We start from the raw sequence: 72,089 nt of genomic DNA, 5'->3' as shown, positions 1-72,089 counted from the left end.
GGAACCAAAAGTAGAGGCGGAGGCAAAAGGCGATGGAACCAAACCGGCAAGGGACACCAGAAAGCAAGTTTTCATTTAAGAGAGGCAAGCCAACTACGGAAAGCAAATGAAAAGCTGCGTCCGGCACCTAGTCTAGTCTTCTTGTCTTCTCACCAGCGCGGAGCTAAGTGCTGCCACTAGGACGTGGGAGGGAGCCCCCGAGGCCCGAGGGCGGCACTCCTGAGACTCCGGGGTGTGTACAGCCCCACTCATTATTACGTGAGAGTGTCACGAGCGGAGACCTTCACAGGCACTGGGCCTTTCTTCATGGGTAGAACTTCCGGAGGTGCTGGATGTTCCAGGCGTTCTGGACAGGTACCCCTTCCTGTGTCTCCAGGCGCACGGTGCCAGGCCTGGAGACGTGGGCGACCTTAAACGGGCCCTTCCACATGCGCGAGAGCTTGTGCAGCCCTTCCCTGGAGAGCACCCGCCTCAGGATGAGGTCACCCACCTCAAGCGTCCTAGAGCGGACGCTGCAACAGTGATACCGCCGTAGCGCGTGCTGGTATCTTCCCGCCCGGAGTGTGGCTTCACGGCGGCGTTCCTCCCCCAGCACGAGGTCCATCTCCCGCATGGCGTCCTGTTGCGCCTCATCAAACGCCAGGACCCGCGCGGAGTGATGCTTGACCTCGTGAGGGAGAACCGCTTCTGCTCCGTAGACGAGGAAGAATGGGGTCTCGCCTGTTGGCTTGGTGGCGGTGGTGCGGATGGACCACAACACAGACTGAAGCTTGTCGTGCCAACCCCTGCCATAGGCCTCGAGCTTCTTCTTGAAGGTCCTGGTCTTGAGGCCTCTTAGGACCTCTGTGTTGGCGTGTTTGGCCTGACCATTGCTGCTGGGGTGCGCCACCGAAGCGTAGCAGATCTGCGTTCCAAGGTTAGCTAAATATGTCTTGAAGAGATTGCTAGTGAACTGCAAGCCGTTATCGGTGATGATGCGGTTGGGGACCCCAAACCGGCTCACGAGACCCTTGATGAACTTGACCGCAGATCCGGCCGTGATGGTGCGGACGGCTTCTACCTCCGCCCACTTGGCGAACTTGTCAATGGCGACGTAGAGGTAGTGGTAGCCCCCAGGCGCTCGAGGGAGCGGGCCCAAGATATCAAGCCCCCAGACCACGAACGACCACGAGAGTGGGATGGTCTAGAGGCCTTGAGCTGGCTGATGGATCTGCTTGGCATGGAATTGATAGGCTTCACAGGACTTCACCAGCTCAGTCACGTCGTTGAGCGCCGTAGGCCAGTAGAACCCACCGTGGAACGCCTTGCCAACGAGGGTTCGTGACGACGAGAGGTGCCTGCAGTCCCCGCTGTGTATGTCAGCTAGCAACTCTTTCCCCTGTTCCCTGGAGATACAACGCAGGGAAACGTCATTCGGCCGCTTCCTGTATAACTCACCGTCTTGGATGCAGTACGCCGTGGCCTGCCGAGCCACGCGCTCCTCCTCCTTCTCTGGCAGCATCCCTTGCGTCAGGTACTCCTTGAACTCCTTGGTCCAGCACCCCTCCCGAGGCTCGAGCGCCAAGAGCAGGTGCGCTCCCGACGTCGGGCCACAGGCCGGGGCTCCCGAGGCTGCACCAGACTTGAAAGTGGTGGTGTTGCTGATGGATTGAAGAGCCGCTCCTCGAAGACGCCAGGCTCTTGGGGTAGCCGCTTGGATGCTCTCTTGGCGATGTCGTCGGCTTCCTTGTTGGTGCCGCGGGCCACGTGCTGCAATTCCAGGCCCAAGAATTGCTTTTCCATTTTGCGTACCTCCGCGAGGTATGGCTCCATGTGCTCGTCCCTCGGATCGTATACCTTGTTGGAGAAGTTGACGAGAAGCTGCGAGTCACCCTTGACGGTGAGGCGCTTCACCCCCAGGGCCACCGCAGCCTTCAGGCCAGCTATGAGGCCTTCGTACTCCGCTATGTTGTTGGAGACCTTCTCACCTTGCTGGAAGAAGAGCTGCACGGCGTAGTAGAGCTTGTCCTGAGTGGGCGAGATGAGCACTGCTCCAGCCCCCGCGCCCTGACGCGCAAATGCACCATCGAAATACATCACCCAGCTGTCCGGCGCTTCACTTCCTGGCGAGAGGGACCGATGCCCGCCTACTTCAAGCTCCGGGGCGTCCGTCCATTCTGCCACGAAGTTGGCGAGCGCGGCTCCCTTGATGACCCTGGTTGTGCTGAACTTTAGCTGGAATGCCTGTAGCTCGATATTCCACTCGGCAACTCTTCCAGCAGCGTTAGGGCTCCTGAGTACCCTCTCTAGTGGGTAGGCCGAGATGACCTTGATTGGGTGACCTTGGAAGTAGTGCCGTAGCTTGCGTGATGCCACCAAAAGCGCGAGCAAGAGCTTCTGAGGCATGGGGTACCATGCCCTTGCATCCCACAATACCGTGCTAACAAAATACACTGGGTGCTCGACGAGGGCGGGCGCGTCAGCGGGACCCGCATCTGTCAGAGGTCGGGGCACCTCCTAAGGTGACGGGACCTCCGGAGCCTGATCGCCCATTAGGGCCTTGGCGGGCCTAAGGTCGCCATCCTGCTGAGCTGGGTCATGCATTGGCGTTTCCGCAGCCCCCGCGGTCTCCTTCGGGTTTTGCGTCGCCCCGGTTGGGGGCGCGGTTTGGCGCGACGTGTCCTTGGCTTGGCGCTCTTCCCGAACCGCCGCCAGAGCTGCACCGGCTGAGTGAGGAGTGGCGACGAGGTAAAGCACCAGGGGCTCGAGAGGGCGGGGCGCCACCATCACCGGAGGGCTGGTCAGATATCTCTTGAGGTCTTGAAACGCTTGGTCAGCCTCCGGGGTCCACTCGAACGGACCCTTCTTCTTCATCAGCTTGAAGAATGGCAGGGCGCGCTCTCCCAGCTTGGAGATGAAGCGCCCCAACGAAGTCATGTAGCCGGCAAGCTTCTGCATCTCCTTGAGGGTTTGCGGTGGGCTCATGTGTTCAATCGCCTTGACCTTCTCTGGGTTGGCCTCGATCCCCCTGTGGGACACCAAATACTCACTTTTCCGGGTTGAGCCGCAAGTCCACCTGGCGCAGGCTCACGAAGGTCTCCTCCAGGTCCTGAATCAAAGTTCTCGCCTCCCGAGACTTCACCACAATGTCGTCGATGTAGGCTTCTGCGTTCCTCCCGAGTTGCTGGCCCAGGGCGATGTGCATCAGCCGTTGGAAGGTCGCACCCGCATTGCGGAGCCCGAACGACATGCAAGTGTAGCAGTACACCCCGCAAGGGGTCAGGAAGGCAGTCTTCTCCACATCCTCTACTTCCATCTTGATCTGGTGATAGCCTGAAAACGCATCCAAGAAGCACAGCAGGTCGCACTCGGCGGTGGAATCAACGATCTGGTCGATGCGCGGAAGTGGGAACGGATCTTGGGGACAGGCTTTGTTGAGGTTGGTGAAGTCGACACACATGCGCTCCTTCCCGCCTTTCTTCGGCACCACGACGGGGTTCGCCAGCCACTCTGGGTACCGAACCTCGCGAATGACACCCGCTGCCTCCAGCTTGCGGGTTTCCTGGATGATGAAGGATTGCTTCTCCGTGGACTGTCACCGTGCCTTCTGCTTCACAGGGCGCACATTGGGGCACACCCTTAAGTGATGCTCGATCACCCCTCTTGGGACCCCTACCAGCTGATCGGGCTCCCATGCCAATACTTCCTTGTTTGCGCGCAAGAACTTTACCAATGCTTCCTCTTGATCTGAGTCGAGGTTGGCACCTATGGTGAAGGTGGCCCCAGAAGACCCATCTTCCTCGACCGACACCTGCTTGGTTTCCGCCCGATCTTGAGTGAACAACTGCTTCTTCTTGGCCGGCGCGGCCCACTTAACTCCAGAGGTGGCCTCGCCGGCCGAGCGCGCCACCGTGGCGGCCTTTAGGGCCAGCTTGAGCGCCACCAGAGCCTCCTTGGTATCTCCAGCCGCGGTTAGGACGCCCTTGCTCCCGAGCATCTTCATGAGGTTGTAGGCCGGATGGGTCACCGCCATAAACTGAGCCAGAGCTGGGTACCCGAGGATGGCGTTGTACGGAAGGCCGACGCGGGCGATGTCGAAGTCAATCAGCTCCGTGCGGTAGTTTCCACGGGTGCCAAAGGTCACGGGAAGATGGATCTTCCCCAGGGGACTGGAGGAGCTGCCGCCTACCCCGGAGAAGGGCTTGCTGGGGCGGAGCCGCTCGAGCGGTACGTGAAGGAGGCTAAAAGCCTCCACAAAGAGCACGTTGAGGCTGGCACCGCCGTCGATGAGGGTCTTGGTAACAGCCAGACTGCAGATGGTGGGCGTGCAAAGCATTGGGAGCACGCCCGAGCTGACGGCGGTGACAGGGTGATCTCCCGAGTCGAAGGTCAGGTCGGCCTGGGGCGCCACCCAACCTGGAGGAGCCCCCTGCCACGTGGAGGCGGCGCCGATCTGACGAAAGAACGGCTTGGCGTGACGGTCCGAGGGCGGCGCTTGTGAACCGCCAAGGACGACCGCGACAGCACGGGGCGCCGGTACCACGAAGCGCTCAGCGAGGAGGTTGCGCAGCTCCTCCCAAGATGTCACCGTAGATCCTGGGAGGTTGAGCAGCCAGGAGCGCGGTGCCCCAGCGAGGGCCATGGGAAGCCAGTTGGCCATGACCTTGTCGTCGCCCCCAGCCTCAAGGACGGCTTCCTCATACGCCAGTAGGAAAGCCGACGGGTCCGCTGCGCCGTCGTAGCGCGGCGGCATCTCCGACTTGAACTTGGGCGGCCACTGCACCTGCCGTAAGGCGGGGGCCAAGGCTCAGAGCCCCCTGGCCCCGCCACGGGCATCGGTCGCCGCAGCCAGAAGAGCAGCGCTGGCCATGAGGGCGAGGCGCGGTGATGGCGAAGCGCAGACCGACGGAAGGAAAGCTTCGACGCACCCCTACCTGGCGCGCCAAATGTCGGATTTCGGGTTCCGGCAAAACCCTTGAGGTTCGAACACTGGGGTGCGCATGAAGATCTCTCTCTCCCAAGATCGCTATCGCAACAACCGCAAGGCCTAGCTCTACGAACCCACAGAAAGAGAGACGCAAGAGTTTATACTGGTTCGGGCCACCGATGTGGTGTAATACCCTACTCCAGTGTGGTGTGGTGGATTGCCTCTTGGGCTGAGGATGAATAGTTACAAGGGAAGAACAGCCTCCTGAGGAGAGGTGTTCTTGTGCTTTGTGAGCTTGTGTGGTAGAGGATGATCTGAATGATCTGTCCCCCTCTATGGTGGTGGCTAGTCCTATTTATAGTGGCCCTGGTCCTCTCCCCAAATATTGAGCGGGAAGGGATCCAACAACGGCCAAATTTGAAGGGAGACAACTAGTACAAGTTATCCTGATTAAAGGTGGTCTTCACCTGCCAAAGGCTCTGGTGGTGACGCTGTCTTGGGCTCCACGGTGACCTCTGTCTTGCCGTCCTGCTGGTCTTGGTCTCGTTGCACCGATATGGAAACCTTTGCCTGATGCCTCGGGACTCCTAGCCTACGCTTGCCCCTTTAGCACCAAAGAGGAAACGAGGACACTGCGCGCTGGCGCCCGCCTGGCGCCCGCCTGGCTCCAGTCGTCACGACTTGCGTCACAGAAACCTCGCGAGGTGTCCCTTGCCTTGATCTCTCCGCCCCTCGGGAGCCGGCCTGGTGAGGCCGCCCCTGAGGAGGTCTTGCGTCGTCTGCCTCACGAGGCTTGGCCCCTCGCGAGGGTCTTGAGTGTCTGCTGGTGAAGATGGGCCGTACAACACCTTCAAAAAAAAGATGGGCCGTACAGGGTCGCCGGTGGAGCCATGCTGTGGGCCGCAGGCAGGCAAGTCTGGGGACCCCCGTTCCCAGGACGCCGACAACCACCGCCAGAGATTCCGTCTCATCGTACCAGATAACTTGAGAACGCACGCGGTATGTTCAATCTCACCCTAAATCGGTTGGCATGGCCTACTTTCCTGAACGTATTCTAAATACTGCTACATTTGGATAAAAGGTGCCACATGCACCATATACGTCAAAGGGGATTTTTTTCCACTCTTCTTTCTATATTAGGCAAATTAATGATGTATTTTTCTTTCGATTACTCTCATATTTCCATGACATCATGTTTACCCTATCTGTTTAATTATAGACTTTTGTCCTTCGATTTCAACTGCTGTACAGTTCTTTCAATTTGGGCCCATATTTGCATGTTACCATATTTTCTTTAACAAACCTACCATTTTCTGCAGGACATCCCTCGCTATGCAACAGATTATGTAGTGCACAATTTTTCCCTTTACATACATCAAGGCTCCACGAATGTCATACTGCGCACAAACCATGGATTTACAATCGTTGCTACTATAAGACTTGATGGACATGGTGACTCCTATTTTGGCACTGGCTTTTGGAATGAAATTGCAAAGTTTTATGTACTGAAAGCTGGCACTAAAATTGCACTGCACATAGAAGGTCCTGGTCATGAGATATATGCTAACTTCCCCGACAAAATCATCCATCCAGACTTTGTTCGAAGTAAGTTTTCTTTTCAACTATCTACATATGTTGACATACCCAACAATGTCAAATGAATTGTGTAGTATTTAAGCAACCAATTGTTATTCCCTTATCTTACTCTATTCCTACCTAATAACTTCTAGTTACCAATACACTTTTCTATTGCCCTGTTTTAACTAAATATTCCCTGTACTCCCATTTCTATCAGAAAGCGCCACTGACAAGGAGACTCCGGAGGTGGAGAACGGGGTTGCCAACAAGCGGAGGCGGGGTGATCTAGAACCGCAAGTGACTCCAGCAGGCCTAGACTTAATCAACAGCCTCCCTGATGATATGTTGAAAGCCATCATCTCCCTCCTCCCAATCAAATATGGGCGCGGACAACCCTCCTTTCCCGGCGGTGGCGCCCCCTATGGAACTTCAGCCCTCTCGACCTCATTGACACCCACGAGCTCTGCCATGGCTATCGCAGAAGCTTGGATGCATTCTCCAAGATCCTCGGCAGTCACCTTGGCCCAACCAAAGGCCTTAGAATGGGCAAGTTCCGTTCCAACGGCAAGTACCGAGCCAAGCCTGACGACTGGTTCCGATCCCCCGCCCTAGATCAGCTCGAGGAGCTCACTTTTGACGATGGGCATATGCGGTCGCTGCCAACATCCGTACTCCGCCTCACGCCCATGCTGCGCATCGCCAAGTTCAGGAACTGCCATTTCCCGCCCCTTAATGACGCGCCCGCTCTTATTCTACCACGACTGATGCACCTCGAGCTCGTCGCCGTCTGCCTCTCAAAGGGTGACATGGAGCGCCTGATCCGTGGCTGTACTGCACTCGAGTACCTTCGTCTTCAGGCGATCAATGGGTTGAGTACCTTCCACATCACCTCCATGACTCTCTGGACTATTTATGTGTGTTGCTGGTGCGGCAGGAAGACATCACAAAAGGTGGACCATGGTATGGTCATCCAGGACACACCTGCACTTGAGAGATTACTTGTAGTTGATCAAGAAGGTCCAACAAGAATCAATGTCATTTCTGCGCCGAAATTGACTGTGGTGGGCTACTCGTCTGACAAATACTCCGAACTTGTTATTGGATCCACACCCGTTCAGGTACAACTGCCGCCTTCTACCCCTCCTTCTACAAATTAACATTATTTCTAATTTTGAAGATGTTTGTTCGTCTATCATTCAGAAAATGATTCCGACAAGCTTGACCCTAAAACTGCGCACAGTGAAGGTCTTGGCACTAGAATCTATCGGGCCCGACCTGGAGCAAGTTGTCAGTTTCCTGAGATGGTTTCCGTGCCTGGAGAAGCTATATATCGAGGTGACGTTCCTTTCCTGTTAAATGTTAACCATAAGGGAGTTCAATTTGTGACACCTTTTTCCAAGTTTACAATGACAATGTACTACGATTTCTGAAGGTTCTTTTGGAGGATTTTAGTACATACATGCCCCCCCATATTGGTTGCTTGATCCATATGGTTACAATCAATAAGCATTTCTCCTTTGGATTCATCTGTACTAGTTTTCTTAGGGAACTTTTCATCCACTCCAACCTCTTGTGAAGAAGGCTACATTTTTCTAGAATGCAATCAAATGCCCATGTTAATCATGTTAGATCAAAGATGGCATGTTAGTGCATTTTACAAACCCTGCAAACCAAATAGCTAGTCCCGTAGTAATGTTCAAAACTGCATGTAGGCACTAACACGTTTTCTTCTTTTGTAGATAAGATTAGGCCCAGTGGTGGATAATGTGATACAATATAACAATCACGCCGAATGCCTAGATCTGCATCTCTCAGAAATTACTTTGAACTCCTACCGAGGGACCTTACCGGAGATTATATTCGCCAGGTTCTTTGTTCTCAGAGCAAGGGTGCTGAAGGAAATGAGGTTTGCCCTACATTTATTTCGCAAAAATGAATGGTCTGTTGATCAGCACCGGCGCCTGCGGTAGAATGGAGTAGGCTCCAAAAATGCTGAATTTCATTTTGGAACTTCAGATGACAAAGTAATAGGAAGTCATCGGGTCAACCCCATACATGACTTCTCTGTGGCTGACCCCTTTGCAAAAATTGTGAGGTTTCGAAGCCAGACTTAGAAGCAGCAATATTAGTTTGAACCTCTCTGATATCCATGTTCAGCGCATCAGTGCGAGCGTTTGCAGCTGATGAGCTGAATTTCATTTCTAATATCAGTTTGAACCTTCTAATCTTTGAATTTGAGCCATATAAATCTGGAATTTGAACCTTGTAACATTTCGAGCTTTTGTGGTACAATCGTTGAAATGACATCGTATGAGACTCGTATACTGCTAGCACTACTTTGACCTTAATATGCAATGGTCTTAGATTTTATTAGCCACTCTCGAATCAGTTTACCTTGTCGATCTCACAGCACACGATCTGTATAGCTAACTCGACTGTGATCTTCGACATTATTGCACACAGTTGGTTTCTTCGACCGTGTGCACTGTAGAGCACAAAATTAATTATCGCACTCGAGTGTCCACGCCTGGGGTGCGGTGTTGTCAAGCATGCACTGGATTCTGGAATCCTCCGCTATGAACGCCGTGACAAGACGTGATGATTACAGGCCGACCAGCCCCCATTTATTATTACAGCGGCCATTTAACCTACCCTTGTGTCTCTTCAACCTTTCGATCACGCCCCACCATTGCAAGAAGCACACCCACCACGATAAATTCTTAGAGGGTATCCTCCGCGGCTCCGATGGCGCTCCGAGCGGCTGCCGATGATGAGCAGTAGTTCACCATGCGTGCCGTGGTGGACACCCACAGAAGGTTCATGGACCTCTCGGTGGTGTACACCAATGACCCGGTCTGGGTGGAGCACTCCATCCACATCATGGAGCTGTTGCTTGCCGAGGAGAAGTACAAGGTGGTCGGGTTCGACCTCGAGTACACCCGCGCTCGTGCTGGGTCTCGTCCCAAGGTCGCCGTCGCCTAGATGTGTGTGCGCCACCACGTCCTCGTCTACCACTACTGCCTGGCCACAAGGCCTTGCGAGCGTTTCGCCAGGTTTGTCAACAGCCCCCACTACATGTTCGCTACGGTGGACATCACCAACGATGTAAAGGAGCTCGAAAGTTCGGGCATCGCCTGCTAGAATCTTGTCAACATCCAGGTCCAATACAAGATCTGGGGTGGCAAGGAGCATGAGAAGGACTCACTAGTTCACCTCACCGAGGCCATCATCGATCCCTACTACAGAGACATGAAGGATTTGTGCAACAAGGACAAGCGTGCCTGGCACTCGGCCTGGATGGAGAAACTCGACAAAGCTCACGTCGTGTACGCGGCCAAGGAGGCGTACACAAGCTACGACATGTACCGGCGGATCGTTGACATGAGGAAGTCCCTCCTTCCCCAAAACGGCCAGGGATCCAGCCGGAAGCAGAGCAATGGCTAGCGTCGTCGCAATAAGTAGATGATTAGATCCTCGTTTCTCATACTTTAGTATGCATGTAATTGCTTACTTTGGTGTGTGCAAATGTTATGTGTGTAGTCACTTGTGTAATTGTATGCTTAATTTGGTTATGCAATGCTGTCTTTTTAAGTATATATGTTGATGCTCTATAGACAAAGCGCAGATGGTGTGCGGACAAAGAAAATCACATCGCACACGGACTGAACAATGGAACCCGTCGGTGATGTTTTCATCAATCACTCACAATTGTATACCAGCAATCGTTTGCTCACAACACACACGTCTTATTAGCAGCAACTGTATGTGTTCTTATCGGTCTTCAGACACATTTCTGATTACAGACCTCTTTGCCGCGTATCACACACATCTTGTTAAGTTGAACCGTTTCTGTTCTCATGTCTCAACGCAAGCAATTCATCCGAGTGAACCGCATGCCGTATATCGCACACACCTTTGATCTGGCTGACCGTTTCTTTTGTGTTGCCTAATCACAAACAGTTCATCCGAGTGAACCGTATGCTGTGTATCGCACACGCCTCCATCCGGCTGCCCGTTTCTTTTGTTCCTCCTCATCGCAAACAATTCATTGAACTGAACCGTATGCCCTTCATCGCACACGCAACTAAACCTGAACCGTGTTTGATGCATCCGTCATCGCAAATGTTTTACACATTTCTGACGGTTTTCATACAGCACCGTTTGCGATTATGGCATCGCACACAGTTTCTCGAAGGGTCTCAGATCGTAGTGTCACGTTAGCAGCATCCTGCAGTAGTGAGAGCATCTTTATAATCACCCAGTTACATTGTGATGTTAGATAGCACACAAGGTATTCCTCCGTTTTCCGGGAGTTGCATAATCTCATAGTCAAAGGAATATGTATATGACATGAAGAAAGCAATAGCAATAAAACTGAACGATCAATATGCTAAGATAACGGATGGGTCTTGTCCATCACATCATTCTCATAATGATGTGATCCCGTTCATCAAATGAGAAAACATGTCTATGGTTAGGAAACTTAACCATCTTTAATTGACGAGCTAGTCTAGTAGAGGCTTACCAGGGACATGGTGTTTTGTCTATGTATCCACACATGTATCAAGTTTTCAGTTAATACAATTCGAGCATGTATAATAAACATTTATCATGATATAAGGATATATAAAACAACAACTTTATTATTGTCTCTAGGGCATATTTCCTTCATAAATCTGTCCGAATCATGTTAGCAATTGCCGCATTTTATGAAATCTGGCAAATGGATGTCAAAACTGCATTCCTTAATGGATTTCTTAAAGAAGAGTTGTATATGATGCAACCAAAAAGGTTTTGTCGATCCTAATGGTGCTAAAAAAGTGTGCAAACTCCAGCGATCCATCTATGGACTGGTGCAAGCATCTTGAAGTTGGAATATACGCTTTGATAAGGTGATCAAAGCATATGGTTTTATACAGACTTGAACTGAAGCCTGTGTTTACAAGAAAGTGAGTGGGAGCTTTGTAGAATTTCTAATATTATATGTGGATGACATATTGTTGATTGGAAATGATATAGAATTTCTGGATATCATAAAGGATATTTGAATAAGAATTTTTCAATGAAAAACCTCAGTGAAGCTGCTTACATATTGAGCATCAAGATCTATAGGGATAGATTGAGACGCTTAATAGGACTTTCCCAAAGCACATACCTTGTTAAAATTTTGAAGAAGTTCAAAATGGATCAATCAAAGAAAGGGTTCTTGCCTGTGTTACAAGGTGTGAAATTGAGTAAGACTCAAAACCCGACCACGACAGAAGATAGAGAGAGAATGAAAGTCATTCCCTATGCCTCAGCCATAGGTTCTATAAAGTATGCTATGCTGTGTAGCAGACTTGTTGTGTGCCTTGCCATGAGTTTGGCAAGGTGGTACAATAGTGATTCAGGAGTAGATCACTAGAAAACGGTCAAATTATCCTTAGAGGACTAAGGAAATATTTCTCATTTATGGAGGTGACAAGGAGTTTGTCGTAAAGGGTTACGTCGATGCAAACTTTGACACTGATCCGGATGACTCTGAGTCTCAATCTGGATACATATTGAAAGTGGGAGCAATTAGCTAGAGTAGCTCCGTGCAGAGCATTGTAGACATAGAAATTTGCAAAATACATACAGATCTGAATGTGGCAGACCCGTTGACTAAACCTCTCTCACAAGCAAAACATGATCGCACCTTAGTACTCTTTGGGATTAATCACATGGCGATGTGAACTAGATTGTTGACTCTAGTAAACCCTTTGGGTGTTGGTCAGATGATTATGTGAAATATGGGTGTTAATCACATAAAGATGTGATCTATTGGTGTTAAATCACATGGCGGTGTGAACTAGATTATTGACTCTAGTGCAAGTGGGAGACTGAAGGAAATATGCCCTAGAGGCAATAATAAAGTTGTTATTTTATATTTACTTATATGATGATAAATGTTTATTATTCATGCTAGAATTGTATTAACCAGAAACTTGATACATGTGTGGATACATAGACAAAACACCATGTCCCTAGTAAGCCTCTACTAGACTAGCTCGTTAATAAAAGATGGTTAAGTTTCCTAACCATGGACATGTGTTGTCATTTGATGAATGGGATCACATCATTAGGAGAATGATGTGATGGACAAGACCCATCCATTAGCTTAGCATATTGATCGTTCAGTTTTATTGCTATTGCTTTCTTCATGTCAAATACATATTCCTTCGACTATGAGATTATGCAACTCCTGGATACCGGAGGAATGCCTTGTGTGCTATCAAACGTCACAACGTAACTGGGTGATTATAAATATGCTCTACAGGTATCTCCGAAGGTGTTTGTTGAGTTGGCATAGATCGAGATTAGGATTTGTCACTCCGAGTATCGGGGAGGTATCTCTGGGCCCTCTCAGTAATACACATCACAAGCTTGCAAGCAAACGACTAAGGAGTTAGTCACAAGGTGATGTATTACGGAATGAGTAAAGAGACTTGCTGGTAAAGAGATTGAACTAGGTGTGAAGATACCGAGGATCAAATCTTGGGCAAGTAACATACCGATGGACAAAGGGAATTCTGTATGTTGTCATTACGGTTCGACCGATAAAGATCTTCGTAGAATATGTAGGAACCAATATGAGCATCCAGGTTCCGCTGTTGGTTATTGACCGGAGAGGTGTCTCGGTCATGTCTACATACTTCTCGAACCCGTAGGGTCCGCATGCTTAATGTTCGATGACGATTTTGTATTATATGAGTTATGTGATTTGGTGACCGAATGTTGTTCGGAGTCCCGGATGAGATCACGTACATGACGAGGAGTCTCGTAATGGTCGAGAGGTAAAGATTCATATATTGGACGATGATATTTGGACACCGGAAGTGTTCTAGGGGTACCGGGTACATATCGGGTCACCGGAAGGGGTTCCAGGCACCCCCCGGCAACTACATGGGCCTAATGGGCCAAGAAGGGGACAGACCAGCCCCTAGGGGGCTGGTGTGCTCCATGTAGGCCGAAATAAAGGGGGAAGTAAAGAGGGTGAGAGAGAAAGGAAGGGGAGCAATTCAGCCTCCCCCTTCCTTCCCCCTCCGGATGAATATGGAGGGGGGGACACCGAATTGGGAGGTGATACGTCTCCAACGTATCTATAATTTTTGCTTGTTCCATGCTGTTATATTATCAATCTTGGATGTTTTATAATCATTTTATATCATTATTTGTTACTAACCTATTGACATAGTGCCAAGTGCCAGTTGTTGTTTTTCCATGTTTTTTACATCGCAGAAAATCAATATCAAACGGAGTCCAAATGCCACGAAACTTTACGGAGAATTTTTATGGGCCAGAAGGAACACAATGGGCCCTGGCTGCACCTGTGGGTGCCCCATGGGGGCACAACCCACCAGGGAGCGCCAGGAGGCCCAGGCGCGCCCTGGTGGGTTGTGCCCACCTCGGGTGCCCCCGGACCGCCTCCTTGCTCTATAAATACCCCAATATTTCCAGAACCCTAGGGGAGTCGACGGAATATTCATCCAGCCGCCGCAGAGTCCAGAACCGCCAGATTCAATCTAGACACCATCTCGGATGGGCTTCACCACCTCCATTGGTGCCTCTCCGATGATGCATGAGTAGTTCTTTGTAGACGTTCGGGTCCATAGTTAGTAGCTAGATGCCTTCCTCTCTCTCTCTCTCTCTCTCTCTCTCTCTCTCTCTCTCTTGATTCTCAATACAATGGTCTCTTGGAGATCCATATGATGTAAGTCTTTTGCGATGTGTTTGTTGGGATTGATGAACTTTGAGTTTATGATCAGATCTATCTTTTTATATCCATGAAAGTATTTGAGTTTCTTTGATCTCTTTTATGCATGATCTCCTATAGCCTCGTATTTCTTCTCCGATATTTGGGTTTTGTCTGGCCAACTTGATCTATTTATCTTGCAATGGGAAGAGGTGCTTTGTAGTGGGTTTGATCTTACGGTGCTCGATCCGAGTGACAGAAAGGGAACCGACACGTATGTATCGTTGCTACTAAGGATAAAACGATGGGGTCTATCTCTACATAGATAGATCTTGTCTACATCATGTCATCGTTCTTATTGCATTACTCTGTTTCTCCATGAACTTAATACACTAGATGCATGCTGGATAGCGGTCGATGTGTGGAGTAATAGTAGTAGATGCAGGCAGGAGTCGCTCTACTAATCTTGGACGTGATGCCTATGTAATGATCATTGCCTGGATATCGTCATGAGTATTTGAAGTTCTATCAATTGCCCAACAGTAATTTGTTCACCCACCGTTTGCTATTTTTCTCAAGAGAAGCCACTAGTGAAATCTACGGCCCCCGGGTCTCTTTCTCATATTATTTGCCTTTACGATCTATTTTCCTTTGCATTTATTTTCATATCTATTAAACCAAAAACACAAAAATAACTTGCTGCAATTTATCCTTATTTATTTTATTTCGCGTTCGATCTATCAATCTACTACAAATTTACCTCACGTCTGTTTGCCCACCTGAGGCGCCGTACCCCGGAAGGGATTGACAACCCCTTTAACACGTCGGGTTGCAAGGATTTGCTATCTGTGTGCAGGTACTGTTTACGTTGTGTTGCTTGGTTCTCTAGTTTGATAACCTTCGTTTCATATCTGAGGGAAATACCTACCGCCGCTGTGGTGCATGATACGTCTCCATCGTATCTACTTTTCCAAACACTTTTGCCCTTGTTTTAGACTCTAACTTGCATGATTTGAATGGAACTAACCTGGACAGACGCTGTTTTCAGCAGAATTGCCATGGTGTTATTTTTGTGCAGAAATAAAAGTTCTCGGAATGACCTAAAACTTCATGGAGAATATTTTTGGAATAAATAAAAAATACTGGCGAAAGAATCAAGACCAGGGGACCCACACCCTGTCCATGAGGGTGGGGAGCGCGCCTACCCCCTAGGCGCGCCCCCTTCCTCGTGGCCCCCCTGGTGCTCCACGGACCTCAACTCCAACTCTATATATTCACGTTCGGGGAGAAAAAAATCAGAGAGAAGGATTCATCACGTTTTATGATACGGAGCCACCGCCAAGCCCTAATCTCTCTCAGGAGAGCTGATCTGGAGTCCGTTCGGGGCTCCGGAGAGGGGAATCCATCGCCGTCGTCATCATCAACCTTCCTCCATCACCAATTTCATGATGCTCACTGCCGTGCGTGAGTAATTCCATCGTAGGCTTGCTGGACAGTGATGGGTTGGATGAGATTTATCATGTAATCGAGTTAGTTTTGTTAGGGTTTGATCCCTAGTATCCATTATGTTCTGAGATTGATGTTGCTATGACTTTGCTATGCTTAATGCTTGTCACTAGGGCCCGAGTGCCATGATTTCAGATCTGAACCTATTATGTTTTCATGAATATATGTGAGTTCTTGGTCCTATCTTGCAAGTCATTAGTCACCTACTATGTGTTATGATCCTGTAACCCCGAAGTGACAATAATCGGAACCACTCCCGGTGATGACCATAGTTTGAGGAGTTAGTGTATTCACTAAGTGTTAATGCTTTGGTCCGGTACTCTATTAAAAGGAGGCCTTAATATCCCTTATTTTCCAATAGGACCCCGCTGCCACGGGAGGGTAGGACAAAAGATGTCATGCAAGTTCTTTTCCATAAGCACGTATGACTATATTCGGAATACATGCCTATGTTACATTGATGAACTGGAGCTAGTTCTGTGTCACCCTATGTTATAACTGTTGCATGAGGAATCACATCCAACATAATTATCCATCACTGATCTAATGCCTACGAGCTTTTCACATATTGATCTTTGCTTAGTTACTTTACCGTTGCCACTGTTAGAATTACTACAAAACTGCTACTGTTACTTTTGCCACCGTTACCGTTACTTCCATACTACTTTGCTACTAAATACTTTGCTGCAGATATTAAGTTATCCAGGTGTGGTTGAATTGGCAACTCTACTTCTAATACTTGAGAATATTCTTTGGCTCCCCTTGTGCCGAATCAATAAATTTGGGTTGAATACTTTACCCTCGAAAACTGTTGCGATCCCCTATACTTGTGGGTTATCAAGACTATTTTCTGGCGCCGTTGCCGGGGAGCATAGCTCTATTCTTTGAGTCACTTGGGATTTATATCTGCTGATCACTATGAGGAACTTGAAAGACGAGAAAACCAAAATTTATGCCTCAACTACGAGGGGAGGTAAGGAACTGCCATCTAGCTCTGCACTTGATCCTCCTTCTGTTTTGAGTAAACTTGCGACACTTAAACCTGCTTCTGCCATTAATTCTAATAGGTCGCCATGTTATTGATGATGCCACTTCTGCTATGCATGATACTTATGATGAAACTACTTCTATGCTTGATACTACTGTGCCACTAGGTGAATTTCTTGATGAACAACTTGCTTGGGCTAGAGAGAATGAAATTATTGAAACTGATAATATTGATGAAAGTGATGATGAAGATTCCCCCTAGATATGAATTGACTGTTGTGCCTGAGGGTTATGTTATGGATGAAGAAACTGCTAGAGATTTTCTTGCTTGCAATGATAGATATGATCTTAAGAAATTATTAGCTAAGCTGAAAGAAAAATCTTTGAATGCCAGAATGAAATATGACCCTGCTTTTGCTACTTCACCTATCTGTATTTCCGATAAGGATTATGATTTCTCTGTCAATCCTGAGATAATTACTTTGGTTGAATCTGATCCTATTTATGGCTATGAATCTGAAACTGTTGTGGCACATCTTACTAAATTAAATGATATAGCCACCCTATTCACTAATGATGAGAAACTTCGTTACTACTATATCCTTAAATTATTTCCGTTCTCATTAAAGGGTGATGCTAAAACATGGTTTAATTCTCTTGATCCTGGTTGTGTGCGTAGTCCCCAGGATATGATTTATTACTTCTCTGATAAATATTTCCCCGCTCATAAGAAACAAGCTGCTTTAAGGGAAATATATAATTTTGTGCAAATTGAAGAAGAGAGTCTCCCACAAGCTTGGGGGAGGCTTCTCCAATTACTTAATGCTTTGCCTGATCATCCTCTCAAGAAAAATGAAGTACTTGATATCTTTTATAATGGACTAACCGATGCTTCCAGAGACCACCTGGATAGTTGTGCTGGTTGTCTTTTCAGGGAAAGAACAGTTGATCAAGCTGAATTGCTATTGAATAATATGTTGACTAATGAAAACAATTGGACACTTCTTGAACCAACTCCTAAGCCAACTCCGAAGAAAAGGGGTATTCTATTTCTCAGTCCTGAAGATATGCAAGAGGCAAAGAAATATATGAAAGAAAAGGGTATTAAAGCTGAAGATGTTAAGAATTTACCACCTATTGAAGAAATACATGGTCTTGATAACCCGACACAGGTAGTAAAGGTAAATTCTCTATAGATTTGATGAAGGTGATATTCCTCGTTATAAGTCTGCTAGCCAATGCTTAGATGAGTTTGATAATTTTATTGTTAAACAAGAAAACTTCAATGCTTATGTTGGTAGACAATTGAAACGTAATGCTTATATGATTGAACACTTGAGTGATTATATGTCTAGCGTTAAAGGTGAACTTAAACTTATTAGTAAACATGCTTCTATGGTTACCACTCAAGTAGAACAAGTGCTTAAGGCTCAAAATGATTTGCTCAGTGAATTAAATAATAAGAAAAATGATAATGCTGTTAGAGTTATGACTAGAGGGGGTAAAATGACTCAGGAACCTTTGTATCCTGAGGGCCACCCTAAGAGAATTGAGCAGGATTCTCGGAGAACTAATGTTGATGCACCTAGTCCTTCTAAAAAGAAGAAAAAGAAAAATGATAGGACTTTGCATGCTTCTAGCAAACCTGCTGTTGATCTTGATAACCCACAATCAAAAAATCAACATTATGATAAGAGAGACTTTGTTGCTAGGAAGCACGGTAAAGAAAGAGAACCATGGGTTCAGAAACCCATGCCCTTTCCTCCTAAACCATCCAAGAAAAAGGATGATGAGGATTTTGAGCGCTTTGCTGAAATGATTAGACCTATCTTTTTGCGTATGCGTTTGACTGATATGCTTAAAATGAATCCTTATGCTAAGTATATGAAAGATATTGTTACAAATAAAAGAAAGATACCGGAAGCTAAAATTTCCACCATGCTTGCTAATTATACTTTTAAGGGTGGAATACCAAAGAAACTTGGAGATCCAGGAGTACCAACTATACCATGCTCCATTAAAAGAAACTATGTTAAAACTGCTTTATGTGATCTTGGAGCCGGTGTTAGTGTTATGCCTCTCTCTTTATATCGTAGACTTGATTTGAATAAGTTGACACCTACTGAAATATCTTTGCAAATGGCTGATAAATCAACTGCTATACCTGGCGGTATTTGTGAGGATGTGCCTGTTGTGGTTGCAAACGTTACTATTTTAACGGACTTTGTTATTCTTGATATTCCCGAGGACGATAGTATGTCGATTATCCTTAGTAGACCATTTTTAATACTGCAGGGGCTGTTATTGATTGCAACAAAGGCAATGTCACTTTTCATGTTAATGGTAATGAGCACATGGTACACTTTCTGAGGAAACAACCTCACGTCCACAGTATCAATTCTATTGGAAAAATTCCAATGATTACTATTGGAGGTTTTGAATTTTCTCTTCCTACTGTCAAGAAGAAATATGATATTCTTATTGTTGGGGATGTGCATATCCTCGTTGAGGTAACCTAGTGCTATTCGAAAATTCTACGGTTTCATGCGATTCGGAATGAGTTTGTTAACAAGACTTGATCAACCTTGTTACCGGATTCCTTTTGATGAGCATGAGATGGATGAAGTTAGAAAGCACAACCTTCTGTACCCTCCTTTTACTCTCTGTTATTTAGATTAAATAAAGCAAAATAGTATTTTCTGTTCGTTTTCTGAATTATCCTTGCAATAAAAAATACCCCGAAAATAAAAGTTCTCCAAATGCCCCGAAAATGGAATATGATTTTTTCTAGAATATTTAAGAATATCTGGCACTGAGAACACATCAGGGGGAGCAGCCACCTGGCCACGAGGGTCCAGGGCACGCGCCCTGCCTCATGGGCCCCACGTGGCCCCCTCCACTTATTCCAGCACCCACACACTCCTTCCTCCAGAAAAATCACCACACAGCTCAAACTCGTGTTCTAGCTCGTCTTGCTGCGATTTTCGATCTCCTTGCTCAAAGCTCCATTCACAAAACTGCTTTGGGGGATTGTTCTTCGGTATGTGACTCCTCCAATGGTCCAATTAGTTTTTGTTCTAGTGCTTTATTCATTGCAAAATTTTGCCTCTTAGGTGACCCTATTCTTGAGCTTGCATGTCAAATTTATATGGTCCCAACTAGTTTTAATGCATGATATAGTCTCTAGGCACTTGTGGGAGTAGTTGCTATCAATATTGTTGAGTTTGGTTCACTTTTATTTTGAGTCCCTAAAAATTTCAGAAATTTTCAGAAAAAGAAAATGATGAAGAGATTGTCGAGAGGCTCTTCGAGCCGAAGCTTGAAGGATAAGCAAAGTGAGGAGGATAAGAAGCCCAAATATAATCTTCCTCGCACCACGGAAGTTCGTCCGTGTGAATGGCCTTGTGATGATTTCTTGAGAGCAGTCGGGATTCATGATAACTTTTATTATTTGGCTGAGAATGCAGGCCTCACCGACTTCCTCCGCGACTAGCTCGAACAGTATCTCCTCCTCACTATTATTTTTGTGCAAAATTTTCATTTCCATGCTAGGAGATCACCACCTTCAGTGGAGTTTCATTTATATGATGAATTTAAGGAGATGACCTTATATGATTTTTGTCGGGTATGCAAGATACCCTTTGAGGGCAGCATAGAGGAACCACACCGTAATGATGTGGAGGGATTTATTAATGAAATTGCTTAGGGGAAACGAGGAAAGTTTCCGGTGCAAGAATTACTAGCATACATTTTCCTGTTCTATGTTACTTTGCAATATTTGCTAGTAGATGCTTGATTGGTCGCGGGAACAGTGGAAATCTTAGTGCTCCTGATATTGTTATTTTGCGCCATGCTTTGTTTCGTGATACAACTTTCAGTCTAGGCGCCATTATTGCTAAACGATTAAGTCTGAAACGTACAAAGGGCCCCATTCTCGGTGGCATCTTTGCCTCGCGCCTTGCTGCACACTTTAATATACCTATTAGGCATTATGAGAAAGAAGAAAAGTTGCTACCCCCTGTCTTTCTAGATTATAAGAGTATGGTAGCACATGACTTTATTGTTAAAGATAAGAAGAAGATGCTTAAGTATAAACTGATATTTGATAAAAATTATTGTGAGATTATTACCTTGCCTGCGCCCGCTTTGTTTAACTTATTTTCAGGCACGTACCTCATCCTGCCGGAGGCCATTTACGCGTACTGGAGCCTGACACCAGCTCCAGAGCCTGAGCCGGAGCCACCCCTGGACCCTTATCGACAGTCTGTTTATCAGTGATATCCGGAGGAGCTCGCTAACCAGTGGCACCCCGAGGATCCTCCTCAGTACACTGGAGAGGACCACTTTGATCCATGGGCATAGACCAAGTTTGGCCAAAAGCCTAAGCTTGGGGGAGTACGTATTTCTCATCGACATTACATTCATGTTCACACACTCATTCTAGTTGTCGGTGCTCATACTTTTTCACTGTACTATCCATGCTAGATTATTTTCCTTTTTCTTGCTTTCTTCTTGTGTGTTTGAAAAAACTTAAGAAAAACAAAAAAAATTAGTTATAGCTTTTAGTTAGTTTACTTTCCATGCCTGTAGTAGTAATAATTAAAAGAAAACCCAAAAAGATTTCTCGTTCTTCTTTTGCTTGTTGGGAGCTTTTTCGTGTAAATAGTTTCATTTCTTTTCTTTTCTCTGGGGGTCGAGATGAGAAGACCATAATTAAAATGTTGAAGTGGCTCTTATATGCATTATTGTTGATTTAACAAAGAGCCCATATTACCTTGTCTTCTCCTGTGTATTAAAATGCCTGCAGATTCCAGCTTAGTCCAATTGCACGTGCACTATTATTATTGTCCACACCGTTCGGTCATGCAAGTGAAAGGCAATAATGATGATATATGATGGACTGATTGAGATGAGAGAAGCTGGTATGAACTCGACCTCTCTTGTTTTTGTAAATATGATTAGTTCATCGTTCCTGATTCAGCCTATTATGAATGAAACATGTTTGCAATGACAATTAGAGATTATAGTTGCTTATGCCATGCTTAATTAGCTAGGAGTTTATAATGATTTACCTTGTGTTCCAACATGCTATTAAAATGGTTGTGATGTGGTATGATAGGGTGGTATCCTCCTTTGAATGATTCAAGTGGCTTGACTTGGAACATGTTCACACATGTAGTTGAAACAAAATCAACATAGCCTCCACGATATTTATGTTCACGGTGGATTATATCCTACTCATGCTTGCACTCAATGTTTATTAATTTTAATGCATGTTCATGACTGTTGTCGCTCTCTAGTTGGTCGCTTCCCAGTCTTTTTCTAGCCTTCACTTGTACTAAGCGGGAATACTGCTTGTGCATCCACTTCCATAAACCCCAAAGTTATTCCATATGAGTCCACCATACCTTCCTATATGCGGTATCTACCTGCCGTTCCAAGTAAATTTGTATGTGCCAAACTCTAAACCTTCAAATGAAATTCTATTTTGTATGCTCGAATAGCTCATGTATCAACTAGGGTTGTCTGTATCTTCCATGCTAGGTGGGTTATTCTCAAGAGGAGTGGACTCCGCTCCTCACTCACGAGAAAATGGCTGGTCACCGGGATGCCCAGTCCCATGCTTAAACCAAATCAAAATAATTGCAAACAAAACTCCCCCAGGACTGTTGTTAGTTGGAGGCACCCGTTGTTTCGGGCAAGCCATGGATTGATGCTTGTTGGTGGTGGGGGAGTATAAACTTTACCATTCTGCTTGGGAACCGCCTATAATGTGTGTAGCATGGAAGATATCGAGATCTCTCGGTTGTTATGTTGACAATGGAAGTATGCCGCTCAAAATATTATTTATCTCTATTTCAAAATCGAGCTCTGGCACCTCTACAAATCCCTGCTTCCCTCTACGAAGGGCCTATCTATTTACTTTTATGTTGAGTCATCCTCCTCTTATTAAAAAGCACCAGTTGGAAAGCACCGCTGTCATTTGCATCCATTGCTCTCAGTTTATATTGAGTATGACTATGACTGGATCTCTTTTACCATGAATTACAATGTTTAGTCAGCCCTTAATCTTCAGAGGTGCTCGACATTTATGTTTTGCGGTCCCAGAAAGGGCTAGCGAGATACCATCTTGTTATATCATATTATGATAGTTTTGAGAAAGTGTTGTCATCCGAGACTTATTATTATTGCTCGCTAGTTGATTATGCCATTGATATGAGTAGATATGAGACCTAAGTGTTATTGTGAATATGGTTAGTTCATAATCTGTGCTGAAAACTTAAATGCTGGCTTTACATATTTACAACAACAAGAGCAAACCGAGTTTGTAAAAGTTTTCCTTTATCACTTTCAGTTTATCAACTGAATTGCTTGAGGACAAGCAAAGGTTTAAGCTTGGGGGAGTTGATACGTCTCCATCGTATCTACTTTTCCAAACACTTTTGCCCTTGTTTTGGACTCTAACTTGCATGATTTGAATGGAACTAACCCGGACAGACGCTGTTTTCAGCAGAATTGCCATGGTGTTATTTTTGTGCAGAAATAAAAGTTCTCGGAATGACCTGAAACTTCACGGAGAATATTTTTGGAATAAATAGAAAATACTGGCGAAAGAATCAAGACCAGGGGGCCCACACCCTGTCCACGAGGGTGGGGGCGCGCCTGCCCCCTGCCTCGTGGGCCCCCTGGTGCTCCACCGACCTCAACTCCAACTCTATATATTCACGTCCGGGGAGAAAAAAAATCAAAGAGAAGTATTCATCGCGTTTTACGATACGGAACCGCCACCAAGCCCTATCTCTCTCGGGAGGGCTGATCTGGAGTCCGTTCGGGGCTCCGGAGTGGGGAATCCGTCGACGTCGTCATCATCAACCTTCCTCCATCACCAATTTCATGATGCTCACTGCCGTGCGTGAGTAATTCCATCGTAGGCTTGCTGGACAGTGATGGGTTGGATGAGATTTATCACGTAATCAAGTTAGTTTTGTTAGGGTTTGATCCCTAGTATCCATTATGTTCTGAGATTGATGTCGCTATGACTTTGCTATGCTTAATGCTTGTCACTAGGGCCCGAGTGCCATGATTTCAGATCTGAACCTATTATGTTTTCATGAATATATGTGAGTTCTTGATCCTATCTTGCAAGTCATTAGTCACCTACTATGTGTTATGATCCGGTAACCCCGAAGTGACAATAATCGGAACCACTCTCGGTGATGACCATAGTTTGAGGAGTTCGTGTATTCACTAAGTGTTAATGCTCTGGTCCGGTACTCTATTAAAAGGAGGCCTTAATATCCCTTAGTTTCCAATAGGACCCCACTGCCACGGGAGGGTAGGACAAAAGATGGCATGCAAGTTCTTTTCCATAAGCACGTATGACTATATTCGGAATACATGCCTACGTTACATTAATGAACTGGAGCTAGTTCTGTGTCACCCTATGTTATAACTGTTGCATGTGGAATCGCATCCGACATAATTATCCATCACTGATCCAATGCCTCCAAGCTTTTCACATATTGATCTTTGCTTAGTTACTTTACCGTTGCCACTGTTACAATTACTACAAAACTGCTACTGTTACTTTTGCCACCGTTACCGTTACTTCCATACTACTTTGCTACTAAATATTTTGCTGCAGATATTAAGTTATCCAGGTGTGGTTGAATTGACAACTCTACTTCTAATACTTGAGAATATTCTTTGGCTCCCCTTGTGTCGAATCAATAAAATTGGGTTGAATACTCTACCCTCGAAAACTGTTGCGATCCCCTATACTTGTGGGTTATCACTGCATCATCCCTTCCTCTTTGGGGAAATACTGACGTAGCTTCAAGCGGCATCAAAAGGAATTTCTGGTGCCGTTGCCGAGGAGGATCTTCAACATATCCCAGGTTCCTAATCACAAATCTCATCTCCTCGCAATTTACGTTATTTGCCATTTGCCTCTCGTTTTCCTCTCCCCCACTTCACAAAAATTTGCCGTTTTATTTGCCCCTCTTTTTCCGTTCGATGTTTTCTTGCCGGATCTATTTTTGAGTGCAATCTGCAAAAATTTGGTGTTCCCTTGAGTCATGATGACTACACAACAACAATGACTTTATCGGCACTCCGCTTGCTCCTCCCACCACTAGTGCGGAGACTTGTGATATTAATACTGCTTTGTTGAATCTTGTTATGAAAGATCAATTTTTGGGTACTCCTAAAGAGGATGCCGCGCCCCATCTTAATACCTTCGTGGAACTAGGCGATATGCAAAAGAAAAAAGATGTGGTGAAGATGAAATTATTTTTGTTTTCTTTGCGTGACTCTGCAAAAATTAGGTTCTCTTCTTTGCCTCGCGATAGTATCGATTCTTGAAACAAGTGCAAAGATGCTTTTATCACTAAGTATTTTCCGCCCGCAAAAATTATTTCCCTTAGAACCCAGAGCATGAATTTCAAGCAACTTGAACATCAGCATGTTGCACAATCTTGGGAAAGGATGAAAATGATGCTAAGGAATTGCCCAACTCATGGGTTAAATCTTTGGATGATCATACAAAATTTTTATGCGGGTTTGAATTTTGTTTCTCGTAACCTTTTAGATTCCACCGCGGGTGGTACTTTTATTGAAATTACTTTGGGTGAAGCCACCAAATTGCTTGATAATATTATGGCAAATTATTCGTAATGGCATACCGAAAGAGCCCCTTCTAGTAAAAAAGTTAATTCGGTTGAAGAAATTTCTTCTTTGAGTGAAATAGTTGATGCTCTTGTGAAATTGGTTGCTAGTAGGAGTGCTCCTATTGATTTTAATTATATGCCTTTGTCTACTTTGATTGAGCAAAATAGTGATGCCATAGATGTGAATTTCATCTCTCGAAATAATTTCAATAACAATGGTTATAGAGGTAATTTTAATCCTAGGCCTTTTCCTAGTAATTCCTCTAATAATTATTGTAATTCCTATGGAAATCAATCTTATAATAATAATAGGAACACCTCTGATCTTGAGAACAATATTAAAGAATTTATCAACACACAAAAAGTTTTCAACACTTCCATAGAAGAAAAGTTGAGTAAGATTGATGATTTATCTAGAAGTGTTGATAGAATTGCTCATGATGTGGAAAATCTCAAGATGAATTTTTTTGTGCCTAAAGTAGATGAATCAATTAAATCTCTTTATGTTTCTATGGATGAAAGTAAGAAAAGAACCGCTATGCTTAGAGCTAAAAGAGAATTTTTGGAAAAACACATTTTCTAGTGATTTCTTTCACAAAAGTGATGAAGATATTAAAATGATTGGTGTTTCTTCTATTTATTCTTTGTTTAGTAACGTTAAGATTGATGAAAAAGGGACTGGAGAAGAGTCAACTTTAGGTAGAAGGCGTCCCAATGATTCGGAGGGTGAAAATCTTGTTGAGAAAAGTGATAAAAGTGGGTTTGAAGAGGTCAAAACTTTAGCTAGTGATGTGCCCACTCTTTTGGATTACAAAGACTTTAATTATGATAGTTGCTATTTAATTGATTGTATTTCTTTGCTGCAATCCATGATAAATTCACCCCATGCCTATGAACAAAATAAAGCTTTCACTAAACATATTGTTGATGCTATGATGAAATCTGTTGAAGAAAAATTGGAATTAGAAGTTTCAATTCCTAGAAATTTGCATGATGAGTGGGAACCTACGATCAAAGTCAAGATTAAAAATTATGAGTGTTTTGCTTTGTGTGATTTGGGTGCTAGTGTTTCTACAATGCCGAAATCTTTGTGTGATGTGCTTGGTCTTACCGATCTTGAAGAATGTTCTTTAAATTTGCACTTGGTGGATTCTACTATTAAAAAGCCTATGTGAAGAATTAATGATGTTCTTATTCTTGCAAATAGGAATTATGTCCCCATAGATTTTATTATTCTTGATATTGATTGCAATCCGTCTTGTCCAATTATTCTTGGTAGACCGTTTTTACGCATTATCGGTGCCGTGATTGATATGAAAGAAGGCAATATTAAGTTCCAATTTCCTTTGAGGAAGGGTATGGAAAAATTTCCTAGAACAATACTTAGGCCACCATATGAATCAATCATGAGGGCGTCTTATGGATCTTGAACCAAAGATGACAAAACTTAGATCCTTGCTTTATGCCTAGGTAAGGGCATAAAACTATAACGCTTTTTGGGAGGCAACCCAATGATTTTTTTTTTGCTTTTTGCTTCCTGTTTTTGTGTGTTAGCACAATTATGCTACTGTTATGATTGTGTTTTTTGTGTTTTAGTTAGTGTTTGTGCCAAGTAAAACCTTTAGGATCTTCTTGGGTGATAGTTGTTTGATCTTGTTGAAAAAACAGAAATTTTTGCGCTCACAAAAATAATTTTCATCTTTTACCAGAGAGCGATAAAATACCCACTCCAATTGTAGTAGATCAATATGCAAATTGCTCAGGTTGTCCTAATTTTCAGAATTTTTGGAGTTACATAAGCATTCAAAATAGTCAGATTGCTACAAATTGTTCTGTTTTGAAAGATCCTGTTTTCTTTGTGTTGTCTGCTTATTTTGATGGCTCTATGGTTTTCTTTGATGAATTTTTGCCATAGAAAAGTTGGAATACAGTAGATATAATGCAAGAAAAAAATATGAATAGGTTTGATACAACACTTATAGTAGTGATTTATTATTCTTATACTAACGGATCTCACGAAGGTTTTGTTGAGTTTTGTGTCATTGAAGTTTTCAAGTTTTGGGTTATCTTACGATGGATGAAGGAATAAGTAGTAGAAGAGCCTAAGCTTGGGAGTGCCTCGGCATCCCAAGATATTATCCAAAAATGAGCAACCAACTAAGTTTGGGGATGCCCCCGAGTGGCATCCCCTCTTTCTTCTAACGACCATCAGTATTTTACTCAAAGCTATATTTTTATTCCTCACATACTATGTGTTTTGCTTGGAGCGTCTTGTACGATATGAGTCTTTGCTTGTTTTATTTTGTGTTTTAAGTCTTGATCCCTTGCTAGACACACTTGTTTGAGAGTGCCAAAATTATGTCATGACTTGTTAAAATTGCTCTCTATGCTTCACTTAAATTTTTATGAGCTATGGACTTGCTCTAGTGCTTCACTTATATCTTATTGAGCATAGTGTGCTTGGTATTTCTGAAGAAATGCTCTCATGCTTCACTTAGATTTTCTTGAGAGTTAGTAAAATTTTGAAGAAATTCTCTCTTGCTTCACTTAAACTATTTTGAGAGAAAGAAAATTTATGCTCATGAGCTTCACTTATATTTGTTTGAGCTTATGAAAAGCAACATATTAAAATTAGTCCCAAAGTGATTGATATCCAAGAAGGATAAAATAAAAACTTTCATGAAGATCATTGGACAAAATAAACTTGATTCTTAGTAATAGTTTTGAGATATGATGATGTGATATGTGAGTCATCTTGATGAGTAATTATGCTTTAGTAAGAATATTGGTGTTAAGGTTTGTGATTCCCTATGCAAGCACGAAAGTCAATAGTCATGTAATGAAATTATATCCTACTTGTGGTGTGTTATTCGATGTTAATTATGCTTAATGCTTGCTTATGAGATTATTCGTTTCTTGGTTGGTCGCTTCTCAATCTTTTGCTAGCCTTCATTTTGCACTAAGTATGATCTCTACTTTTGCATCCAAAAACCTTTAACCCAGTTTTGCCACATTAGTCCACTATATCTACCTATTTGCGGTATTCTTTTGCTGTTCCAAGCAAATTTGCATGTGCCATCTCTAATTTTCAAAAATAAACTTCTCTTTTGTGTGTTCGTTTCGCTCGCGGAGCGGTGAGGGGTGGCTAATATTTTCCATGCTAGATGTGTTATTCTCAAGATGAGTGGTTATTCACTTGTCATTGCACGAGAGTAAGGCAAAGGTATTAGGGATGCCCAGTCCCGAAGTGAAAAAATGAATTTACTTTGTGTTGTCAAATAATAAATTCCTTGGAAAGTGTTGGTATGGAAGGCACCCGTGGATACGGTTAGCCATGGAAAGTGAAAGTATGGTGGAAAAAGGAATAAACTTTATTTTCTGTTTGAGAACCGCCTATGATATATCTAAGCATGGAAATTATTGGGAACTCTAAGTCATTTTCGTTGGTGGGATGGATACACCTCCCAAAATGTTTTTTATCTCTAAGTTTTTCGCTTTGAGCTCTCGCACCTCTACAAATCCCTACTTCCCTCTGCGAAGGGCCTTTCTTTTTACTTTATGCAATTTTTATTTTTGAATTTGAGTCTCCATCTTCTCTTATAAAAGCACCAACTAGGAGGCAATATGATCATACCTAAGTATTGGGTGTAGCTAATATTCGAGTGTGTTTCCTGAATGGATCAATGATTGAGCATGATGGGCTAGGGATAGCTTATTTTAGCGTTGATATTTTGAAAGACTTGGTTGCTTGTTGATATGCTTGAGTATTTAAGTTATCATGTGAAAACTAGACTATTGCTTTGAACAATATAAAAGTCCAAATGTCCATGCTATAAAGAAAGAATATGTTATGACATGATAGGCAGCATTCCACATCAAAAATTCTATTTTTATCACTTACCTACTCGAGGACGAGTAGGAGTTAAGGTTGGGGATGCTGATACGTCTCCAACATATCTATAATTTTTGCTTGTCCCATGCTGTTATATTATCAATCTTGGATGTTTTTTAATCATTTTATAGTCATTTTATGTCATTGTTTGGTACTAACGTATTGACATAGTGCCAAGTGCAGTTTTTTCCATGTTTTTTACATCGCAGAAAATCAATATCGAATGGAGTCCAAATGCCACAAAACTTTACGGAGAATTTTTATGGGCTAGAAGGAACACAATGGGCCCTGGCTGCGCCTGGGGGTGCCCCGAGGGGGGCACAACCCACCAGGGCACGCCAGGAGGCCCAGGCGCGCCCTGGTGGGTTGTGCCCACCTCGGGTGCCCCCGGACCGCCTCTTTGCTCTATAAATGCCCCAATATTTCCAGAACCCTAGGGGAGTCGACGAAATATTCATCCAGCCACCACAGAGTCCAGAACCACCAGATCCAATCTAGACACCATCTCGGATGGGGTTCACCACCTCCATTGGTGCCTCTCCGATGATGCGTGAGTAGTTCTTTGTAGACCTTCGGGTCCATAGTTAGTAGCTAGATGGCTTCCTCTCTCTCTCTCTCTCTCTTGATTCTCAATATAATGGTCTCTTGGAGATCCATATGATGTAACTCTTTTGCGGTGTGTTTGTTGGGATCGATGAACTTTGAGTTTATGATCAGATCTATCTTTTTATATCCATGAAAGTATTTGAGTTTCTTTGATCTCTTTTATGCATGATCTCTTATAGCCTCGTATTTCTTCTCTGATATTTGGGTTTTGTCTGGCCAACTTGATCTATTTATCTTGCAATGGGAAGAGGTGCTTTGTAGTGGGTTCGATCTTACGGTGCTCGATCCCAGTGACAAAGGGAACCGACACGTATGTATCGTTGCTACTAAGGATAAAATGATGGGGTCTATCTCTACATAGAAAGATCTTGTCTACATCATGTCATCGTTCTTATTGCATTACTCCGTTTCTCCATGAACTTAATACACTAGATGCATGCTGGATAGCGGTCGATGTGTGGAGCAATAGTAGTAGATGCAGGCAGGAGTCGGTCTACTAATCTTGGACGTGATGCCTATGTAATGATCATTGCCTGGATATCGTCATGAGTATTTGAAGTTCTATCAATTGCCCAACAGTAATTTGTTCACCCACCATTTGCTATTTTTCTCGAGAGAAGCCACTAGTGAAATCTAGGGCCCCCCCGGTCTCTTTCTCATATTATTTGCCTTTGCGATCTATTTTCCTTTGCTTTTATTTTCAGATCTATTAATCCAAAAACCCCAAAATACTTGCTGTAATTTATCCTTATTTATTTTATTTCGGATTTGGTATATTAATCTACTACAAATTTACCTCACGTCTGTTTGCCTACCTGAGGCGCCGTACCCCGGAAGGGATTGACAACCCCTTTAAAACGTCGAGTTGGGAGGATTTGTTATCTGTGTGCAGGTGCTGTTTATGTTGTGTTGCTTGGTTCTCCTACTGGTTCGATAACCTTGGTTTCATATCTGAGGGAAATACCTATCGCCGTTGTGCTGCATCATCCCTTCCTCTTTGGGGAAATACCGACGTAGCTTCAAGCGACATCAGGAGGCACCCAAGTAGGATTCCTCCTTCTTGGGGCGCCTCCTTGGCTGCTTGTCCTCTGCTCCAACCTATATATATGATGGGGGCACCGCTAGAACATACAACAACGATTGTTAGCCGTGTGCGGTGCCCCCCTCCACAGTTTACGCCTCCGGTAATATTGTTGTAGTGCTTAGGCGAAGCCCCGCGCAGATCACTTCACCATCATTGTCACCACGCCGTCGTGCTGACGAAACTCTCCCTCGATAGTTTCCTGGATCAAGAGTTCGAGGGACGTCATCGAGCTGAATGTGTGCATAACTGGGAGGTCTCGTACGTTCGGTTCTTGATCGGTCGGTGAGGGAGTCCTGGATTAGGGGGTCCTCGGGTGTTCGGGCTGTGTGATATGGGTCGGACTGATGGGCCGTGAAGATACAAGGTAGAAGACCTTCTCCCATGTCCGGATAGGACTCTCCTATGCGTGGATGGCAAGATTGGCGTCCGGATGTATACTTCCCTTCTTCTGCAAGCCGACCCTGTACGACCCTAGGCCCCTCCGGTGTCTATATAAACCGGAGGGTTTAGTCCGTAGAGGCAATCCGAATTCATAAAGGCTAGACATCTAGGGTTTACCATTATGATCTCGAGGTAGATTGACTCTTGTAACCCCTATACTCATCAAATACAATCAAGCAGGACATAGGGTTTTACCTCCATTAAGAGGGCCCGAACCTGGGTAAACTTCGTGTTCCTGATACGTCCATTTTGAATCATGCATTTATAGCGATATTTATTACATTATGGGCTGTTATTACACGTTATGTCACAATACTTAGGCCTTTTCTCTCTTATTTTACAAGGTTTACATGAAGAGGAAGAATGCCGACAGCTGGAATTCTGGGCTGGAAAAGGAGAAAATATTAGAGACCTATTCTGCACAACTCCAAAAGTCCTGAAACTCCACGGAAGTTATTTTTGGAATTAATAAAAAATAATGAGTAAAGAAAGTACCAGAGGGGGGCCACCCACCATCCACGAGGGTGGGGGGCGCGCCCTACCCCCTTGGGCGCCCCCCTACCTCATGGCCCCCCTGGCAGGCCTCCGGTGACCATCTTCTGCTATATGAAGTCTTTTACCCTGGAAAAAAATCATAAGGAAGACTTTGGGAAGAAACTCCGCCGCCACGAGGCGGAACCTTGGCGGAACCAATCTAGGGCTCCGGCGGAGCTGTTCTGCCAGGGAAACTTCCCCGCGGGAGGGGGAAATCATTGCCATCCTCATCACCAACGATCCTCTCATCGGGAGGGGTCAATCTCCATCAACATCTTCACCAGCACCATCTCCTCTAAAACCCTAGTTCATCTCTTGTATCCAATCTTTGTCCCAAAGCCTTAGATTGGTACCTGTGGGTTGCTAGTAGTGTTGATTACTCCTTGTAGTTGATGCTAGTTGGTTTATCTGGTGGAAGATCATATGTTCAGATCCTTTATGCATATTAATACCCCTCTGATTATGAACATGAATATGATTTGTGAGTAGTTACGTTTGTTCCCGAGGACATGGGAGAAGTCTTGCTATAAGTAGTCATGTGAATTTGGTATTCGTTCGATATTTTGATGAGATGTATGTTGTCTCTCCTCTAGTGGTGTTATGTGAACGTCGACTACATTACACTTCACCATTATTTGGGCCTAGAGGAAGGCATTGGTAAGTAATAAGTAGATGATGGGTTGCTAGAGTGACAGAAGCTTAAACCCTAGTTTATGCGTTGCTTCGTAAGGGGCTGATTTGGATCCATATGTTTCATGCTATGGTTAGGTTTACCTTAATACTTTTTTTGTAGTTGCAGATGCTTTCAGTAGGGGTTAATCATAAGTGGGATGCTTGTAGAAGAAAGGGCAGTACCCAAGCACCAGTCCACCCACATACCGAATTATCAAAGTAACGAACGCGAATCATATGAGCGTGATGAAAACTAGCTTGACGATAATTCCCATGTGTCCTCGGGAGCATTTTCTTTCATATAAGAGTTTGTCCAGGCTTATCCTTTGCTACAAAAAGGATTGGGACATCTTGCCGCACCTTATTTACTTTCATTACATGTTACCTGTTACAAATTACCTTATCACAAAACTATCTGTTACCGATAATTTCAGTGCTTGCAAAGAATACCTTACTGAAAACCGCTTGTCATTTCCTTCTACTCCTCGTTGGGTTCGACACTCTTACATATCGAAAAGACTATGATAGATCCCCTACACTTGTGGGTCATCAAGACTCTTTTCTGGCGCCGTTGCCGGGGAGTGAAGCGCCTTTGGTAAGTGGAAATCGGTAAGGAAAAATTTATATAGTTTGCTGAAATTTACTGTCACTTGTTACTATGGAAAATAATCCTTTGAGGGGTTTGTTCGGGGTATCTTCACCTCGTCCGGAACCACAATTAGCTACCCCTCAACCTGCTGAAGCTACTGAAAATGTTCACTTTGAAATTCCTTCGGGTATGATAGAGAAACTGCTAGCTAATCCTTTTACAGGAGATGGAACATTGCATCCCGATTTACACCCAATCTATGTGGATGAAGTTTGTGGATTATTTAAGCTTGCAGCTATGCCCGAGGATGTTATCAAGAAGAAGGTCTTCCCTTTATCTTTGACGGGAAAGGCATTGACATGGTTTAGGCTATGTGATGATATGGGATCATGGAACTACAACCGATTGAAATTGGAATTTCATCAGAAGTTTTATCCTATGCATCTTGTTCATCGTGATCGTAATTACATATATAATTTTTGGCCTCGCGAAGGAGAAAGCATCGCTCAAGCTTGGGGGAGGCTTAAGTCAATGTTATATTCATGCCCCAATCATGAGCTCTCAAGAGAAATGATTATTCAAAATTTTTATGCTCGGCTTTCTCTCAATAATCGTTCCATGTCGATACTTCTTGTACTGGATCTTTTATGATGAAGACTATTGAATTCAAATGGGATTTATTGGAAAGAATTAAACGCAATTCTGAAGATTGGGACCTCGACGAAGGTAAGGAGTCAGGTATAACACCTAAGTTTGATTGTGTTAAATCTTTTATGGATACCGATGTTTTCCGTGAATTTAGCACTAAATATGGACTTGACTCTGAGATAGTAGCTTCTTTCTGTGAATCCTTTGCTACTCATATTGATCTCCCTAAGGAGAAGTGGTTTAAATATAATCCTCCCATTGAAGTAAAAGTAGTTGCACCTATTAAGGTTGAAGAAAAGACTATCACTTACAATGATCCTGTTGTTGCTACTGCTTATATTGAGAAACCACATTTCCCTGTTAGGATAAAGGATCATGCTAAAGCTTCAACTGTGGTCAACAAAAGTAATATTAAGACACCCAAACCCCCTAAGCAAATTAAAGTTGAACCTAGTATTGCTATGGTTAAGGATCTCTTGTCTGATAATATAGATGGGCATGTTATCCACTTCTGTAATGAAGCTGCTAGAATTGCTAGACCTGATACTAAGAATAAACATAGACCGGTTGTAGGCATGCCTGTTATTTCGGTTAAAATAGGAGATCATTGTTATCATGGCTTATGTGATATGGGTGCTAGTGCAAGTGTAATACCTCATTCCTTATACAAAGAAATTATGCATGATATTGCACCTGCTGAGATAGAAGAAATTGATGTTACAATTAAGCTTGCCAATAGAGATACTATTTCACCAGTTGGGATTGTTAGAGATGTTGAAGTCTTGTGTGGGAAAGTTAAATACCCTGCTGATTTTCTTGTTCTTGGTTCTCCACAAGATGATTTTTGTCCCATTATATTTGGTAGACCTTTCCTGAATACTGTTAATGCTAAGATAGATTGCAAAAAGGATGTTGTTACTATTGGTTTGGGTGATATGTCTCATGAGTTTAATTTTGCTAAATTTCATAGACAACCCCGTGATGAGGAATTGCCTAGTAAAGATGAAATTATTGGTCTTGCTTCTATTTCCGTGCCTCCTAATGATCCCTTAGAACTATATTTGCTCGACCATGAAAATGATATGTTTATGAATGAAAGAAGGGAAATAGATGAAGTATTCTTTAAACAGGGACCCATTTTGAAACACAACTTGCCTGTTGAAATCTTAGGGGATCCTCCTCCACCCAAGGGTGACCCCGTGTTTCGGCTTAAACCATTACCTAATACTCTTAAATATGCTTATCTTGATGAAAAGAAGATATATCCTGTTATTATTAGTGCTAACATTTCAGAGCATGAAGAAAAGAAATTATTGAAAACTCTGAAGAAGCACCGCGCTGCCATTGGATATACTATTGATGATCTTAAGGGCATTAGTCCCACTCTATGCCAGCACAAAATAAAATTAGAGAAAGACGCTACCGGTTGTTGATCACCAATGAAGGTTAAATCCTAAGATGAAAGCAGTGGTAAGAAAAGAAATACTAAAGCTTCTGGAGGCAGGTATAATTTATCCCGTTGCTGATAGTCAGTGGGTAAGTCCTGTCCATTGTGTCCCTAAGAAGGGAGGTATTACTGTTGTTCCTAATGATAAATATGAATTGATCCCACAAAGAATTGTTACAGGTTATAGAATGGTAATTGATTTCCGTAAACTAAATAAAGCTACTAAAAAGGATCATTACTGTCATGGTTTTGTCACAGCAGATGTCCTAGAGAAAGGACTTAGTCATGGAGCCATCGGTACAGGTTAGCTTAAAGGGGTTAAAGCGGACAAGGGATGCAAGAGAGTTTTATACTAGTTTGGCCCCTTACGATGAAGGTAAAAGCCTACGTCTAGTTGTGATGGAATTGATGGGGTTTCGATGACCAGGGAGCGAATACGCTTGGCCTGAGTCTCGAGTTGTTGTCTGTCATTCCTGAACCGCCGCCGGGTTGTCCCCTTATATACATGGGTTGACGCCCGTCGGTTTACAGAATCCAGAGGCCGGCTCATAATCGTGTCTGGCTCGGTCTCTGCTACTTCTATCTTACAACACAAGTTTACATATCAACGCCGGTTTATGTCTACAGGCCTTAAACCGGCTTTGGGCCCTGGGCCTTCATAAAGCGTCACCGTCCGTCTTCATGGACTTTAGATACAGATGAACTACTTATGGGGTTAACCCGGCCTCTCCTGGCCGGTTTACGCCCAGTGGTAATATCCCCAACATTAGGCCCCAGATTGATTTGAATTGGTTCATGTCAATCCTCAATACTTAAGAAAACTTCTTCTTCAACATCTTCACATAATCTTGTAAACCGCCATGACATCATCTTCTAGGAACATGATAAACCGCCGTGACGTCACCTGTTTCTTTTAAAACTGCGTATAATCCATCTTCATTAATGAGCCTCCGACAATCGAGGTGACAACTCCACCTCATATCCAAAAATTCGGCTCCTTGATTTTCGCGCCTGACGTTTATCTTTCTGCCCTTATAAATAGGGCCAGGGGGTCTTTCCATTTTCCCCCTCGTGCCTCTTCGCTTCATCGTCATCCTCGCGACGCCCGAACCTTCGACCTCGGCCGCCGCCGTCAACCTTCGATTGCTACACCAACCTTGGCCGCTGCATCGACCTGAACGTACCAGAGCTCCTCCGCTCGCCGCCGCTGCTCAACAGCCTCAGTAAGTCTCCCCTTTCTCTTACCATAGATCTGCACTTAGGGTTTCTATCGTTCATCAGTGTTCGTCGCCGCCCTTGTTTATCCTTATTTATATCCATGGATTAGATCCAAAAACCACATAGATCTCACGCGGTAGTAGTTTTAGCACCTGTTTGATATCCAACTCATCTCAACTTGGTGAACTTTTAGTACGCTGGAAATTAGGTCAGAATATATTTTGTTTTTCCAATGCGCGGTAGATCTGAAATTACCATGGCCAGATGTGAAACTTGTTTCTTCCTTCACTTATACACAAGGAGTACCAGATTGGGCGGTTTAACTTCATATACAAAATGATGACCCAGTAGATACCATTAGTCCCCTGTTGAACCGCCAATGCATTCATCATTGTACTGTTTCCATTGTCAGACTCCGGTTTACGAATAACCAATTCCGGTTTATCAATATGCTTGTATCCTTATACCGTTGTATAATTGTCCACGGTCAATCTTAAACCGGCAATAATCATGTTTCAGATTTCCATTGCCATGGCCAAGCAAGTCTATGAATGTAATTGGGCTCCTTCTCGAGTAACCGAAGAACAATTAAACAATCTTGTTAAAATGGGCGCTTTAGCCAAGAAAGATGTCATCCACTGGAGGGTCCCTGGCCCGGAAAGTCCTCCTACACCCAAGGACGGAGAGGTAGTCGTGTTTGCTGATCATCTCGGACGAGGTTTTAGTCCTCCCGGTTCAAAAAATTTCCGGGATGTACTGGCCAATTTTCAGCTGCGCCTCAAGACACCGGTCCCAATTCTGTGACCAACATCTGCCACTTCCAAGTCTTCTGTGAGGTTTATCTGCAAGAGGAACCTACAGTCGAACTGTTTAGGGATTTCTTTCACCTAAACCGTCGCACAAAGTTCTCGGATGGACCCAATACGGAACTGGGCGGAATGGCGGTTCAGAAAAGGAAAGAAGTCACTTTCCCTCATCCCAAACTCCACAGTCACCCCAAAGAGTGGAACCAGACATGGTTTTATTGCATGGATACATCTCCACCTGATGAAAACCCCCTGCCGGGTTACCGCCCTGAACGCCTGAGCAACACACATCCTTTTCCTCAGAGGTTGACTGCAAGAGAAAGGGCCAACTATGCTCCTCAATTATCAAAGCTTAGAGCCTTCATGGCAAACGGTTTGAAAGGAGTTGATCTTTCTCGTTGTTGGATAAGCTGGAGTATTCTGCCCTTAAGCCGGCGCTCCGGTTTGATGTGTGAATATACGAGGAGTTTGAAGGACGCTCAGCGGCACATTGACATTTAGCTTACAGATGCAGAAGTCACTGAGGCTGTAAAAAAGATACTGAACGAACCGGAGGCTGTTTGTGCCCAAACCGGACTACTCCCTTTCTGCACCTTCAACAAACCACCAGCTGTAAGAATAATATAATCTTTTTATCTGAAGTTGCTTCTGTCCAAATATTTTTTGAAAGTGTGATTATTTCTGACAGGGTGATGATCCATTCTGGAACAAGAAACCATCACAAGACAAACCGGCGAAGCCGCAAGACAAACCGGTCAAGCCAGTTCGTCCAAAGACCAAGGTTGTTAAAAAACCTGCCAAGAGAAGGACCACTGCATCCTCCGATCCACCAGCTGATGACGATGTGGGTAATCCGGAACCAGAGGTAGAACTTGACTCTCTTGGTTCATTTTTCGTATTGACAATGATTATTATTAGGACGACGCTGAAGGCAGTCATGCTGTGGATGTAGAGGTAATCATTCTTTCCTCCGATTCAGATCCTCTGTCGACATAAATATCCGTCGAGCAAACCGGAAAGTAAAATTTTCTCACCCCCTTGCTTACTTGGACCCAAACTTTCTTTTGAAGACGCAGCAGCACGAGGCTCGCCGTACAACCCGGCACAGCGGCCAGGTAGTTACCTTTGCCGGTTTACCGAACAGTCCGGTTCGGAAACGCCGATCAGAGGTCTCTTATCCCATTGATACTTCATGCCCAAAAACAGGTTGTTTCCGCCAGCCTCTTAGCCCGTCTGATTCAAATTATCAGGGTACTTCTCACTCATCCTCTGGCGAGTCATCGGCCACACAGCTTCCACCCCTCAAAACAGTTCCTGGGTGAGCTATGCATGTGTCTTTATTCTTGATGTGTTATCTTTACATACTGTACTGATCCTTATGTCTATCTTTTCTCAGCACCAAGCCAAGACCCAGTAAGAAGGCCCGGTTAAGCAAACCGGCTGATGATAATGTAGCTGCTAAACCGGAAACAACTCCAGATCCGGAAGAAACCGACGCTGACGCCATGCTAATGATCTGCCACCTCAAGACCATGACTTCCTTGCCGAACAAGTGCAAGTTGACGCTACAAGCCATGCAGACCGGCCAACCAGCCCTGTCCGAACTGATGATAAACCGGTCAGTCCAGTTAAGGATACTGATAAACCGCCAACTCCAGTGAAGGCTGTTGATGACAAAGATGATGACATTATGATTACTGGCACTGGCCACACCACTCCTGGCAATCCTGTCGCTTTGTCAAAACATACTGACAAGGATGAGCTCTCTGCTATCGGCAAAGGCAAATGGGATGCCGATTTATCAAGCTACGCCCATCTCAATGCTCAAGACATTCACTCTGGCTTCTTGAATTGTCTGTATACCAGCCGTGACTATGAAGCTAGTTTGGTAAACTTGATGAAGGAGCGATATGAGGTAACTACTATTTTTCTCTTTTGTCCAATTGCAGTTTATCAACTCCTAGTAGCCCCCAAGTAACGGTTTATGATATCAATCTAAACCGGGACTTTTGTCATAACTTAACTTTGCATATTTAGCCTCCAGGGACCGGATTACCTTTTTAAGATGAACCGGTTCCTAAAATTTTCCATACTGCTCTTTCACCGGTATAGCCCCCAAGGGCCGGTTTAACTTCATAAAGATGAACCGGGACTGTAGAAGAATTCCCATACCAACAGTTTTTTTTGCGCAAACACACATTAGCCCCCAAGTGCCAAGATTAATACTTGTATTGTGCTTGGGACTTGTAGGAATTTCTGATAAGGAGCAAATATGCATTAGCCCCCAAGTATCAAGGGCATAACTTGTGATGTGCTTGGTACTTCAAATATGTACTGATAACTCATTATGTATCTGTCTCTTTATAGGCTGAACTGAGCAAGAAGGAAAGTCAAACCGCTGATCTGCAAGAGAACATCAAGTCCCAATAGGCCGAAACTTCCAAAGCAAAAGATGAGCTGACGAGCGCCTTAGCCGCTATGGAAAAGCTAAAGGAGAGCTTCGCCAAGGAGCGGGCGGATTGGAACACAGAGAAATCCACTTTGCGGAAAAGAGCTGAAGACGCAGAAGCAGCTCTCAAACCGGTGGTAGACGAGCTGACTGGTGTAAAGCGGCAAGTACATGCTATGACCGCTGCTGTGTTTGGTAAGCATCCTTGCTTTATACTTTCAACATATCTTCCCATGTGTGGCTGGTTTACTGACGTTTATAATGATGCAGGAACTCGCATTAGCCCTCTGGGCTCTGATGTACAGAAGAAGTTGAAAGCGGCCTATACTCTGATAGAGCAGCTGTATACCGGCGCGCAGCGGATCATCTGTATCGCTTCACACAATAAACCTCCTCCAACATTGATCAAGGACACCTTAGAAAGGCTATCCATGCTGCCTGCCCGGGTTGAAGAACTAAAGAAAGCTGCGGCAAGGGCCGGAGCTCTGACCGCTCTAACCCGGGCAAAGGCGTGGGTGCCTGATCTTGATCCGGTGGACGTGGCTAAAGGCTTCCCAAGCTTAAAAGAAGAAGGATTAGAATTTGGCTAGGAGGATCTCCGCGCCATAAACCGGGAAGTACGTCCACTGGCTTGTCAATTGGCTGAAGAAGTTGATCTCTCATATTATCAGGCAAGCTATGATGATAAGAACAGACGGGTTGCGGCGCCAATTCCAGAAACGCAAAATCTGATCCCTCCAATCCGTAAGCACACTTATGCCCCTGATATTGAACCGTCAACCCTTATAAGCGACGAAGCTGTGTTCCAAGCTTTAACTAGGATCGACTGGACAACTGTTGACTTCCAGCCGCTGGGTAGAGACGAAGAAGATGAACCGGTGCAAGATGATCCGCAGCCGTCAGGTCAAGCTGACAAGCAATCATAATCCGGAGGCCGGTTTAGTCTTCCACTTGCTGCAATGCTTATTGAGAAACAATTATCCCTTTTGGCACTAAAACGCCTTGTAATAGGCTAGTTAAAACACTTGGTCTGTTATGCCTTCGTGCATATTTATCTGCGACTGATGCGTGTTAATCCGCCATGCTTAAGATACAATGTTTATAATCCATATATATTTATTCAAGTTGTTCCTGCAGATAAGAAGCTTAAAGCGCCCTGGCGGTTTACCACCGAGCGGGTCATGATACCCAAATATATACATGACCAAGGTTTATAACCAAGGTTATAAAAGATAACCAAATATGGAAATATATGATACCTGTGACCTTTAGGCATAGTGTTGGCTGACCAACTTTGTAATGAGGGTAATAACCCTAATCCGGAGTAAAAGTAACTCCTGTTATATGATGCCGGTTTACAATAAAACCGCTCCAGGTTGTGATAAACACCAGTTTATTCCATACTGGTGACTTTGAGTCAAAACCAGACCGGGCTGATAGTCTCCGGATTATAAATTGATCATGTACTGACAACTTGTAGTTGACAGCCTAACCGGGTTGATAAACACCAGTTTGAAAACATCACCAATCTTATCAAAAGAAAGAGAAACTTAGCAAAAGGCAAATAAAACCGTTGTAGTCGAGGCTTTTTCACGGGCTGCCAGGCCCTAAATTCGACAGCAAAAAATCTCCAAACAAAATTGTGAGCTGTGCTCAGTGGGTGCCTATGTTTGAGCTATTGTTTTACAACACTCTCTTTGGCCCAGGATGGATGTGGCTTTGAGCCGATGAAGAGGTGTGACTGTGGTTCGGATATGACCAAGCCCCCAAGTGATGCTGTGGCATTGCGCCGATCAAGAGGTGTAGCTATGGTTCGGGTACGACCAAGCCCCCAAGTGATGCTGTGGCATTGCGCCCATCAAGAGGTGTAGCTATGGTTCGGATACGACCAAGCCCCCAAGTGATGCTGTGGCATTGCACCGATCAAGAGGTGTAGCTATGGTTCGGATACGACCAAGCCCCCAAGTGATGCTGTGGCATTGCACCGATCAAGAGGTGTAGCTATGGTTCGGATATGACCAAGCCCCCAAGTGATCTAATATGAAGCTTTGAGAAGCTAAATCAAGGGGTAAACCGGACACCGCTTTGTAAGCTCCATGTAACCACACATGATGTAAGAAAAACAACAGATACCCCGCTTTAGCTGAGGTTCCGGTTTATTATATTGATCATAATATATACAATGTCATAATATGTACATAAGCAGAGCCTATAGCTCAAGTATAGTAAGGCCGAAGATGAGCAATATTCCATGGCCAGTTGGTCTCCTCCTCCGATTTACGTGAGTCTTTGCGCTCTCGAACATCGATTAGGTAGTACGACCCATTGTGTAGATTCTTGCTAACCACAAAGGGTCCTTCCCAAGGGGGGATAGCTTGTGCATATCCGTCTGATCCTGGATGAGCCGAAGCACGAAATCACCTTCTTGAAAGGTTCTGGTTCTAACCCGGCGGCTATGATAGCGACGCAGATCTTGCTAATAAATCGCCGAACGGGCTGCCGCCATGTCACGTTGCTCATCTAACAGGTCAAGAGCTTCCTGCCGTGCCTTCTCGTTGTCAGCTTCAACATATGCCGCTACACGAGGCAAGTCATGACGGATGTCACTAGGAAGAACTGCTTCCGCTCCATAAACCATGAAGAATGGTGTGTACCCTGTCGACCTGTTGGGTGTGGTACTGATGCTCCACAACACAGAAGGTAACTCCTCAACCCAACAACCCGGCGTCCGTTGCAAAGGAACCATAAGCCGGGGTTTGATGCCTCTCAAGATCTCTTGATTGGCCCTCTCCGCTTGACCATTGGACTGGGGGTGAGCCACTGATGACACGTCAAGCTGGATGTGCTCACATTGACAGAACTCCTTCATGGCACCCTTTGACAGATTGGTACCATTGTCTGTTATAATGCTGTGTGGAAAACCAAACTGGAAGATCACCTTTTTGATGAACTGAACCGCCGTGGTTGCGTCACACTTACTAACTGGCTCTGCCTCCACCCAGTTCGTAAACTTGTCAACCGCCACCAAAAGGTGGGTCTTCTTGTCCTTGGACCTCTTGAAAGGCCCAACCATATCCAGCCCCCAAGTTGCAAACGGCCAGGTGATTGGAATCATCCTCAATTCTTGAGCTGGTACATGAGCGTGCCTTGAGAATTTCTGACAGCCATCACATCTTTTGACCAAGTCCTCGGCATCAGCATGAGCTGTCAACCAATAGAAACCGTGATGAAATGCCTTGGCCACCAAAGATTTTGAACCGACGTGGTGACCACAATCTCCTTCGTGGATCTCACGCAAAATTTCACGGCCTTCCTCAGGAGACACACAGCGTTGAAACGTCCCTGTCACACTGCAATGATGTAACTCTCCATTGATAATAGTCATGGACTTGGACCGCTGGGTTATCTGCCTGGACAAAGTTTCATCCTCTGGTAACTCGCCCCGGTTTATATACGCCAAATATGGAACCGTCCAATCCGGGATAACATGAAGAGCCGCCACCAACTGAGCCTCCAGATCAGGAACAACCAAATCCTCTTCACCAGGGAGCTTGACGGACGGATTATGCAAAACATCCAGGAAGACATTAGGTGGAACCGGTTTACGTTGGGAACCCAGGCGGCTTAAAGCGTCCGCCGCTTCATTCTTCCGCCGGTCCACATGATCCACCTGATAAGCTTTAAAGTGACCTGCAACAATATCCACCTCACGATGATATGCTACCATTAGTGGGTCCTTGGAATCCCAAGTGTCGGACACTTGTTGAGCCACTAGATCCGAGTCACCGAAGCACTTAACTCGTCTTAGGTTCATCTCCTTAGCCATCCGAAGACCATGGAGTAAAGCCTCATATTCAGCTGCATTGTTAGTGCAAGGGAACATTAAACGGAGAACATAACAAAACTTATCACCTCGTGGGGAAGTTAATACGACTCCGGCCCCCGAGCCCTCCAATTGCCTGGACCCATCAAAATGAATAGTCCAATAAGTGTGATCCGGCTTCTCCTCTGGCGCTTGTAATTCTGTCCAATCATTGATGAAATCCACAAGTGCCTGAGATTTGATCGCCGTTCGGGGTATGTATTTCAACCCGTGAGGCCCGAGCTCGATAGCCCACTTAGCAATCCGACCAGTTGCTTCCCTGTTCTGGATTATATCCCCCAAAGGAGCGGAGCTGACCATCGTGATGGGATGACCTTGGAAATACTGCTTAAGCTTCCGGCTTGCCATGAAAACCCCATACACCAATTTTTGCCAATGCGGATACCTCTGCTTGGACTCAATAAGTACCTCACTGATATAGTAAACCGGCCACTGAACCGGATATTCCTTTCCTGCCTCCTTGCGCTCCACCACAATAGCCACACTAAGAGCCTGAGCATTAGCTGCCACATATAGCAACAATGGTTCTTTGTCCACTTGAGCAGAGAGAATCAACGGATTAGCCAGCTGCCGCTTTAAGTCCTCAAATGCTTCATTAGCGGCGTCACTCCAGACGAAGTTATCCATTTTCTTCAGCATCTGATATAAAGGGATGGCCTTCTCGCCAAGGCGACTGACAAACCGGCTCAACGCGGCAATCCGGCCTGCCAGACATTGAACATCATTGATACACTTCAGTTTAGCCAAGGAGGTGATGGCTTTGATCTTTTCCGGATTAGCTTCAATGCCCCTGTTAGACACCAAAAAGCCCAAGAGCTTGCCTGCAGGTACACCAAAGACACACTTGGCCGGATTAAGCATCATTTTATAAACCCACAGGTTATCAAAGGTTTCCTTCAAGTCATCAATCAATGTCTCCTTCTTCCTTGATTTTACCACAATATCTTCCACATAGGCGTGAACATTGCGGCCGATCTGTTTATGCAGACAATTCTGCACACACCGTTGATAAGTCGCCTGGGCACTCTTGAGCCCAAAGGGCATGGACACATAGCAGAAGGCTCCAAAGGGAGTTATGAAGGCTATCTTCTCCTGGTCCTTAATTGCCATTTTGATCTGATGATAACCAGAATATGCATCCAAAAAGCTTAAACGCTCGCAACCCGCCGTAGCATCAATAATTTGATCAATACGGGGAAGGGCAAAAGGATCTGCTGGACAAGCTTTGTTGAGGTTTGCATAATCCACACACATACGCCAAGTGCCATTCTTCTTGAGGACCAGCACCGGATTAGCCAACCACTCAGGATGGAATACTTCAACGATAAATCCAGCCGCCAAGAGCCTGGCTACTTCTCCAATAGCTTTGGGCCTTTCTTCATTAAACGGCGGAGAAACTGTTTGACCGGTTTATACTTGGGATCAACATTGAGAGTGTGCTCAGCGAGTTCTCTCGGTACACCTGGCATGTCAGAAGGCTTCCATGCAAAGATGTCCCGATTCTCACGGATGAACTCGATGAGCGCGCTTTCCTATTTCGGATCCAAGTTAGCGCTGATACTAAATTGCTTGGACGAATCGCCAGGCACGAAGTCAACAAGCTTAGTCTCATCAGCCGATTTAAAATTTAGGGCCGGATCATGCTCTGTAGTTGGTTTCTTCAACGAAGTCATATCTGCCGGATCAACATTGTCCTTGGAAAACTTCAACTCTTCTGTTGCACAAACCGACTTAGCATAAGCCGCATCACCTTCTTCACACTCTAGAGCAATCTTGCGGCTCCCATGCACGGTTATAGTTCCCTTGTGACCCGGTATCTTGAGCTACAGATAGACATAACAAGGCCGTGCCATAAACTTAGCATAGGCTGGCCGTCCAAATAGGGCATGATACGGGCTGCTGATTTTCACCACTTCAAAGGTCAAGGTTTCTGATCTCGAGTCATGCTCATCTCCAAAAGCCACCTCCAGAGCTATCTTACCAACAGGATATGCCGACTTACCAGGCACCACACCATGGAACACCGTATTGGACGGTTTAAGATTTTTATCTGTTAACCCCATGCGACGGAAAGTTTCATAATAAAGGATATTGATACTACTCCCTCCATCCATGAGTACCTTAGTGAACTTATAACCTCCCACCTGAGGTGCCACCACCAGAGCCAGATGACCTGGATTGTCAACCCGGGTTGGATGATCTTCTCTACTCCACACAATCGGCTGCTCGGACCAACGCAAATAACAGGGCATCGCCGGTTCAACGGCATTCACCGCCCTTTTATGAAGCTTCTGATCGCGCTTGTCCAAGCTAGTGGTGAAGACATGATACTGTCCGCTATTCAACTGCTTCGGGTTGCTCTGGTAACCCGATTGCTGCTGCTGCTGATTGCCCTGATGATTATAGCCACCTTGGTTACCCTGACTACTTTGATTGTTATGTCCACCCTGATTACTGTGGAAGCCTGAACCGGAATTTCCTCCGCCATAACCCGGCCCATGAGAGCCGGGGCCGAACCGCCTCCTGGTCCATGATCATACCGGAAAGAATCAGAATTTTTGAATTCTTGCATGATATAACAATCTTTCCAGAGGTGCGTGGACGGGTCCTCCTTTGTCCCATGCTTTGGACTGGGATGGTTCAACAGATAAGACAAACGGTCCGGATTAGGACTCGGCCTTCCATCGCGCTGGGGCGGTTTACCCTTACGCCGCTGGCCTTTGTCATGTGTATTAGTGTTAGCCACAAAGTCTAAACCGTGGTCCGCCTTACGCTTGCCGCCGTTTCATTGACCCGCCGGGTTGTGGTGCTGCCCCTTGGCGTTGGCGCTCTTCTTTCCCTTACCTGTCTTATCATCGTCAGACTCGGGATCCTTGGTACTATCAGAGTCGACATACTTCACCAGTGCAGCCATGAGGGTTCCCATGTCATTACAATGACGTTTGAGCCGTCCCAACTTCAACTTCAGGGGTTCAAACCAGCAATTGCCTTCCAATGTTAAAACTGCGGTGTCAGCGTTGATGCGGTCCGATGAATGCAAAATCTCCGAAACCCGGCGCACCCAATGGGTTGTTGACTCTCCTTCCTCCTGGACACATGCAGCTAAGTCCACAATTGACATGGGCTGCTTGCATGTATCCTTGAAATTCTGAATAAACCAGGCTCTCAACTCGGCCCATGACCTGATAGAATTAGCCGGTAAGCTCTTTAACCAAGTGCGGGCTGTCCCTTCTAGCATCATGGTGAAGTATTTCGCACATGCCGCATCATCCACATCCAGCATCTCCATGGCCATCTCATAGCTTTCGACCCATGTTTCAGGGGATAAATCGGCAGTGTAATTCGGCACCTTGCGCGGGCCCTTGAAATCCTTGGGCAGGCGCACATTGCGCAATGCTGGGACAAGACATGGCACTCCAAAAGAACTAGAGGTAACTCCTGGTTCCACCGATGTGGTTGGACGAACCGGAGTAAGCTGACGGGCTTCATGTTGTGCCGCTAACTCGACCTCTCTGCATGCCCGATCCCGGTCCACCACCTCCTGAGCATCACCAGCACCACCCGCCGGGTTATTGCCACGGGGCGGATCACGGTTCCGCGCATTGCTTGAAACTGCCAGTTCATCCATACGCCTGCTGTAACTCCGGCTTGGACGGGGAGTGGAATGAATCCGATCGCGACTATATGAATAAGCCTCCTGTTGAACCAAGGCTGTCTGAAGAAGCTCCTTAACCCAGCGCGTCTCGACCGCTGCTGGAGAATCGCCTTCGATCGGGATGGCCGCCAGCCGTGAAGCGGCAGCGACAATGTTGTCCATCGGGTTAGAGTAATGACCCGGCGGCGTGGGAACATGTGGTGTTACAATGTTGTTCTGACGAGGCGGATCCGCCAAACGTAGCTGAACCGGCGCCCCTGCTCCAGGTGCCTCCGCCCGGTTTACCACCGGCGGATTACTGGTCCCTGCTCCTGGGGTGTTAAAGAGATTTCTAGCATCATAAACCGGCGGCAGGCGAGATCGGTGCCTCCTCTTCAGGACTTCGTTCGACGCACTCTGATCCAGCATAATCCGGTAAGCTTGTGCATCCAAAGCGGCCCGCTCCGCGGCTATCCTGGTATCCTCAGCTGCTAAGTCGGCTTTGGCCTGGGTGATCTGATCTTTCACTTTCGTGATTTCCGCATTGTGTGCATCCTGATCCGCCGGGTTAACCTCCGCCATCAGCGTTGCCAACGCGTCAAACGAATCAGATAGAACCTGAGCTAGCGGTCGCACAGGGCCTCCTTCCCCGGTCGCTGCCGCCGCTACCGATCCGGATATCATCGCCGCTGCGGTCGAAGAGTGGAGCGCCGGTTGCGTGCCGGCCATGAAGATCGCAACCCGGTTTGGCAGATCAAAGGGGTCCAGAATACTGTCGCCATCGGAACAGCCCCCAATTCGGCCATCTTGTAACTGATATAACGACTCGGTTTCTCCAGTCGATGACTCGTCGCCGGAATAAACGACGGTCTCACCACCAGATTGCGATCTATCCTCAGATTCCCCTCCATGGATAACTCCCACGAAGGCACGCTTCATGATAGGCTTGACTCGGGCAGATCTCGCACGCTGAGCCGTTTCGACAAGGTCCGTGCAGATGTCCGGCTCAGGGCCCGGTTCACCGATCTTGCCAATGAAAACGTGTATGCCACCAAAGGGGACCCGGTACCCGTACTCGATTGAGCCGGCCTCGGGGCCCCAGCCTGCATCGTCGATGTAGAGCTTGCCGCGACGGCTCTTGGTCATCCGGCCCACAGCGTAACCCTTGAGTCCATCGAAGTTGCACCCCAAGAACTTGAAACCATCATGCGATAGCCCCACGGTGGGCGCCAACTGTCGTGGTTTTGTCACGGCAGATGTCCTAGAGAAAGGACTTAGTCGTGGAGCCATCGCTACGGGTTAGCTTAAAGGGGTTAAAGCGGACAAGGGACGCAAGACAGTTTTATACTAGTTCGGCCCCTTATGATGAAGGTAAAAGCCTACGTCTAGTTGTGATGGAATTGATGGGGTTTCGATGACCAGGGAGCGAATACGCTTGGCCTGAGTCTCGAGTTGTTGTCTGTCGTTCCTGAACCGCCGCCGGGTCGTCCCCTTATATACATGGGTTGACGCCCGTCGGTTTACAGAATCCCGAGGCCGGCTCATAATCGTGTCCGGCTCGGTCTCTGCTACTTCTATCTTATAACACAAGTTTACATATCAACGCCGGTTTATGTCTACAGGCCTTAAACCGGCTTTGGGCCCCGGGCCTTCATAAAGCGTCACCGTCTATCTTCATGGACTTCAGATACAGATGAACTACTTATGGGGTTAATCCGGCCTCTCCTGGCCGGTTTACGCCCAGTGGTAATATCCCCAACAATTACCCTTTACCTTTTATTGATCAAATGCTAGAAAGATTATCCAAACATACACATTTTTACTTTCTAGATGGTTATTCTGGTTTCTCTCAAATACCTGTGTCAAAAGAGGATCAAGAAAAGACTACTTTTACTTGCCCTTTCGGTACCTTTGCTTATATACGTATGCCTTTTGGTTTATGCAATGCACCTGCTACCTTTCAAAGATGCATGATGGCTATATTCTCTGATTTTTGTGAAAAGATTGTTGAGGTTTTCATGGATGATTTCTCCGTTTATGGAACTTCTTTTGATGATTGCTTGAGCAAATGATCGAGTTTTGCAGAGATGTGAAGAAACTAATCTTGTCTTGAATTGGGAGAAGTGCCACTTTATGGTTAATGAAGGTATTGTCTTGGGGCATAAAATTTCTGAAAGAGGTATTGAAGTTGATAAAGCTAAAGTTGATGCTATTGAAAAGATGCCGTGTCCCAAGGACATTAAAGATATAAGAAGTTTCCTTGGTCATGCCGGTTTTTATAGGAGGTTCATTAAGGACTTCTCTAAAATCTCTAGGCCTCTGACTAATCTCTTACAAAAAGATCTTCGATGATGATTGTGTAGAAGCATTTGAAATACTTAAGAAAGCATTGATTTCTGCACCTATTGTTCAGCCACCTGATTGGAATTTACCCTTTGAAATTATGTGTGATGCTAGCGATTATGCTGTAGGTGCTGTTCTAGGACAAAGAGTTGATAAGAAATTAAATGTTATCCAATATGCTAGTAAAAGTCTAGACAGTGCCCAGAGAAATTATGCTAAAATAATTTTTAGCGGTTGTATTTGCTTGTGATAAGTTCATACCTTATATTGTAGATTCTAAAGTAACTATTCACACTGATCATGCTGCTATTAAATATCTTATGGAAAAGAAAGATGCTAAACCTAGACTCAATAGATGGGTTCTCCTACTACAAGAATTTGACTTGCATATTATTGATAGAAAGGGAGCGAAGAACCCCGTTCCAGACAACTTGTCTAGGTTAGAGAATGTTCTTGATGACCCACTACCTATTGATGATAGCTTTCCTGATGAACAATTAGCTGTCGTAAATGCTTCCAGTACTGCTCCATGGTATGCTGATTATGCTAATTACATTGTTGCTAAATTTATACCACCTAGTTTCACATACCAGCAAAAGAAAAAGTTTTTCTATGATTTAAGACATTAATTCTGGGATGACCCACACCTTTATAAAGAAGGAGTAGATGGTGTTATTAGATGTTGTATACCTGAGCATGAACAGGAACAGATCCTACGCAAGTGTCACTCTGAAGCTTATGGAGGACACCATGCTGGAGATAGAACTGCACATAAGGTATTGCAGTCCGGTTTTTATTGGCCTACTCGTTTCAAAGATGCCCGTAAGTTTGTCTTGTCTTGTGATGAATGTCAAAGAATTGGTAATATTAGTAGACGTCAAGAAATGCCTATGAATTATTCAGTTGTTATTGAACCATTTGATGTTTGGGGCTTTGATTATATGGGACCATTTCCTTCCTCTAATGGGTTCACACATATTTTAGTTGCTGTTGATTATGTTACTAAGTGGGTAGAAGCTATTCCAACTAGTAGTGCTGATCATAACACCTCTATTAAGATGCTTAAAGAAGTTATTTTTCCGAGGTTTGGAGTCCCTAGATATTTAATGACTGATGGTGGTTCACATTTTATTCATGGTGCCTTTCGTAAAATGCTTGCTAAGTACGATGTTAATCATAGAATTGCATCTCCGTATCACCCGCAGTCTAGTGGTCAAGTAGAACTGAGTAATAGAGAGCTCAAATTAATTTTGCAAAAGACTGTTAATAGATCTAGAAAGAATTGGTACAAGAAACTTGATGATGCATTATGGGCCTATAGAACTGCATATAAAAATCCTATGGGTATGTCTCCGTATAAAATGGTTTATGGAAAAGCATGTCACTTACCTCTCGAACTAGAACATAAGGCATATTGGGCGATTAAAGAGCTCAATTATGATTTCAAACTTGCCGGTGAGAAGAGGCTATTTGACATTAGCTCACTTGATGAATGTAGAACCCAGGCCTATGAGAATGCCAAACTGTTTAAAGAAAAAGTTAAAAGATGGCATGACAAAAGAATACAAAAGCGTGAGTTTAATGTAGGTGATTATGTTTTGCTATTCAACTCTCGTTTATGATTTTTTGCAAGACAACTCCTATCTAAATGGGAAGGTCCTTACGTTATCGAGGAGGTCTATCGTTCCGGTGCCATAAAAATTAACAACTTCGAAGGCACAAATCTGAAGGTGGTGAACGGTCAAAGAATCAAACATTATATCTCATGTAATCCTATAAATGTTGAAACCAATGTTATTGAAACCGCAACCCCGGAGGAATACATAAGGGACACTTTCCAGAATGTTTTGAGACTCCGAAAAGGAATAGGTATGTGGTACGGTAAGTAAACCGACTCCAAAACAGTTCTAATGGCAATTTTCTCCATTTTGGAATATTTAAGAAAATAGGAAAATAAGAAGCAGTCCGGGAAGGACACGAGGCATCCACGAGGGTGGAGGGCGCGCCCTACCCCCTAGGCGCGCCCCCTGCCTCGTGGGCACCTCGTGTGCTCTCTGGACTCCGTTTTCTTGCACAACACTTCTTTTGGTAGGTAAAAATTCATTATATAATCTCTCGAAGGTTTTGACCACCGTACCATGCAAACATCCTCTGTTTTCGTTTCGAGCTGTTTTCTGCTAGAGTTGTCAAGGCCAGGTATCATGTCGTCCCTCTCCTCCAACAATGGTGACAACGATGCTTGGCTAATGAAGATAGAGCTGAAGAGAGAAGAGCCCGGGGAGATCAACAAGGATGATGGGATCAAGAAGGTCATGGAGGACCAAGTTCCGGCAGCAGAAGATGAAGACATCCTTCAACCTCATCACAATCCTCTCACCCCAACGGAGATTGAAGCTTTCAAGATGATTGAGTTAGCTCGCATACAAAATAAGTATCTCACACGTGAAAATATTTTGTTGAAGGAGCATATCACTGCACTCAAGGGCGCTATTCGCAAATTGGAGGATCTCCTACGCTCGATGTGCGACTATCCATCATCACCACCATCTTCTTCACCAGCAAAGGAGAATTAAACACATGGGCATGGGCACTCCCCTTGGCAACTGCCAAGCTTGGGGGAGGTGCCCCGGCATCGTATCACCATCACACTCTTATCTTTACCGTTTTTCTTAGTTCGATCCTTTTGGTAATATCTTGATCTAGTAGAATAAAGTTTTAGTATGATCTAGTTTTGAGTTTTGCTTTATGATCTCTCCATGTAATCGAGTCCGTGAGCTATATATAATAAAGATTAGTGTTGATCAAGGGCTTGATTATTTTGCTATGATCTTGAGGGAATAAAAGAAGAAAAATAAAGAATAAAAATAAGTAAAGAGATCATATTGATCTTATGAAGAGTAATGACTTCACATATAAAGAGTATGATGAATAAAAGTTGTTGAGAGTGGACAAACATAGTTTTGGTCATCGTTGCAACTAATAGGAAGTAATAAGGAAAGAGAGGTTTTCACATATAAATATACTATCTTGGACATCTTTTATGATTGGGAGCACTCATTAAAATATGACATGCTAAAGAGTTGATGTTGGACAAGGAAGACAACGTAATGGGTTATGTTTTCTTATATCCGAAATAAAGTATATTGTCATGGATCATCCAACATGTTGAGCTTGCCTTTCCCCCTCATGCTAGCCAAATTCTTTGCACGAAGTAGAGATACTACTTGTGCTTCCGAATAACCTTAACCAGTTTTGCCATGAGAGTCCACCATACGTACCTATGGATTGAGTAAATTTCTTCAAGTAAGTTGCCATGTTGCATGCAATAGAAATTGCTCTCTAAATATGTATGATCTATTAGTGTCGAGCAAATAAGCTTTATACGATCTTGTGATATGGAAGCAATAGAAGCGACAGACTGCATAATAAAGGTCCCTATCACAAGTGGCAATATAAAGTGACGTTCTTTCGCATTAAGATTTTGTGCATCCAACCATAAAAGCACATGAAAACCTTTGCTTCCCTCTGCGAAGGGCCTATCTTTTATTCTTGTCTTATACCTTATACAAGAGTCATGGTGATCTTCACCTTTCCTTTTTACTTTTTATCCTTTTGCAAGCACATTGTGTTGGAAAGATCCTGATATATATATATATATATATCCAATTGGATGTAAGTCATCATGAATTATTATTGTTGACATTACCCTTGAGGTAAAAGGTAGGGAGGCAACACTATAAGCCCATATCTTTCTCTGTGTCTGATTAAAACTCCATACCCATAAAGTATTGCGTGAGTGTTAGCAATTGTGAAAGACTAAATGATAGTTGAGTATGTGGACTTGCTGAAAAGCTCTTATATTGACTCTTTCCGATGTTATGATAAACTGCAATTGTTTCAATGACCGAGATTATAGTTTGTTAGTTCTCAATGAAGTTTCTGATTCATACTTGACATTGTGAATAGATTGTTACTTGAGCATAAGAAATCATATGACAATATATATATATATATATATATATATATATATATATATATGTTGCTGTTATAAGAATGATCATGATGCCCTCATGTCCGTATTTTATTTTATCGACACCTCTATCTCTAAACATGTGGACATATTTATCGTTATCGGCTTCCGCTTCAGGACAAGCGAGGTCTAAGCTTGGGGGAGTTGATACGTCCATTTTGCATCATGCTTCTATATTGATATTTATTGCATTATGGGCTGTTATTACACATTATGTCACAATACTTATGCCTTTTCTCTCTTATTTTACAAGGTTTACATGAAGAGGGAGAATGCTGGCAGCTGGAATTCTGGGCTGGAAAAGGAGAAAATATTAGAGACCTATTCTGCACAACTCCAAAAGTCCTGAAACTCCATGGAAGTTATTTTTGGAATTAATAAAAAATACTAAGCGAAGAAAGTACCAGAGGGGGGCCACCCACCATCCACGAGGGTGGGGGGCGCGCCCTACCCCCTGGGCGTGCCCCCTGCCTCGTGGGCCCCCTGGCAGGCCTCCGGTGACCATCTTCTGCTATATGAAGTCTTTTACCCTGGAAAAAAAATAATAAACAAGCTTTTGGGAAGAAACTCCGCCGCCACGAGGCGGAACCTTGGCGGAACCAATCTAGGGCTCCGGCGGAGCTGTTCTGCCGGGGAAACTTCCCTTTGGGAGGGGGAAATCATCGCCATCATCATCACCAATGATCCTCTCATCGGGAGGGGGTCAATCTCCATCAACATCTTCACCAGCACCATGTCCTCTAAAACCCTAGTTCATCTCTTGTATCCAATCTTTGTCCCAAAGCCTCAGATTGGTACCCGTGGGTTGCTAGTAGTGTTGATTACTCCTTGTAGTTGATGCTAGTTGGTTTATTTGGTGGAAGATCATATGTTCAGATACTTTATGCATATTAATACCCCTCTGATTATGAACACGAATATGATTTGTGAGTAGTTACGTTTGTTCCTGAGGACATGGGAGAAGTCTTGCTATAAGTAGTCATGTGAATTTGGTATTCGTTCGATATTTTGATGAGATGTATGTTGTCTCTCCTCTAGTGGTGTTATGTGAACGTCGACTACATGACACTTCACCATTATTTGGGCCTAGAGGAAGGCATTGGGAAGTAATAAGTAGATGATGGGTTGCTAGAGTGACAGAAGCTTAAACCCTAGTTTATGCGTTGCTTTGTAAGGGGCTGATTTGGATCCATATGTTTCATGCTATGGTTAGGTTTACCTTAATACTTCTTTTGTAGTTGCGGATGCTTGCAATAGAGGTTAATCATAAGTGGGATGCTTGTCCAAGAAAGGGCACTACCCAAGCACCGGTCCACCCACATACCAAATTATCAAAGTAACGAACGCGAATCATATGAGCACGATGAAAACTAGCTTGACGATAATTCCCATGTGTCCTCGGGAGCGTTTTCCTTCATATAAGAGTTTGTCCAGGCTTGTCCTTTGCTACAAAAAGGATTGGGCCATCTTGCTGCACCTTATTTACTTTCATTACTTGTTACCCGTTACAAATTACCTTATCACAAAACTATTTGTTACCGGTAATTTCAGTGCTTGCAGAGAATACCTTACTGAAAACCGCTTGTCATTTCCTTCTGCTCCTCGTTGGGTTCGACACTCGTACTTATCGAAAGGACTACGATAGATCCCCTACACTTCTGGGTTATTAGTTCCCTATGTCTCTTGTTACCTTCGATTCTCAGACGCCCAGTTCGGGACCCCCTACCCGAGATCGCCCAGTTTTGACACCGACATTGGTGCTTTCATTGAGAGTTCCTTTGTGTTGTCGACAGAAGGATCGATGGCTCGCCTTGTCATTAATGACGATATCACTTCTGGAGGGGCCCTAACTCTAGGACAGGTCCTCTAGCTCGGCGGTTTCACCTTGGGCGCTCGCTCAGCCGTCAAGCCTATGGCGGCCCCCGCAACCACCAAACATCATCTCCGTATCGACCTCGAACACTCCAAAAAGATGGATCCGGTAGATGTCTCATTCTTAAACGAGCTGCTAGATCGCATCGCCGCCCTGGGGGTCGGAACAGACTATGACCGGATTGGGATTAAACTCGACCAGAGGGAAATCAAGTCCCCACCGGTCACCCATCTGGTAGCGGTCGTTGAGGAAGGGGCCGAAAACAATTCCTCCCCAAGTTAAAAACTAGCTATGTTCAGATTCCCGAGCCCTACAAGCCGGATACCCATCCCCAGGATGAGACTTCATGTCCTCCGAACACATGATCGGGCATTATGTCCGGAAGTCTTCAGGACCTTACTGATCCTGAACTGGTGACCTCGGAGATCCTTCAAACTCCGGATCCAATAGTGGGTCAGGGTTCGGATTTCAGCCCACCCACCCACCACAAGCAATATTCCCCAAGCAATTCAGGTCCTCCAGACGTATGTGAGCTAATGTATGTACGGCAGCAACCTCAGGAAATGGTCCATCACTTCTCGGCGAGGTTCCTCCTTGTTAAAAACAAGATTAAAGATTGCTGTGACAACGAAGCGATTTTAGTTTTTTGCCGCAACTGTACGGACGAGGGAATCCTCAATGCCCTCGACCGCCGCCGCATACTGCACTTTGCAGATTTGGCACACATAGTATAGAAGTACTGCGCAATGGAAAGCGCCTGGAAAGCCCAGACAGCCCGGTGGGAACCTCCTGCCTTTAAGCAGCCCACCGGACGGGCAAAAAGGATGCACCCTTACAGGGCACCCGATCATCAGCCTATTGACAAGAAAATCAAGCCCTTCATGGGACATAAAACTGTCCTCGACGAATTGCTCGACAAGCCCTGTCAGATACACACGACACCGAATACCGAACCAACGCATAGCCTTCGGGCATGTTGGGTACTCCGACATGTGGCTAAGAGCGGTGAGGCCATCCTTACCAACACTACCCCAGAGAAGTACTCTTCGAAGGATGATGATCCCAATGTCTTTACGGTCTTCGAGACCTTTTCTTCAAATAATCAGCACAAAAGGGCGCTCCGCGACCTCGCCGAAGTTAACCAAGTAGCCGCAGTAAATCCTTGGAATGATACGGCAATAACTTTTACCGCCGACGATGAACCAAGGGCCCGATCAGTCTGAGCACCAGCCGCCTTGGTATTAAACCCAATTGTGGATGGCTTTCGACTCACCAAAGTGCTCATGGACGGCGGCAGTGGACTAAACCTCATCTACAAAGACAAGCTCAATAAAATGCAAATGGACAAAGATCGCATCGAACAAAGCAGTACCACCTTTTGAGGCATTATCCCTAGTCGAGAAGCACGATGCTCGGCGAAAATTAAACTTGATGTAGTATTCGGCACGCCGGAGAACTACAGGTCTGAAGAGTTGCTCTTCCACGTGGCACCTTTCAATAGCGAATATCACGCCCTGTTGGGGTGAGACGCCTTCACACGCTTTCAAGCCATACCCCATTACGGGTACATGAAGCTCAAAATGCCAGGGCCCAACGGAGTTATCACTATCTCCAGTGATCCAGATATAGCACTCTGCGCTGAAAACAAAACTGCATCCTTGGCCCTCGAGGCACTATCCGAGGCCCTCGCGGCTGAGGAGCTAACCACTGCGCGCTCCACAGTGGACAAAAACGATGTAATCCTCGACAAGAGGCCCAAGTCCACTTGTTTCAAGCCAGCAGACGAAATAGTCAAATTTCAAGTACACCTGACGGATCCTAACAAGACAGCCTCCATTGGAGCACAGCTGGATCCGACGGTCAACGTCGCCTTACAAGCATTTCTGCGTGAAAATTGGGACATTTTTGCCTGGCATCCTTCGGATATGCCAGGAATCCCACACAGACTGGCCGAGCATAGCCTCAACATAATAAAGGGGTTCAAACCAGTCAAGCAAACGCTGCTGCGATTTTCCGAACCCAAACGACAAGCTATGGGGGAGGAGCTAGCCAAACTACTTGAAGTCGGGTTCATCAGAGAGATCAAACATCCGGACTGGCTAGCGAACCTGGTCATGGTGCCAAAGAAGGATAAATCCTGGCACCTTTGTGTCAATTTCAAAGACCTCAATAAGGCTTGCCCTAAAGACCCCTTCCCACTACCCCACATTGACCAGATCATTGACTCAACCACAGGACATGATTCACTGTGTTTCCTCGACGCATACTCTAGATACCATCAAATTCAGATGAAGGAGTCTGACCAGGCCGCAACGGCATTCATTACCCCGTATGGGCCTTTCTGCTTCAACACTATGCCTTTCGGACTCGAAAAAGCTGGCGCCACTTACCAACGCATGATTCAAACATGTCTGGAAAAGCAAATTGGCAAGACAGTGGAGGCATACGTAGATGATGTAGTCATCAAGACCAAACACGTAGAATCATTGGTAGACAACCTACGCCTAACATTCGAGAACCTCCAAACATATGACATACGGCTCAATCCGGAAAATCCGAGCCAGCCAAAAATCGGCGTTCCAGCCAGAAAACTGCTCGGGTTCATTGTTTTCAATATAGGAATCGAAGCGAACCCAGCCAAAATCCGAGCCTTGTCACAATTGGCAATGCCAACAAACCTAGAGCAGGTCACTAAACTAGCTGGTAGCGTGGCGGCCTTAAGTGCCTTCATCTCCAGATTAGGGGAAAAAGCGCTACCACTTTACCAACTACTCCGGCGCACCGACCACTTTGAATGGACGGATGCGGCTACAGCTGGATTGGAAGAAATAAAAGCCTTGTTAGCAGGCAACCCAATGAAGGAAATATGCCCTAGAGGCAATAATAAAGTTGTTATTTATATTTCCTTATATCATGATAAATGTTTATTATTCATGTTAGAATTGTCTTAATCGTAAACTTAGTACATGTGTGAATACATAGACAAACAGAGTGTCCCTAGAATGCCTCTACTTGACTAGCTCGTTAATCAAAGATGGTTAAGTTTCCTGACCATGGACATGTGTTGTCATTTGATGAACGGGATCACATCATTAGAGAATGATGTGATGGACAAGACCCATCCGTTAGCTTAGCATAAATGATCGTTTAGTTTTATTGCTATTGCTTTCTTCATGACTTATACATATTCCTCTGACTTTGATATTATGCAACTCCCGAATACATGAGGAACACTTTGTGTGCTATCAAACGTCACAACATAACTGGGTGATTATAAAGATGCTCTACAGGTGTCTCCGATGGTGTTTGTTGAGTTGGCATAGATCAAGATTAGGATTTGTCACTCCGAGTATCGGAGAGGTATCTCTGGGCCCTCTCGCTAAAGCACATCACTATAAGCCTTGCAAGCAATGTGACTAATGAGTTAGTTACGGGATGATGCATTACGGAATGAGTAAAGAGACTTGCCGGTAACGAGATTGAACTAGGTATGATGATACCGACGATCGAATCTCGGGCAAATAACATACCGATGACAAAGGGAATGACATATGTTGTTATGCGGTTTGACCGATAAAGATCTTCGTAGAATATGTAGGAACCAATATGAGCATCCAGGTTCCGCTATTGGTTATTGACCGGAGATGTGTCTCAGTCATGTCTACATAGTTCTCAAACCCGTAGGGTTCGCATGCTTAACATTCGATGCTGATTTGTATTATGAGTTATATGTGATTTGATGAACAAAGTTTGTTCGGAGTCCCGGATGAGATCACGGACATGACGAGGAGTCTCGAAATGGCCGAGACATAAAGAATGATATATTGGACGATGTTATTCGGACACCAGAAGAGTTCCGAGAGGTACCGGGTAAAAACGGAGTGCTAGAGGGGTTACCGGAACCCCCCGAGGAAGTAATGGGCCAACATGGTCCTTAGGGGAGAGAGAGGTGATGTCTACTACGCAAATTTATTCTTGTAGACACGTGTTGGGCCTCCAAGCGCAGAGTTTTGTAGGACACTAGCAATTTTGCCTCAAGTGGATGACCTAAGGTTTATCAATCCGTGAGAGGTGTAGGATGAAGATGGTCTCTCTCAAACGACCCTGCAACCAAATACAAGAAATCTCTTGTGTCCCCAACACACCCATTATAATGGTAAATTGTATAGGTGCCCTAGTTCGGCGAAGAGATGGTGATAAAAGTGTAATATGGATGGTAGCAATATATTTTTATAATCTGAATAGATAAAAATAGCAAGGTACCAAATAGTAAATAGACACAAAAACAGTATTGCAATGCTTGAAAATGAGGCCTAGGGTCCGTACTTTCGCTAGTGCAATCTCTCAACAGTGCTAATATAATTGGACCATATAACCATCCCTCAAAGTTTGATGAAGAATCACTCCAAAGTTCCTATCTAGCGGAGAACATACGAAGAAATCGTTTGTAGGGTACGAAACCACCTCAAAGCTATTCTTTCTGATCAATCTATCCTAGAGTTCATAGTAAAATAGCACGAAGCTATTCTTTCCGACCGATCTAACCAAGAGTTCTTACTGAAATAACACCAAAGCAAATTCAGATTCATAATATTCAATGCAACCCAAAGAACTTCAAAGAGTGCAACAAGATTTGTACCGGAGAAACAAAGAAAAGAACATGCATCAACCCCTATGCATAGACTACCCCAATGTCACCTCGGAAATCCGCAAGTTGAGTGCCAAAACATATATCAAGTGAATCAATACGATACCCCATTGTCACCACGATATTCAATTGCAAGACATACATATCAAGTGTTCTAAAATCCATAGAAGTATTCAATCCGATAACAACGAAATCTCAAAGGGAAAAATTCAATTCATCACAACAAGATAGAGAGGGTAAAACACCATATGTTCTGACTATATTAACAAAGCCCGCGATACATCAAGATCGTGACATCTTAAGAACACGAGAGAGAGAGAGATATTAAACACATAGCTACTGGTACAAACCCTCAGCCCCGAGGGTGGACTACTCCCTCCTCATCGTGGTGGCCGCCGGGATGATGAAGATGGCCACCGGAGATGATTCCCCCCTCCAGCAGGGTGCCAGAACGGGTCTAGATTGGTTTTCGATGGCTACAGAGCCCTGCGGCGGCGGAACTTCTGATCTAGGTTAACCCTGAGGGGTTTCGGAATATTTGGGAATTTATAGTGCAAAGTGAAGGAAATATGCCCTAGAGGCAATAATAAAGTTGTTATTTATATTTCCTTATATCATGATAAATATTTATTATTCGTGCTAGAATTGTATTAACCGGAAACTTAGTACATGTGTGAATACATAGACAAACAAAGTGTCACTAGTATGCCTCTACTTGACTAGCTCGTTAATCAAAGATGGTCAAGTTTCCTAGCCATAGACATGAGTTGTCATCTGATGAACGAGATCACATCATTAGAGAATGATGTGATTGACTTGACCCCATCAGTTAGCTTAGCACTATGATCATTTAGTTTGTTGCTATTGCTTTCTTCATAACTTATACTTGTTCCTACGACTATGAGATTATGCAACTCCCGAATACTGGAGGAATACTTAGTGTGCTATCAAACGTCACAACGTAACTGGGTGATTATAAATATGCTGTACAGGTGTCTCCGACGGTGTTTGTTGAGTTGGCATAGATCGAGATTAGGATTTGTCACTTCGATTGTCGGAGAGGTATCTCTGGGCCGTCTCGGTAATACACATCACTATAAGCCTTGCAAGCAATGTGACTAATGAGTTAGTTACGGGATGATGCATTACGGAACGAGTAAAGAGACTTGCCGGTCCATGAGGCCGGCCCTCCCCTCCTCCACTCCTTTATATACGGGGGAGGGGGGCACCCCATAGACACACAAGTTGATTTCTTAGCCGTGTGCGGTGCCCCCCTCCACAGATTTCCACCTCGCTCATATTGTCGTAGTGCTTAGGCGAAGCCCTGCATTGCTAACTTCATCATCACCGTCAACACGCCGTCGTGCTTACGAAACTCTCCCTCGGCCTCAACTGGATCAAGAGTTCGAGGGACGTCACCGAGCTGAACGTGTGCAGATCGCGGAGGTGATGTGCGTTCGGTACTTGATCGGTTGGATCGCGAAGGCGTTCGACTACATCAACCACATTACTTAACGCTTACGCTTTCGGTCTACGAGGGCGTAGACACACTCTCCCCTCTCGTTGCTATGCATCTCCTAGATAGATCTTGCGTGATCGTAGGAATTTTTTTGAAATACAACGTTCCCCAACAGTGGCATCAGAGCCAGGTCTATGCGTAGATGTTATATGCACGAGTAGAACACAAAGAGTTGTGGGCGATAATAGTCATACTGCTTACCAGCATGTCATACTTTGGTTCGGCGGTATTGTTGGATGAAGCGGCCCAGACCGACATTACATGACCGCGTTCATGAGACTTGTTCTACCGCCGTGCTTCGCACACTGGTGGCTAGTGGGTATCTGTTTCTCCAACTTTAGTTGAATCGAGTGTGACTACGCCCGGTCCTTGTTGAAGGTTAAAACAGCAAACTTGACGAAAAATCGTTGTGGTTTTGATGCGTAGGTAAGAACGATTCTTGCTATGCCCGTAGCAGCCATGTAAAACTTGCAACAACAAAGTACAGGACGTCTAACTTGTTTTTGCAGGGCATGATGTGATGTGATATGGTCAAGACGTGATTATATAAATTGTTGTATGTGATGATCATGTTTTGTAACACAGTTATCGGCAACGGGCAGGAGCCATATGGTTTTCGCTTTATTGTATGAAATGCAATCGCCATGTAATTGCTTTACTTTATCACTAAGCGGTAGCGATAGTCATGGAAGCAATAGTTGGCGAGCTGACAACGATGCTACGATGGAGATCACGGTGTCAAGCCGGTGATGATGGTGATCATGACGGTGCTTCGGAGATGGAGATCAAAGGCACAAGATGATGATGGCCATATCATATCACTTATATTGATTGCATGTGATGTTTATCCTTTATGCATCTTATTTATCTTAGTACGACGGTAGCATTATAAGATGATTTCTCACTAAATTTCAAGGTATAAGTGTTCTCCCTGAGCATGCACCGTTGCTACAGTTCGTCGTGCCGAGACACCACGTGATGATCGGGTGTGATAAGCTCTACGTTCACATACAACGGGTGCAAGCCAGTTTTGCACACGCAGAATACTCGGGTTAAACTTGACGAGCCTAGCATATGCAGATATGGCCTTGGAACACTAAGACCGAAAGGTCGAGCGTGAATCATATAGTAGATATGATCAACATAGTGATGTTCACCATTGAAAACTACTCCATCTCACGTGATGATCGGACATGGTTTAGTTGATATGGATCACGTGATCACTTAGATGATTAGAGGGATGTCTATCTAAGTGGGAGTTCTTAAGTAATATGATTAATTGAACTTTAATTTATCATGAACTTGGTGCCTGATAGTATTTTGCAGGTCTATGTTGTTGTAGAGAAATGGCCCGTGCTGTTGTTCCATTGAATTTTAATGCGTTCCTAGAGAAAGCTAAGTTGAAAGATGATGGCAGCAACTACACGGACTGGGTCCGTAACTTGAGGATTATCCTCATTGCTGCATAGAAGAATTACGCCCCGGAAGCACCGCTAGGTGCCAAACCCACTGCAGGAGCAACACCAGATGTTATGAACACCTAGTAGAGCAAAGCTGATGACTACTCGATAGTTGAGTGTACCATGCTTTACGGCTTAGAACCGGGACTTCAACGACATTTTGAACGTCATGGAGCATATGTGATGTTCCAGGAGTTGAAATTAATATTTCAAGCAAATGCCCAGATTGAGAGATACGAAGTCTCGAATAAGTTCTACAGCTGCAAAATGTAGGAGAATAGTTCTGTCAGTGAGCATATACTCGGAATGTCTGGGTACCACAATCACTTGACTCAGCTGGGAGTTAATCTTCCGGTTGATAGTGTCATTGACAGAGTTCTTCAATCACTGCCAGCAAGCTACAAAAGCTTCATGATGAACTATAATATGCAAGGGATGGATAAAACAATTCCCGAGCTCTTCGCGATGCTAAAGGCTGCGGAGGTAGAAATCAAGAAGGAGCATCAAGTGTTGATGGTTAATAAGAGCACTAGTTTCAAGAAAAAGGGCAAAGGGAAGAAAGGGAACTTCAAGAAGAACGGCAAGCAAGTTGCTGCTCAAGTGAATAAACCCAAGTCTGGACCTAAGCCTGAGACTGGGTGCTTCTACTACAAAGGGACTGGTCACTAGAAGCGGAACTGCCCCAAGTATTTGGCGGAGAAGAAGGATGGCAAAGAGAAAGGTATATTTGATATACATGTTATTGATGTGTACCTTACTAATGCTCGCAGTAGCGCCTGGGTATTTGATACTGGTTCTGCTGCTAATATTTGCAACTCGAAACAGGGGCTACGGATTAAGCGAAGATTGGCTAAGGACGAGGTGATGATGCGCGTGGGAAATGGTTCCAAAGTCGATGTGATCGCCGTCGGCACGCTACCTCTACATTGATACGTCTCCAACGTATCTCTAATTTATGAAGTATTCATGCTATTAGATTATCCATCTTGGATGTTTAATGGGCTTTACTATGCACTTTTATATTACTTTTGGGACTAACTTATTAACCCAGAGCCCAATGCCAGTTTCTGTTTTTCCCTTGTTTTAGTGTTTCGCAGAAAAGGAATATCAAACGGAGTCCAAACGGAATGAAACCCTTGGGAGAGTTATTTTTGGAACGGAAGCAATATAGGAGACTTGGAGTGCACATCAGGGAATCAACGAGGAGGGCACGAGGCAGGGGGGCGCGCCCTCCACCCTCATGGGCCCATCGTGGCTCCCCTGACCGACTTCTTTCGCCTATATATTTCCATATACCCTAAAAACATCGGGGAGCAGAAGAGATCGGGAGTTCCGCCGACTCAAGCCTCTGTAGCCACCAAAAACCAATAGGGCCCTGTTCTGGCACCCTGCCGGAGGAGGGAACCCTCACCGGTGGCCATCTTCATCATCCCGACGCTCTCCATGACGAGGAGGGAGTAGTTCACCCTCGGGGCTGAGGGTATGTACCAGTAGCTATGTGTTTGATCTCTCTCTCGTGTTCTTGAGGTGGTACGATCTTGATGTATCGCGAGCTTTGCTATTATAGTTGGATCTTATGATGTTTCTCGCCCTCTACTCTCTTGTAATGGATTGAGTTTTCCCTTTGAAGTTCTCTTATCGGATTGAGTCTATAAGGATTTGAGAACACTTGATGTATGTCTTGCCGTGCTTATCTGTGGTGACAATGGGATATCACGTGATCCACTTAATGTATGTTTTGGTGATCAACTTGCGGGTTCCGACCATGAACCTATGCAAAGGGGTTGGCACACATTTTCGTCTTGACTCTCTGGTAGAAACTTTGGGGCACTCTTTGAAGTTCTTTGTGTTGGTTGAATAGATGAATCTGAGATTGTGTGATGCATATCGTATAATCATACCCACGGATACTTGAGGTGACATTGGAATATCTAGGTGACATTAGGGTTTTGGTTGATTTGTGTCTTAAGGTGTTATTCTAGTACGAACTCTTGAATAGATCGATCCGAAAGACTAACTTTGAGGTGGTTTCGTACCCTACCATAATCTCTTCGTTTGTTCTCCGCTATTAGTGTCTTTGGAGTGACTCTTTGTTGCATGTTGAGGGATAGTTATATGATCCAATTATGTTATTATTGTTGAGAGAACTTGCACTAGTGAAAGTATGAACCCTAGGCCTTGTTTCCTGGCATTGCAATACCGTTTGTGCTCACTTTTATAATTAGTTACCTTGCTGTTTTTATATTTTCAGATTACAAAAACCTATATCTACCATCCATATTGCACTTGTATCACCATCTCTTCGCCGAACTAGTGCACCTATACAATTTACCATTGTATTGGGTGTGTTGGGGACACAAGAGACTCTTTGTTATTTGGTTGCAGGGTTGTTTGAGAGAGACCATCTTCAACCTACGCCTCCCATGGATTGATAAACCTTAGGTCATCCACTTGAGGGAAATTTGCTACTGTCCTACAAACCTCTGCACTTGGAGGCCCAACAACGTCTACAAGAAGAAGGTTGTGTAGTAGACATCAAGCTCTTTTCTGGCGCCGTTGCCGGGGAGGTGAGTGCTTGAAGGTATATCTTTAGATCTTGCAATCGAATCTTTTAGTTTCTTTTTTTTATCACTAGTTTAGTCTATAAAAGAAAACTACCAAAAAAATGGAATTGAGTTTGCCTCATACGCTTCATCTTTTTAATATCTTTCGTGAGTATGATGGAAAGGAAAATCGTGCCAAAGTGTTAGAAGAAGAATGCATTAAAATGTTTGGCACTAAATCTTTGAATGATTAGCATGATTGCAATGTTGTTAGTATGAACTCTTTGAATATCCATAGTACTAATGATGATTGCACTAGTCATGATGAAAATATCTCTTATAAGCATGTCGATTTTTGTGGAGTGCATAGAGTTTGCAAATACATACCAAAAAGGGAAGATAGATTTTGTAAGAGGCATAAGTACTTAGAAACTAAATGGTTGCAAGATAGGCTAGATGTTTGTGCTCAAAATTTAAATTTTCTTAGCCGTACTTGTGAACTTTGCAATGAACATGGTCATTTAACTATCCGATGCAAATTGTTTCATGATCTAATCATTTCCAAAAATTGTGATGACTTGATTTCCCTTGCACATCATAATGAACTTAGTTTGCTTATGGATTATGAAGAAATGAAACGTATAACTAACTATCTTCCAGTATTTGCCCGTGATAAACTTCTTGATTTTGATCTAGAGGAAATTTATATGTATTGTGCGGTGAATTGCATTGAAAATCCTTATATTGCCAATTACGTAAAGACAAGAAAACAAATAGAAGATGAAGAGAATACTAATGAAATGGAAGAGGCTTCCCAATATCCTCCTATTATTTCTTATGATGAATCAGGTAACGAGGAGGAGCTTTCTATTCAACCAATCTCATCAATAAGGATCTCAAAAAAGAGTGATAAACCCGCACATGATGTGAAGAAGAAAAGAAAAAACGGAGAAGCAAAGGTAGAAAGGTATCCCTCCCAAATGATGTTGCTCCTACTACTCATTGTGATGATGATAATTGCTATACTATTGGTGCTATCCATACTATTAATAATGAGAGTGATTATGCTTATAATATGAAAAGGCCCAAGCTTGGGGATGCTATGTTTGATGAGGATGACACATTTGAGAATATATTTGCTGAAATTAATGTTTGTCCCAAGCTTGGGGATGCTACGTTTAATGAAGATGATATTTTTAGCCTCCCAAGTTTTGATATGGAAAGTTGTTATGATGATAGCATGCCTTCTACCTATGATGATTATATTGATGAAAGTGGATTTGGAAGAGTGTCAACTTTAGGAATTAATGATACCACTATTTTGGAGGATGTTGAATCTCATAATATTTGTGAAAGTGGATTTGGAGAGGTCATGACTTTATTTAGTGATGAGTCCACTATCTTGGAAGAGGATTCAATCGATTATGATGAGAACAAAGTTGCTACTTATGATGATTATTGTGATGAAACTTATGCTATAAAAAGCAGTGATGATTACATTTATAAAACTTGTCATGATTATGATTACCCTTTTTCTGAACATTACTCTTTTAATATGGAAACAATTTATAGTATTCGAGTTTCTTATGATACTCCCACTATTCCGAATGAGAAGAATTTTGCTTATGTGGAGAGTAATAAAAATTCTATGCTAGTAGATCATGAAAAGAATGCTTTATGTGCTGGTTATATTATTGAATTCATTCATGATGCTACTGAAAATTATTATGAGAGAGGAATATATGCTTGTAGGAATTGCAATAATACCAAGTTTCCTCTCTATGTGCTTAAAGTTTCGAAGTTATGCTGGTTTTGCCTTCCTATGCTAGTTGATTATTGTTCCCATAAGTTGTTTTCTCACAAAATCCCTATGCATAGGAAGTGGGTTAGACTTAAATGTGCTAGTCATATTCTTCATGATGCTCTCTTTATGTTTCAATTCTTATCTCTTATGTGAGCATCATTGAAATCATCATGCCTAGCTAGGGGCGTTAAACGTTAGCGCTTGTTGGGAGGCAACCCAATTTTATTTTAGTTTCTTGATTTTTGGTTCTGTTTAGTAATAAATAATACATCTAGCTTCTGTTTAGATGTGGTTTTGTGTTTTAATTAGTGTTTGTGCCAAGTAGAACCTTTGGGATGACTTGAGTGAAGTCTTTATGATCATGCTGTAAAAAACAGAAAATTTAGCGCTCACGAGATTAGCTAAAACTTTTTACTGGAGAGTGATATTTAGTTGATTATTTTTGCAGATGATTACTAGACAAATTCCTCAGGTCCACCAATTTATTTTAGAATTTTTTAAGTTCCGGAAGTATACGTTTGATACAGATTACTACAGACTGTTCTGTTTTTGACAGATTCTGTTTTCTATGTGTTGTTTGCTTATTTTGATGAATCTATGAGTAATATCGGAGGGTATGAACCATACAGAAGTTGGAATACAGTAGATATTACACCAACATGAATTTAGAATGAGTTCACAACAGTACCTAAGTGGTGTTTATTTTCTTATACTAACGGAGCTTACGAGTTTTCTGTTAAGTTTTGTGTTGTGAAGTTTTCAAGTTTTGTGTAAAGATTCAATGGACTATGGAATAAGGAGTGGCAAGAGCCTAAGCTTGGGGATGTCCAAGGCACCCCAAGGTAATATTCAAGGATATCCAAGAGCGTAAGCTTGGGGATGCCCCGGATGGCATCCCCTCTTTCGTCTTCGTTCATCGGTAACTTTACTTGGAGCTACATTTTTATTCACCACATGATATGTGTTTTGCTTGGAGCGTCATTTTATTTTCTTTAGCTTTGCTTGATGTTTGAATAAAATACCAAGATCTGAAGTTCTTAAATGATAGAGAGTCTTCACATAGCTACATAATTATTTAACTACTCATTGATCTTCACTTATATCTTTTTGGAGTAGTTTGTCATTTACTCGTGTGCTTCACTTATATCCTATGAGTAAATGGTTGAATGATTCGAATGTCATAAATCTGAAATTATATATGTTTCATATGCATTTCCCATGGGGATTAATGCCTTCACATATAAGAAGTAGAGGTGGTAAATTTATTGAAGGTTAGCAAACATTGTATTGGTCACTTGAACAATTCATGAAAGAATATTGAAGGAAGAGAGATTTTACATATAAATAAACTATCTTGGACATCTTCTATGATTGTGAGCCCCATTAATTATTTTCAAACCTGAGCAAATTAGTTGAAGTTGGACAAGGAAGACAACATAATGAGTTATGCTTGGGTATATTTGTATAGAAGTTATATTGTTATGAATCCTCTAACATGTGGTGCTTGCTTTTTAGAATCTTTTGCTAGCCAAAATATTTGTACTAAGCGGGAATACTACTTGTGCATCCAAATTCTTTGAACCAAGTTTCTTCCATGAGTGTCCACCATATCTACCTATATGCGGTATTTACCTGCCGTTCCAAGTAAATTTGAATGTGCCAAACTCTAAACCTTCAAATAATAATCTGTTTTGTATGCCCGAATCGCTCATGTAGCGACTAGGGGCTGTCAGTATCTTCCATGCTAGGTGGGTTATTCTCACGATGAGTGGACTCCGCTCATCATTCACGAGAAAATGGCTGGTAACTGGGATGCCCAGTCCTATGATCAAAAGATCAAAAACAAATTCACAAATAATTTAAACAAAACTCCCCCAGGAATGTTGATAGTTGGACGACACCCGTTGTTTCAGACAAGCCGTGGAGTGTGAATGTTGGTGGAGGGGGAGTAAAAACTTTACCTTTCTGCGTGGGAACCGCCTATAATGTATGTAGTATGGAAGATATTGGGAACTCTTGGTCGTTAGGTTGACAATGAAAGCATACCTCTCAAAATTATTTTCATCTCTGTTTTAGCTTCGAGCTCTGGCACCTCTGCAAATCCCTGCTCCCCTCTGCGAAGGGCCTATCTTTTACTTTTATGCAAGAGTAAGTAGTATTCCTTCTCATTCCAACCTACTATTTAGTTGGCAAGCATCATGTGATGGAAAGATCTAAGCATATATGGCCATTCAAATATATTTGAGCATGAATTATTACTGTTGACATTACCCTTGAGGTAAAAGGTTGGGAAGCGAAACATTAAGCCCCTATCTTTCTCTGTGTTCGATGAATACTATTTGTTATAAAAATATGCTTTGAGTGGTAGCAATCATGGAAGACTAAATGATAGTTGAGTATGTGAAGTTTGCTGAATCAAAGCTCTAACATAGACTCTTCCTGAAAATAGGATGAATTGCAATTGTTTGATGACTTAGAATATAGTTTGTTAGTTTTCAAGAAAGTTCATGATCTATACTTTAACATGTTAATAGTTTGTTACTTGATCATGAAAAGTTCTATGAGTTGAGCTACTGTTATGACATATGATGATGCTAGAAAACGTGATTGAAATTATCATTGATCAAACTTGTGCACCTGCTAGCATTCACACTTCATAAATTATTTCTTTTATCATTTACCTACTCGAGGACGAGCAGGAATTAAGCTTGGGGATGCTGATACGTCTCGTATCTATAATTTATGAATTATTCATGCTATTATATTATCCATCTTGGATGTTTAATGGGCTTTACTATGCACTTTTATATTATTTTTGGGACTAACTTATTAACCCAGAGCCCAGTGCCAGTTTCTGTTATTCCCTTGTTTTAGTGTTTCGCAGAAAAGGAATATCAAACGGAGTCCAAACGGAATGAAACCTTCGGGAGAGTTATTTTTGGAACGGAAGCAATCCAGGAGACTTGGAGTGCACGTTAGGGAATCAACGAGGAGGGCACGAGGCAGGGGGCGCGCCTACCTCCTGGGCGCGCCCTCCACCCTCGTGGGCCCCTCGTGGCTCCCCTGACCGACTTCTTTCGCCTATATATATCCATATACCCTAAAAACATCGGGGAGCAGAAGAGATCGGGAGTTCCGCCACCGCAAGCCTCTGTAGACACCAAAAACCAATCGGGGCCTTGTTCCGGCACCCTGCCGGAGGGGGGAACCCTCACCGGTGGCCATCTTCATCATCCCGGCGCTCTCCACGACGAGGGGGGAGTAGATCACCCTCGGGGCTGAGGGTATGTACCAGTAGCTATGTGTTTGATTTCTCTCTTGTGTTCTTGAGGTGGTACGATCTTGATGTATCGCGAGCTTTGCTATTGTTTCTCCCCCTCTACTCTCTTGTAATGGATTGAGTTTTCCCTTTGAAGTTATCTTATGGGATGGAGTCTTTAAGGATTTGAGAACACTTGATGTATGTCTTGCCGTGCTTATCTGTGGTGACAATGGGATATCACGTGATCCACTTGATGTATGTTTTGGTGATCAACTTGCGGGTTCCGACCATGAACCTATGCATAGGGGCTGGCACACGTTTTCGTCTTGACTCTCCGGTAGAAACTTTGGGGCACTCTTTGAAGTTCTTTGTGTTGGTTGAATAGATGAATCTGAGATTGTGTGATGCATATCGTATAATCATACCCACGGATACTTGAGGTGACATTGGAGTATCTAGGTGACATTAGGGTTTTGGTTGATTTGTGTCTTAAGGTTTTATTCTAGTACGAACTCTTGAATAGATCGATCCGAAAGAATAACTTTGAGGTGGTTTCATACCCTACCATAATCTCTTCGTTTGTTCTCTGCTATTAGTTTCTTTGGAGTGACTCTTTATTGCATGTTGAGGGATAGTTATATGATCCAATTATGTTATTATTGTTGAGAGAACTTGCACTAGTGAAAGTATGAACCCTAGGCCTTGTATCCTAGCATTGCAATACCGTTTGTGCTCACTTTTATCATTAGTTACCTTACTGTTTTTATATTTTCAGATTACAAAAACCTATATCTACCATCCATATTGCACTTGTATCACCATCTCTTTGCCGAACTAGTGCACCTATACAATTTACCATTGTATTGGGTGTGTTGGGGACACAAGAGACTCTTTGTTATTTGGTTGCAGGGTTGTTTGAGAGAGACCATCTTCAACCTACGCCTCCCACAGATTGATAAACATTAGGTCATCCACTTGTGGGAAATTTTCTACTGTCCTACAAACCTCTGCACTTGGAGGCCCAACAACGTCTACAAGAAGGTTGTGTAGTAGAAATCATACATCTACCTTCGGGATTAGTTTTAGACAAAAATAATTGTTATTTGGTGCCAGCGTTAAGCATGAACATTATATCTGGATCTTGTTTGATGCGAGACGGTTATTCATTTAAATAAGAGAATAATGGTTGTTCTATTTATATGAGTAATTTCTTTTATGGTCATGCACCCTTGATGAGTGGTCTATTTTTACTAAATCTTTTTGGCTTCAATACTATTAGTAGTGATACACATATTCATAGTATTGAAGCCAAAAGATATAAGTTTAATAATGATAGTGCAACTT

The sequence above is a fragment of the Aegilops tauschii genome, chromosome 7, assembly GCF_002575655.3.
Source record: "Aegilops tauschii subsp. strangulata cultivar AL8/78 chromosome 7, Aet v6.0, whole genome shotgun sequence".
NCBI lineage: Eukaryota > Viridiplantae > Streptophyta > Magnoliopsida > Poales > Poaceae > Aegilops > Aegilops tauschii.
The sequence above is the reverse complement of the archived record's forward strand: the minus strand, read 5'-3'. Positions refer to the sequence as shown.